This window comes from Gastrolobium bilobum, unplaced genomic scaffold (assembly GCF_033153095.1).
Source record: "Gastrolobium bilobum isolate Gb01-03AN ecotype WA unplaced genomic scaffold, APGP_CSIRO_Gbil_v1 utg17671, whole genome shotgun sequence".
Classification (NCBI taxonomy): Eukaryota; Viridiplantae; Streptophyta; class Magnoliopsida; order Fabales; family Fabaceae; genus Gastrolobium; species Gastrolobium bilobum.
This window is the reverse complement of record NW_026897259.1, coordinates 39885-111973: the sequence shown is the minus strand read 5'-3', so window position 1 is coordinate 111973 and position 72089 is coordinate 39885. Positions and strand designations below refer to the sequence as shown.

Below are 72089 nucleotides of genomic sequence, written 5' to 3'. Positions count from 1 at the left end.
CCAACCAACCCCAAAACAACTCCAAACATCCTTCACTCCACGAATTATTGCAGAAAAACCACTCACTCAATTGCTCTCAAATTTTGTACCATATACTAGACACCTCAAGCTTCAATTTGACATATCATACTCTTAATTTGACCGAGAAACGAAGCGGGAATAAAATTCCCAAAAACTGCCAGAAACAGCCCCTGCATAGGTGCGTTCTGGACAGTCTGTGTTCACAGGTTTCTACAGCGCAGCGTGCAACCCATAAATTCCTCAGATTTTAGCACAATGTAGGGGACATCTCAAGCTTTAGAATGGCGTATGGCACGTCCCTATCAAACCTCTGTGGAGGGAGATATACTCTCTCGAAGTTCGTCTAAATTCTGCCAATTCTACAAAAAATTAGTTAGAGTTTCCTTTGTTTTTCCTAAAATCCTCAAATTTGCAAATGCTCTCTAGTACCTCAAATGTACCTAATAACCAATGGGTGGCACACACAAGGACCAACAATGCCTTGGGGCTCTTACAACCCAACTTAGTTTATATTTATTACACAGTTCACACCATATGGCTAACTTTATAAATCCTTAACTTTATATGCCTTGAGGAGGGATTTTTGAAAAATAGAGCTAGATTCAAGGCTTGCCACTAGCACAAATGTGTTTAGAAGGTCGTCTACAACAAATTTCAACACAAACTTTGGTGAATTTGGTGCCTAGATGACAAAGTTATGGAAGAAAGAAAGCTTGAGAAATTTTGGCCATGTAGGGGCTGCAGTTCACAGGAGAAGAGAAGAGAATGGAGAGAGAAAGTGTCATGAAATTGTGACTTTTGAGTCACTTAAACCATAGGTGGGTCCCACATGTGATTTAACTTTAATCAGTCACCTAATTTACACCCCAAATTCATAACCTACATAATTTTCTTGTCCACGTCATATTTTTACTTCCTAAAAATAATGATTATATTTTTACGCCTATCGGTACCATTATACCGCAGTATTTTACACCAGAAAAGTTACTATTCATCAAAATTTCCAAAACTTGCCTATCCACTCAATTTTTCGTCCTGAATCCATGTCCAGGATTATTTTTACCATTTGAGACCTTCTACTCAACTTTTATCTTCCTAGGGTTGCGTGTTGGCTAATTACCGTTTTTCCCTTTCTTTGTATTTTGGCCTAATTTTTAGGATTTTCACTAATCCTTCTCTTTGATTCTCATTTAATATATTAATATTTCAACTTTAGAAATGCGAGGTGTTATAATCACCCCACCTTTTAGAATTTTGTCCGCAAAATTAATTCATACATGTCCGCTAACTCAGGATACAGCCGGACAATCTCATCCTCCCGTTCCCAAGTAGCCTCCGGTAATAACCCAAAAATCATGTACTCGGAATTAGCCTAATGAAATGGAATCAAAGGGCAAAGCCCATATTCAGTAAACGATTATCCTTAGTTAGTCTTGAGCTAGAACGACCTTGAACCCACTCTAACTAAGATAAGTAATAACTTAGCTCAATATGGTTTAAAGCCCAAACAATGTCATAGCCCAACCTACTTAAGAATATGAATAAGTCAAGACCAATTAAGAAAGGATTTAAGCTCAAAGCAATGCAAGCCCATTTTAGTAATTGAATAAGACATGGCCCAAATAGTATACACACAAAGATCCAAGCCCACACCACTTATACCAAGCCTAAGCCCAATTACTAATGATCCAACCTCTAGCAACCTAATGGGCCGAAAACACCCACCAAACCCAACCCAAATCCAAAGACCAACCCTTGATGAGGTGTCACAACATGATTGGAAGAATTTGAATTAGTTCCACTCCCTCACATGTCAACCCCAGCCTTGACAAGAAGAAAGGAGAAAGGAGTTGCTTTCCACACTCCCTAGGCGCTACATAAGGAAAGAAAAGACAACGTAGGAGATTGTGTAAGATACACTCCCAGCCTTAACCATGCATGTGATTTCCTTTCTCCAAAAGCAACTCTCCTTTCCATACCCACCTTGGATGACACAAACATGATGAGAAAAGGAAGATTGCTTCTTCCACACTCCAAGCCATTCATGGCACATTCTAAAGACCAAGGTCTTCCTTTCTCCCTAAGCACATTCTACACGGCCACCAAGGAAGGATCACATGATCAAATCTTCTCCTCTCCTCACACATTCGGCCGAACCTTCTACAAGGATGACAAAGAAGACCTATCACACACTCCACACTCAAGCACCATCACCCACCAATGCATGTGAGTAGTTTCCTTCACACTCACAAGTAATACTCAAGTACACCTAACCTAAACCCCTAAGCAAATGATGGCAAAGCCTAAATAAAAGAAAAGGCAAAGAGCTCACCCCTTTCCCCACAAGGCCGTGTAAGAATCAAGACACAAGACAAAGGACTCCTCTCCTCCTCACACATTGGCTTCGGCCATTCCTCCCCAAACAAGCCAAGCAAGCAAAAACACTCAAACACTACACATTTCCTTGCTCCTAAGCCTCGGCCATACCAAGCTAGAAGGCCTAGGGTTACCTCAACATTGTTCCAAGCTCTCCAACTTCCTTGTCTCCACCCACGTAGAGAGAGATCAAGAAGTTGTTGGAAGCAACTCTCAATCTTAGGCTCCTTGAAGATCAAGTGTGAAGCCTTAGCTAAAGTTGCATTTTAGACATCATCATTAAGGTAAGAGCTTATGAGCCTTTCATCTCTTCAAGCTAGTGGAAATGAACCCTCAACTAATTTACATGACTAGATCTTGGACTAATAAAGCCATGCATGCATCTATCATCCTTGAAATCATCTCCTAAGTATATTATCTCTAAATGGCCGAACCTAAAATGGTATGCATGCTCCCTCTAAATCTTCAAAACATTTGCTAAGCATCCTAATCCCAAATGGCCGAATCTAAATGTATCCTATTAGATATTCAATATTTTCTTTAAAGTAACATGGAAAGTGTTGAAGTAATAGTTTTAGAATCACATGTATGAAAGCATTTTTTTGAAAATCATCTCCTAATGGCATTAACCCTAAATGGCCGAACTTGATGAGTATTAAACCCATGAACATGTTATCAAAATTATCCCTAGGTATGCACCCTTTAAATGGCCGAACCCTAATAAGCCTAGAAAGGAAATTTGTGAATGTTTTCCTAGCACCATGATATATGGCCGAAATGTATAGGACCTATGCATGAAAGCAACCCTAATAAGCCTAGAAAGGAAATTTGTGAATGTTTTCCTAGCACCATGATATATGGCCGAAATGTATAGGACCTATGCATGAAAGCAACTAGTAAAAAAATTATTCCCTAGGCATTTTCATCCTTAAAAGGCCGAACCTATGACATGAAGGATATTAAGTTTAGATCTTTTAATTTTAGGACCATGTACTAAGGTTGAATATGTGACTAGGACAAACCAAAGCTTGAAAAGAGATCCAAGATACTAGGACCTTCATTTGGCCGAATCCATCACCTACGGGAAGAATTTACAAAGCGAAAAAGTGTAAGTGATTTACGGTTGTTGTAGTGGTTTCCCTATGGTTGCCACCCCTTTATGTTAAAGTGTGGTTTGACTGCAATCTGTTGTATGATGTTGTACAGTAATATGTTTGGTTGTTTGGAACTAATGTTTTGTTCATGCAAGATTTGTTATGATGGCCTGTGCACTAATACCACAGAGGCAACCTGACGAGGACCCTGGGTATTCGTCCGTAAGACCATGGAGAGTAATTGCCATGGCAGGATTGGTATGATGATATGAAAGCATGATTATTTTCCAAACTATGTTTCAACGTTTCTTCCATTCTATTATTGTATATGTTATTATATGACAGTTGCAGGAGTAAGCATCATGGTTTGGAGGTTGCTGCAAATGTGAGTCCTTACTGAGACCCCCAATCTCACCCCTCTTTGGGGAATCCCTTTCAGGTAAAAGCCAAGAATGAAGATGTGGGTAAGGGATGGCAAGCGACTAGTACGCCTGGAAATAAAGAAAGATGCATTACGTTTATTGCCGGATGACTGTATTAAATTAGTTCGTAACAAGTTATATGTGCATGCTATGTATTTCGTTTTGGATGAGATGTTAGGATATTATGAGCTTTTGGATGGATCTCTAGACATTGAGTAGTAGTACTTATTTTGGATGACTGTACCTAACTATTTTACTTTGAGGTTATTATGATTACGCTTAGTTATTTTAGAAATTCATCTAAATCATGATTTGGTATAGTGTAAGGAACCTTACTCTTACTTAGACATAACGATGAGTAGAAGAGGAACCTAAGCAAGGAACGTTTCCATAAGGAATCTTAAAGGTTTCAAATTATAGGACTTAGATTAAGATCAAGCCTCTATGTAACATAAGTCACCGTCTCCATAAGACACTTAAGTAACCATCTACTTAGTAGTAGTCGAAAGAGAATTTATTCCGCTGCCAGTAAGCGCCCTAAATAGCGTATAAGTGTAAGCAATGATAACACCACGGCTCTTAGAATAGGGTGTTACATTTTTATGGTATCAGAGCATTTTCTGATCTTTGAATGGAACTATTATCTAACTCCCTTGTTATACCCTGTGACATATGTGCAGCACTATGCCACCACGTAGACCACCTACTCGCAACAATCCTCCTAGTTCCGAGGACATGCAAGGTCAAATCAACACCTTAAGGGATACCATCACACAGATGCAGACAAACGCGGGAGAAATGTTTCAGAACATTCTGAATGAAATAAGACGCAACCCTAACAACACAAACCATAACAACACTACGAGCGGCTCAGGCACAACAGGAGCCGGTGGTGGTCCCCAACCGCACCCAAACCATGGAGCGGCGGGCCAAAATAATCAAGACTTATTACTGACCTTTAGGAAACACAAACCACCCTCCTTTCGAGGAGGACATGATCCGATCGTGGCTGTGCAATGGCTGCAGGCCATGGACAAAATTTTCAGAGTGATTCAATGCACCGAAGATCAGAAGGTGCTATTCTCGGTGTACATGATTGAAGGAGGTGCCCAACATTGGTGGGCTAATGAGTCTCAACCATTGGAGATGCAAAATGCGGTCGTTTGAATATATGGTGCCCGAGTCTGCTCCGCAGGCGACGATCTCCAATGGAGAAGTAAACACACAACTCCGTAGGTCAACGAGGGTCATCCATCCACCTGAGAGGTATGAGTTTGTGATTGAGAATCAACAAACCGTCGAGGATGATGAACCAAGTAACTACGAAGAGGCAGTCAAGGATGTTGACTCTTATATCGGTAACAAATGGGTCTTTAAAAGAAAGACTGATGCAGATGGCAACGTTCAGACCTACAAAGCTAGGTTGGTTGCGAAAGGGTATCGTCAAAGACAAGGAGTTGATTATGATGAGACTTTCTCGCCTGTTGCTATGATCAAATCTATTAGGATCATGCTTGCAATAGCGGCATATCACGACTATGAAATTTGGCAAATGGATGTCAAGACTGCCTTCTTGAATGGGTTCTTGAAGGAGGAAGTGTACATGACACAACCTGAGGGCTTTGAAATCAAAGATCAGGAGCATATGGTATGCAAACTTCAAAGGTCGATATATAGGCTAAAGCAAGCATCAAGGAGTTATAATATTCGTTTTGATGAAGTCGTTCAGAGTAACGGTTTTATCAAGAGCGATGATGAACCTTGTGTTTACAATAAGGTTAGTGGGAATAATGTCGTCTTCCTGGTACTTTATGTAGATGACATATTGTTAATATGAAATGACATCCCCACATTACAAATAACGAAAGAGTGGCTTTCAAAAAGCTTCACATGAAGGATTTGGGAGAAGCAACCTTTATACTTGGTATAAAGATCTATAGAGATAGATCCAAGAGGCTGCTGGGTTTTTCTCAATCTACGTATGTTGACAAGATGCTAAAGAGGTTTAGCATGGAAGGGTCGAAAATGGGTTTTCTTCTCGTCAGTCATGGGGTACATCTTTCAAAGGCTATGTGTCTTAAGTCACAGCCTGAGAACGATCGCATGAGTGGAATTCCATACGCTTCGGCTATTGGATCCATCATGTATGCCATGATATGTGCGAGACCAGATGTCTCATATGCTTTGAGCATTACGAGCAGATACCAGTCGGACCCTGGAGAGGGTCACTGGACAGCAGTCAAGACCATCCTTAAATACTTAAGAACTAAGGATGCGTTTCTGGTCTATGGTGGGGTTGATGAGCTAACAGTGAAAGGGTTCACTGATGCCAGCTTTCAGAGTGACAAAGATGACTGTAAGTCACAGTCAGGGTTCGTATTCACCTTAAATGGTGGGGCAGTATCTTGGAAGAGTTCCAAGCAGGAGACAACAGCAGATTCAACGACAGAAGCTGAATATATAGCTGCTTCAGACGCAACTAAGGAGGCCGTGTGGATCAAGAAGTTCATATCTGAACTTAGGGTGGTTCCAAGCATGGATGAGCCCATACAGTTGCTTTGCGACAACACTGGAGCCATTGCGCATTCAAAGGAACCTAGGTCTCATCAAAGATCTAAGCACGTGCTCCGCAGATATCATCTGATTAGAGAAATCATTGATAGGATGGATGTAAAGATGGATTATATTCCCATAGATGATAACCTAGCCGATTCTCTGACAAAGGTTGTTTCTCAGAGAAAACACGATAGTCATTATGAGGCTTGGGGTATACGACTTAGGTCTGATTGGCTCTAGCCAAGTGGGAGCTTGTTAGTATATGGCTGTCTTAGAGACAATCTTTTAATTAGATTAGGACATATGTGGACCTTTGTATTGTCGCAAATAAATAAAAGCACTATTTTTCTTGTTTCATATTTTGTCTCAATATTACTGTTAATATTTTATATGAGTAATTGGATAAACCCCTTGGAATAAAATAGGTATCTCTTGAGTATCTGTGATGAGATCACGATAATGAGGATTCAAGGATACTGGATATTTATTTCTAATTTTATGTTCCTAGTCTAGAGACACTGAGAATGGGGATTAGTGATCTCGGGTAAGACTAGCACGACTTATCTACTTGTATTTGGATGCAAGGTAAAGACCTCATGAGCTACATATATGGAGATGTCTTAGCTAAAGTCGTAGGTGGATCTATAAGGGTATAGCTCGCACTGAACAGACCCACAAAAGAGACTCTATGAGGAAATCTCACAGAGAGTATCATTAGAGTAGTCTCTTTATATTTGGGTATGTTTTTCATTAGACCAGAAGTTGTTACCTAGACTGTGTTCTAGAAGGCATGCTTTGACTGTATACCTCGTCTGCCTGAAACATGGAGAATCATAGGTATACTGTTGGGCTTGTCCTGAAAGAGCACAGGGCTAGGGTGATAAGCTCAAGGAATTCGTCAAATCTCTGTGAGAGATTAGGTTATCTGTAAACCGGAGAAATCAGGATGACATTTACAGGGACTCGGGAATCTATGCATAGTAAAAGAGATCATGAGATGATCTGCCTTTAGAGTCAGTAAATTGAAGATTCCCTATTTCGAATAAAGCTTACCCTAAACCGCAAGGGTTGATATTCTTCCTTACCCTAGGTTTTATGAGAAGGTAACCGAGACGAAAAGAAATATATACGACAACCAAATATGTGTAATAGGATGATTAAGTCATTAATGCAACTAGCTCTGGGGCAACAAAGCATTGCTAGTGCTCTGTGTTATCATTAAATGGGTTGTGGGCTTGTTGGGCTCGAGCCCATTTATGTCAGTGGCTATGTTGGACCTAATGGGTCACACACTAACACCTTAATGTCATGATGATATAGCATTAAAGGTATTGGGCCTAATAATGGTTGTTAGCCCAAGATGAAGTTTGGAAGCCCACCAAAGAGGGAGAGGGCACATGGTATTGTTAATGGGCTTGGATGGTCTAAGACATTACTAATTAATTTAATTAGTTAAATTAATTATCAAATATTTAAATTTTGAATTTGAAATTTGAAATTTGAATTTTGAAATTTGAATTTTGAATTTGAATTTAGAATTTAAATGTTTGAACGTTTGAATTCGAATTTGAATTGGCTATGAAAAGTTGTTTCATAACAAAAGGATAAGATGAGATCTTATTGGAACAAATCCCTTGTATCAAGAGAAGATCTATGGAGATCTCCAAGGGCTGATTTGGGGCGCCATTTTGGTGGGAGAAGATTGTCATCTTGTCAAACCAACAAGCTCCAATCAGATTTGGTTGTTGAGTGAATCAATGAGCTAGTTGGTTCAAACTTGAATGCAACAGCTCAAATGTATCTGGACCCTTTTTGGGCTGAATAGAGGCGCATGAATTGGTGGTCATATGATGACCATTGGTTCAGAATTTTGACTAGATAAAGACCTAGTCTTATGAGGATTCAAAGGGGAGGTTGTTGGGATTTTTGAATTACAACAACTCCACCTTTGTCTCACTCACTTGTGCGCCACTTTCATTATAAGTCAAGTAAAAATTCTAATTTGATACACTAATTCTCTCCCTCTCTTGTGCGCCTAGTTGGTGAGTTCCTCCTTAAAGTTTTTCAAAAGAACCTAGCCAATTCTTCTATATACTATTCCCACTCTTGTGAAGTTTTCATGCTGGAGACCTCACTCTTCTAAACACATATATCTAACCTCTTTCTTCACCTATTGAGCGCATAGGTGAAGAAAGCGTTCTTGCATCTTGACGTGGGTGGTGTGGATCAACGTTAGAGGGTTTGAACCCTTCAAACCTAACACTGATCGTCTTGGAGTTTTGAACTCACAAACAAAGGTAACATCACATGCCATAAAGCATGATTCTTGATTGCATGTGTAATTCCGCATATGAAAATTTTGTTTTTCCCTCTCACATGCTACGGCCTTCAAGGCCATTTTACTTTCACATATATCTATATGTAGTTATGGTTTTGTTTCTTTTACTTTGTGAAAGTTTTAAAAGGAAACACCTTTTTGAAAGGGATGATTGGGCCATGAAGGGTACTTAGAGTACCTTGATTGTTTTTTTTATTTTTTCTCCATGAATTGTTTCATGAGTATAACATGAATTTTTGTGACAAAATGTATCATATACATGCATATATGATTCAGTCATTAAAAGGTTTATGGCTGCATGCATGGTTTAATTTTGTGTTCTTTAAGAAATAGTTAACAAAATTTGAATTATAAAGGTTGTTATATAATTCGGCCATTAAGAGAAAATTAAGAAAATTTGAATCATGATTCTTGTAATTATATTTTAATTGTTAAAATGTTAAGACGTGTGAATGAACATATTTTATGATATTTCATATCTTGTGCTTGCAAAGTTGTCTAACCTTTTAGGTGGAAAAAGGAAGGGGATGGTCATGGTGCCCGAAATTTGAATTTCAAATTTTTAAATTAAAGGTGTAATTTTGCTCTATTTAAATTAGATGTGTAATTTGAATTTTGAATTTTGTAATTTTTCATTTGTCCCTCCAAAGATGTTTTGGAGTTTCTTTAATTATTTATAATTAGAGAATTAGGCTAGTGGCGTTTAGACGACAAAGCGGACGTGGCTTGAGAAGCAAGATGGACGAATGCGCGAGCACCATGACTGTCTCAAATAAAAGTGTTTTATATGCTTGTATGCTTTGTACGACTAGTATGCATGAGATAGTGTATCGTGAATGTATGCTTTTATGACTTAAGACGTCTAGTATGCATGAATTGGACAAATCACGTTTGTATGCCTTACTATGCACGTCCAATTGCGACTAGTGTAAACCGATAGATATTTGACATAGGTTACGACTAGCATGATAACATACATATGCGTTTGATGAGACTTAGTAAACCCTAAATAAAAGGAACCCTTAAAAGGAATAATTATTAAGCGCATGATTACCTCCCACCACCAATATTACTCAAACCTCCTCTAAATAGCGGTGCTCCACAACTCAGTTGGGACCCACTGTTTCGTTGAGCAAGAGTAGTGTTAGAAGTGTGAGACACTTAGGGTGCTGGTTAATGCTTAACTAAGGCATAAGTTGCAGGCTCAGCTGGGCTTATGTGTTTAGGGTAATAGTGCTAGGTTGGTTGCATGAGATGCACCACTAAGTGACAAGGAGTTGTCAACCTAATGTTAAGAGAGGGTATGAGATACTGTTGATAAGGCTCCTATTATTTAAATTAATCTTGCGGTCACTGACGGGGGTTAAAATAAATAATCGCACTCTTAATCTCACTAAGGTAAAATCTAAAAGTAGATTAACCCTAAGTCAAATGGTAAGGGTCATTGACTTAGATAAAATAGTGGGAGGGGAAAATTATTTAAAGTCTTTAATAATTTGTTCTAATTACATGACAATATTAATTAATTAATCTTTACATATTTTTCAGTTTTTAGTATGACTAATACACTATCACTGCGCTTAATACTCGATACGAACAAACTGACCGATTCAAACTTTATGGACTGGTATCGGAACTTGAGAATTGTTCTTAGGGCCGAAAAGATAGCTTACGCTCTAGATGCTGCATTACCCGTAGCTCCTAGGGAAGGGGAAGATGAGTTCGCAGAATTTGATTTCGAGGCCCACAAACAGCACATGGGTGACAATGTGATGCCAGTCTGCATTATGTTGGCAACCATGTCGCCTGAACTGCAAAAGCAGCATGAGCATATGGATGCTCCCTCTATTATCCTGCATCTCAAGGAGTTGTATGATATTAAAGGCAGACATGAAAGGTATGAGGCCTCTAGAGAATTGTTCTCTTGTAGGATGTCTGAGAGCATGTCTGTGAGCAGTCATGTTCTTAAGATGATCAGACTCTTTTAGGAGCTAGGAAATCTAGGCTTCATCATGGATGCCGAGCTAAGTAATGACTTAGTCCTCACCTCACTTCCACCTTCCTTTAGTCAATTCATTATGAATTACAACATGCATGGGATGCTTGTGAGCTTGCCTGAATTGTTAAGTATGTTAACAACTGCTAAAGTGTTTATCAAGAAGGATAGGACACAAGCTCTTCTGATTGGTGGGCCTAGCAAGGCCAAGGGTAAGGGCAAGGAGCCTGCAGAAGGCGACTCCCTTAAGCCCAAAGGAAAACCCAAGAAGAAGAAAGGAAAAAAGAAGGGTAAGAATGCATCCAAGGACAAAAACGATGCTGAGTGCTTCCAATGTGGCAAGAAAGGCCATTGGAAGAGGAATTGTCCAGACTACCTGAAGAGTGTGAATGACAAGAAGCATGGTGATGCTTCTACCTCAGGTTTTTACATGATTGAGATAAATTATTCTTGTGCTAATCCGACTTCATGGGTATTGGATACCGGTTGTGGTTCTCATATCTGCAATGTGTTGCAGGTGCTTAGGAACCCTAGAAGATTGGAGAAGAACGAGGTGGACCTCCGCGTTGGTGATGGAGCAAGAGTTGCTGCTGATGCTGTTGGAGACTCCGACCTTATTTTTCCTACGGGCCTTTTGTTGCATTTGAATAATTGTCTTTATGTTTCTAGCATTTCTAGAAACATTATTTCTATTTCTTGTTTAGAACAAGATGGTTTTGCTTTCACTATTAGGGATGGTACATTTTCTATCGTTTCGAATGATATTGTTTTTGGTACTGATTCTTTAATAAATGGCTTATATGTTTTGGAAATGAGAACTGAAGTGCTCAATGTAAATGTGAAACGACCTAGGATAGATAATCAATCTTATCTTTGGCATTGTAAACTAGGGCACATAAACGAAACAAGATTGTCTAGGATGCATGCAAATGGATACCTAGATTCCATGGATTTGGAATCCTATGGACAATGTGAATCTTGTCTAGCTGAGAAAATGACTTGTCACAAGCCCAAAGGGCTTGAGAGTCATAGGGCTAGTGAGTTATTTGAAATCATTCACTCTGATGTTTGTTGGCCAATCTCTATAGAGGCTAGAGGAGGATACTCCTATTTCATTACCTTTACTGATGATAAATCGAGATTTGGGTACGTGTACCTAATGATATATAAATCCGAAGCTTTTAAAAAATTCAAAAAGTTTAGGAATGAAGTAGAGAAACAGCGTGGCAAGATGATTAAGACATTGCGATCAGATCGTGGTGGTGAATATCTGAGCAATGAGTTTCAGGATTATCTGAGAGAAAATGGAATTCTCTCGCAGTTTACTGCACCTTACACACCACACCAAAATGTTGTCTCCGAAAGGAGAAACAGGACCTTGTTAGACATGGTCAGGTCTATGATGAGTGAGACTCAACTTCCAAAATCGTTTTGGAGATATGCCTTAGACACAGCGGCATACCTTCTAAATAGGGTACCGTCTAAATCTGTTCAGACCACACCGTATGAGATATGGAATGGTAAGAGACCCAACCTGAGTTACCTCGGGGTATGGGGATCGCCAGCATATGTCAAAGCGTTGGCATCAGACAAGCTTAGTGTTGAGAGTACTAAATGTCTATTTGTGGGGTATCCCAAAGGTACTAAGGGATACTACTTTTACTCTATGGATGAACACAGAGTGTTTGTGTCCAAAAATGTTGAGTTCCTTGAGAAGGATTTGATCTCTCAAGGAGCCAGTGGGAGTAAGATTGATCTTGAAGAAGTTCAAGGACCACAAGAACAGATTGAGGAACCCGAGTCTGCTCCGCAGGCGACGTTCTCCAATTGAGAAGTAAACATACAACTCCGTAGGTCTACTAGGGTCATCCATCCACCTCAGAGGTATGGGTTTGTGATTGAGAATCAACAAACCGTCGAGGATGATGAACCTAGTAACTATAGGAGGCGGTCAAGGATGTTGACTCCTCTAAATAGCTTGAAGCCATGGAATCTGAAATAGATTCGATGCATCAAAACAAGGTATGGACCTTGGTTCCTAAACCGCAAGGAATAGTTCCTATCGGTAATAAATGGGTCTTTAAAAGAAAGATTGATGCAAATGGCAACGTTCAAACCTATAAAGCTAGGTTGGTTGCGGAAGGATATCGTCAAAGACAAGGAGTTGACTATGATGAGACTTTCTCACAGTTGCCATGATCAAATCTATTAGGATCATGCTTGCAATAGCAAGCATCAAGGAGTTGGAATATTTGTCTTGATGAAGTCGTTAGGAGTAACGGTTTCATCAAGAACGAGGATGAACCTTGTGTTTACAAGAAGGTTAGTGGGAGTAATGTCATCTTCCTGGTACTTTATGTAGATGACATATTGCTAATAGGAAATGACATCCCCACATTACAAACAACGAAAGACTGGCTTTCAAAAAGCTTCACCATGAAGGATTTAGGAGAAGCGGCCTTTATACTTGGTATAAAGATCTATAGAGATAGATCCAAGAGGCTGCTGGGTTTATCTCAATCCACGTATGTTGACAAGATGCTAAAGAGGTTTGGCATGGAAGGGTCGAAAATGGGTTTTCTTCCTGTCAGTCATGGGGTACATCTTTCCAAGGCTATGTGTCCTAAGTCACACGAGCAGATACCAGTCTGACCCTGGAGAGGGTCACTGGGCAGCAGTCAAGACCATCCTTAAGTACTTAAGAAGAACTAAAGATGCGTTTCTGGTCTATGGTGAGGTGGATGAGCTAACAGTGAAAGGGTTCACTGATGCCAGCTTTCAGAGTGACAAAGATGACTGCAAGTCACAGTCAGGGTTCGTATTCACCTTAAATGGTGGGGCAGTATCTTGGAAGAGTTCCAAGCAGGAGACAACAACAGATTCAACGACAGAAGCTGAATACATAGCTGCTTCTGAAGGCGGCTATGGAGGCCGTGTGGATCAAGAAGTTCATATATGAACTAAGGGTGGTTCCAAGCGTGGATGAGCCCATACAGTTTTTTTGCGACAACACTGGAGCCATTGCGCAGTCAAAGGAACCTAGGTCTCATCAAAGATCTAAACACGTGCTCCGCAGATATCACTTGATTAGAGTAATCATTGATAGGATAGATGTAAAGATGGATTATGTTCCCACAGATAATAACCTAGCCGATTCTCTGACAAAGGCTGTTTCGCAGAGAAAACATGATAGTCATTATGAGGCTTTTGGTATACGACTTAGGTCAGATTGGCTCTAGGCCAAGTGGGAGCTTGTTAGTATATAGATATCCTAGAGATAATCTTTTGAATAGATTAGGACATATGTGGACCTTTTATATTGTCGCAAATAAATAAAAAACACTCTTTATCCTGTTTCATATTTTGTCTCAATATTATAGTTAATATTTTATATGAGTAACTGGATGAACCCCTTGGAATAAAATAAGTATCTCTTGAGTATCTGTGATGAGATTACGATCATGAGGATTCAAGGATACTGGATGTTTATTCCTAATTTTATGTTCCTACTCTAGAGACACTGAGAATGGGGATCAGTGATCTCGGGTAAGACTAGCACGACTTATCTACTTGTATTCGGATGCAAGGTAAAGACCTCATGAGCTACAGATATGGAGATGTCTTAGCTAAAGTCGTGGGTGGACCTATAAGGGTATAGCTCGCACTGAACAGACCCACAAAGAGACTCTATGAGGAAATCTTACAAAAGTATCATTAGAGCAGTCTCTTAATATTTGGGTATGTCTTTCCTTAGACCATAAGTTGTCACCTAGACTGTGTTCTAGAAGGCATGCTTTGACTGTATACCTCGTCTGCCTGAAACATGGAGAATCATAGGTATACTGTTGGGCTTGTCCTGAAAGAGCACAGGGCTAGGGTGATAAGCTCAAGGAATTCGTCAAATCTCTGTGAGAGATTAGGTTATCTGTAAACCGGAGAAATCGGGATGACATTTACAGGGACTCGGGAATCTATGCATAGTAAAAGAGATCATGAGATGATCTGCCTTTAGAGTCAGTAAATGGAAGATTCCCTATTTCGAATAAAGCTTACCCTAAACTGCAAGGGTTGATACGTTTCCTTTCCCTAGGTTTAATGGGAAGGTAACCGAGACGAAAGGAAATACATACGGTAACCAAAAATATGTATAATAGGATGATTATGTCATTAACCTAACTAGCTCTGGGGCAACAAAGCATTGCTAGTGCTCTGTGTTGTCATTAGATGGGTTGTGGGCTTGTTGGGCCCAAGCCCATTTATGTCAGTGGCTATGTTGGGCCTAATGGGTCACACACTAACACCTTATTGTCATGATGATATAGCATTAAAGGTATTGGTGAAAGAAAAATGGCCTTGAAGGCCGTAGGCATGTGAGGATGAAAACAAAATTTTCAAAGCGGAATTACACATACCATATCAAGAAACATGCTTTAGGACATAGATGTTACCTTGTTTACTTTCCAAAACTTGAAGAAGATCAAGGTGAGGCTTGAAGATACAAGCCCTCTAATGTTGATCCACACCACCCTTTGTCAAGACGAAAGAACCCTTCTTCAAGGCCACCAACGAACACCAAGGGAGGCAAACTAGGCGTCCCTTATGGAGAGGTAGGAGGCAAGGTTTCAAGGTGTTTAGTTGAGTGAATTTTCAGCAAGAAAAACACAAAAGTGGTGCATGGGATTCACTTAGAAAGTGCTAGGTAATTTTCAAGACTCTCTTAAGAAAAACCTCACAAAAGGATGACCAAGGGAGATGAGAGAATGAGTGAATAAAATCTTATTTCTTCACTCAAAAATCAACCCTATGTAGCGTACACTAGGAGAGGAATGAGTGGAGTTGTTGCAAATCAAATCTTGCCAACAACCTCCTATCATACCCTCATGATATCAAGTGCATATCTCAACAAAAATCTGACTTAACAACCATCATATGGCCAGCCATATGGTGCGCCCCATTCAGCCTCAAAACAGTCTAGATACGTTGAGCAGTTGCATTCAAACTTGAACCAACTCACTCACTTATTCTCTCAACAAACCAAATCTGATTGGAGCTCATTTGGTTGATCTTATGACCATCACAAGACCCCAAAATCTGCGCCCCAAATCAGCCTTGGATGATGCTCAAAGATCTCCTCTTGATACTTGGGATTTGTTCAAACAAGATCTTACCTTATCCTTTTGTTATGAAACAACTTTTCATAGCCAATTCAAATTCAAATTCAAACATTTAAATTCAAACGTTCAAACATTTAAATTCAAAATTCAAATTCAAAATTTAAATTCTAAATTCAAAACTCAAATTTCAAAATTAAAATTCAAAATTAAAATTTTAAAATTCAAAATTCCAATTCAAAATTCAAAATTCAAATTTTAAAATTCAAATTCAAAATTCAAATATTTGATAATTAATTTAACTAATTAAATTAATTAGTAATGTCTTGGACCATCCAAGCCCATTACATGATCCATTCGCCGTTTTCCCTTTTGGTGGGCTTCCAAACTTCTTCTTGGGCTAACAACCATTATTAGGCCCAATACATTTAATGCTATATTATCATGATAATAAGGTGTTAGTGTGTGACCCATTAGGCCCAACATAGCCACTGACATAAATGGGCTTGGACCCAACAAGCCCACAACCTATCTAATGACAACACAGAGCACTAGCAATACTTTGTTGCCCCAGAGCTAGTTAGGTTAATGACATATTCATCTTATTACACATATTTGGTTGCCGTATGTATTTCCTTTCGTCTCGGTTACCTTCCCATTAAACCTAGGGTAAGGAAACGTATCAACCCTTGCGGTTTAGGGTAAGCTTTATTCAAAATAGGGAATATTCAATTTACTGACTCTAACGGCAGATCATCTCATGATCTCTTTTACTATGCATAGATTCACGAGTCCTTGTAAATGTCATCCTGATTTCTCCGGTTTATAGATAACCTAATCTCCCATAGAGATTTGACGAATTCCTTCAGCTTATCACCACAGCCCTGTGCTCTTTCAGGACAAGCCTAACAGTGTACCTATGAGTCTCCATGTTTCAGACAAACGAGGTATACAGTCAAAGCGTGCCTTCTAGAACACAGTCTAGGTAATAACTTCTGGTCTAAGGAAAGACATACCCAAATGTAAAGAGACTACTCTAATGATACTCTCTGTGAGATTTCCTCATAGAGTCTCTTTGTGGGTTTGTTCAGTGCGAGCTATACCCTTATAGGTCCACCCACGACTTTAGCTAAGACATCTCCATATCTGTAGCAGATGAGGTTTTTACCTTGTATCCAAATACAAGTAGATAAGTCGTGCTAGTCTTACTCGAGATCACTGATCCCCATTCTCAGTGTCTCTAGACTAGGAACATAGAATTAGGAATAGACGTGTGGTATCCTTGAATCCTCATAATCGTGATCTCATCACAGATACTCAAGAAATACCTGTTCTATTCCAAGGGGTTTATCTAGTTTATTCATAATATATTAACAATAATATCGAGACAAAATATGAAACATGATAAATAGTGCTTATTATTTATTTGCGACAAAAAGGTCCACATCTTATGTCCTTATTTAATCAAAAAGATTGTCTCTAGGACACCCATATACTAACAAGCTCCCACTTGGCCTAGAGCCAATCTGACCTAAGTCGTATACCCAAGGCCTCATAATGACTATCATGTTTTCTCTGAGAAACAGCCTTTGTCAGAGAATCGGCTAGGTTATCATCTTTGGGAACATAATCCATCTTTACATCCATCATATCAATGATTACTCTAATCAGGTGATATCTACGGAGCACATGTTTAGATCTTTGATGAGACCTAGGTTCCTTTGACTTCGCAATGGCTCCAGTGCTTTCGCAAAGCAACTATATGGGCTCATCTACGCTTGGAACCACCCTTAGTTCAGATATGAACTTCTTGATCCACACGGCCTCCTTAGCCGCTTCTAAAGCAGCTATGTATTCAGCTTCTGTCGTTGAATCTACTTCTGTTTCTTGCTTGGAACTCTTCCAAGATACTGCCCCACCATTTAAGGTGAATACGAACCCTGATTGTGACTTACAGTCATCTTTGTCACTTTGAAAGCTGGCATCAGTGAACCCTTTCACTGTAAGCTCGTCAACCCTACCATAGACCAGAAATACATCCTTAGTTCTTCTTAAGTATTTAAGGATGGTCTTGACTGCTGTCTAGTGACCTTCTCCAGGGTCAGACTGGTATCTGCTCGTAATGCTCAAAGCATATGAGACATCTGGTCTCGTACATATCATGGAATACATGATGGATCCAATAGCCGAAGCGTATAGAATTCCACTCATGCGATCCTTCTCAGGCTGTGACTTAAGACACACAGCCTTTGAAAGGTGTACCCCATGACTGACGGGAAGAAAACCCCTTTTCGACCCTTCCATGCTAAACCTCTTTAGCATCTTGTCAACATACGTGGATTGAGATAAACCCAGCAACCTGTTTGATCTATCTCTATAGATTTTTATACCAAGTATAAAGACCGCTTCTCCCAAATCCTTCATGGTGAAGTTTTCTGAAAGCCAATCTTTCGTTGTTTGTTGTGGGGATGTCATTTCCTATAAGTAATATGTCAGCTACATAAAGCACCAGGAAGACAACATTACTCCCACTAACCTTCCTGTAAACACAAGGTTCATCCTCGTTCTTGATGAAACCATTACTCCTAACGACTTCATCAAAACGAATATTCCAACTCCTTGATGCCTGCTACTATTGCAAGCATGATCCTAATAGATTTGATCATGGCAACAGGTGAGAAAATCTCATCATAGTCAACTACTTGTCTTTGACAATACACTTTCGCCACCAACCTAGCTTTGTAGGTATGAACGTTGCCATCTGCATCAGTCTTTCTTTTAAAGACCCATTTATTACCAATAGGAACTATTTCTTGCAGTTTAGGAACCAAGGTCCATACCTTGTTTTGATACATCGAATCCATTTCAGATTCCATTGCTTCAAGCCATCTAGAAGAGTCAACATCCTTGACTGCCTCTTCGTAGTTACTTGGTTCATCATCCTCGACGGTTTGCTGATTCTCAATCACAAACCCATACCTCTCAGGTGGATGGATGACCCTCGTAGACCTACGGAGTTGTGTGTTTACTTCTCCATTGGAGAACGTCGCCTGCGGAGCAGACTCGGGTTCCTCAATCTGTTCTTGTGGTCCTTGAACTTCTTTAAGATCAATCTTACTCCCACTGGCTCCTTGAGAGATAAAAAGAAGCTTGAAGCACACAAAGGGGCATGGATTGACAATCTTGACAACGTCCTATGGGGGTACAGAACGACCGCCCAGTCATCCACCAAAGAGACTCCGTTCAGGCTGACTTACGGCACTGAAGCCATGATCCCAGTGGAAATCGGTGAACCGTCCTGGCGGCGAGAGCACGTAACCGAGATCGACAACACCCAGAATTTGAAAGAAGCACTAGACCTGCTAGACGAACTCAGAAGGTCTGTCGCTGAGTCCGATCTCCATTCAAAAGAAAAATCAGCTACTCACTACAATAAGAAGGTCATCCCCCGGAGTTTTCAAGAAAAAGATTTGGTGCTTCGAAGAGCAGACGTTGGAAATAAAAACGCTCGTGAAGGAAAGCTCGCTCCAACATGGGAAGGACCTTACAGGGTAATCAACAAGCTAGGTCATGGAGCCTACTCCCTGGAAACACTGGAAGGAAAGGCGCTACCGAGGGCTTGGAACGCCGATAAGCTCAAAAAGTATTATAGTTAAGTTATCATGTAACAACTCTTGCACTCTTTTCCTTTCCTAGGCTTTTATCCCATAGGGTTTTGCTGGGAAAGGTTTTTAACGAGGCAGGGTTTTTGAGCTTCAATAAAAGATCGCCAGTTCAATTTAACACTATCAAATAAATGTGACCAGCTAAGGGACGGTCCTCACCCCCGCCACCGTTGGACTGGGATGGTTCTCACCCCAGCCAACGCCTAACTACGGGACGGTTCTCACCCCCGCCACCGTTGGACTGGGATGGTTCTCACCCCCAGCCAACGCCCAACAAGCGAGATGGTTCTCACCCCCAGCCAACGCCTAACTACGGGACGGTTCTCACCCCCGCCATAGTTTGTCTGGGATGGTTCTCACCCCCAGACAACGCCCAACTGCGGGACGGTTCTCACCCCCGCCATAGTTTGTCTGGGATGGTCCTCACCCCCAGACAACGCCCAACTGCGGGACGGTTCTCACCCCCGCCATAGTTGGTATGGGATGGTCCTCACCCCCAGCCAACGCCCAACAAGCGAGATGGTTCTCACCCTCGCCGCAGTTGGACTGGGATGGTCCTCACCCCCAGCCAACGCCCAACAAGTGAGATGGTTCCCACCCTCGCCGTAGTTGCACTGGGATGGTCCTCACCCCCAGCCAACGCCCAACAAGCGAGATGGTTCTCACCCTCGCCGCAAGTTGGACTGGGATGGTCCTCACCCCCAGCCAACGCCCAACAAGCGAGATGGTTCTCACCCTCGCCGCAAGTTGGACTGAGATGGTCCTCACCACCAGCCAACGCCCAACAAGTGAGATGGTTCTCACCCTCGCCGCAAGTTGGACTGAGATGGTCCTCACCCCCAGCCAACGCCCCTTAAATCAAGCTTAATTCACTTGAAGAAGCAAGAAAAATAAGCAGTCCTTTAGATAAAGCGTGAAAAATGACAAAGGCAAAGAAAATCCACTCGCTGATATTGATAGTCTTTACAACATAAAGGCCGCAGTTGACATACCAACCGCGCCAAAAAAAAAAAAAAAAAAGTCGCCTGCACGGTCGCCAGAACATCTTAAGTACATCTTAAGCCTGAACGGTCGAGTCCCCTTCAGCTGCTGGCGCCTGCCCCCCCTGTCACATTATCAGCACTACCGCCACGAACAACAGGATCGCCTGACGTAACACGCCCATCACCATCTCGTGTATGATCACTGTCCGTATCAGTCATAGGAAGCACGCCGCGAGCCCCATCATCGTCATCAGTCTCTGGCAACGTTTCAATCACCTTCACACCATCACCTTCAAGGCGCTCTACAATCTGGCCATCCTCTACATCATAAGACGGATCCAGGCCAGTCAAATCAGCACCAGGATACCTCACGGCAACCTGTTTGAGGGCGTTGTTGAAAGAATCGTACATCAGATCGGCTAGAGCCTCCTCCAGCTTCCCCACTTGCTCAACAGCCTTCTTGTAGTCGTCATCCCTGGCGTGAAGGCTCCCATGAGCGGAAAATAAATCTGATGATAGGCGATCTCGCTCTGCTGAAAGAGTCTCTTTTTCCTTCTTCAAATTCTCCACTGACAGACTCAGGTTGCTTTTATCGGCGGTCAATAGTTTCACTGCGTCCTCTGCCGTTTTTAATTGCGCCATCAGAGATTTTGAAGAAGCTTTCCCGTCAGCAACTTCTTTGCCAAGGCGCCCTACGTCAGCGGTCAAGCTATTCACCTGTCGTCCCAAGTCAACAATATGATCCTCTTGGTGGGAACATCTTTCCTCAAAATCCAGGGTAATCTCCTGTTGGCCCAGGAGACGGCCAATTATCACTTGTGTGCAGTCCATGTATTGCTGACGGTCGAAACGCGAAGACATTACCATCTTGGGACGCCTGATGTTGGGGAAGCCGTGGACAAGGTCCCTCTCCGACAATCTGAGCGCCCTGCTCACAAGAATTTCAGGAAGAGGAGGTGAACCTAGAGCCTCAGACGGCTCAACAGGGTGGCCACCTCCTCCATCGCCCGAAGTGTTGTTAATTGCCGGATCGCCTTCAGAAGCACCATCCAGGTCAGACCGCCCCCAGAAGGCTCAGTGCGCCTCGCCTGGGAAGATCTTGGAGGTGTTAAGCTCGTTGTCGCACCTTGTAACCCAGAACCAAGTGTTGATTCACTTGCAGAAGAGTTGCCAGTCACGCCAAGGGGATCTCTAATAATAGGGCGGTTAGCCCGTTTCTCAAGTTCACCAGCAGCGATGTCAACAGCAGACCAAACTTTCTTCTTTTTAGGGCGGACCTCTATGGCTTTACCCTTGTCCAAGCTTTTCCTCTTTGAAGGAAGAATGGTCTGAGTCTGAGGCGCTAAGCCTTGCTTGGCCCTCACTTTAGCTGCCGCATCACGCGCAAGCTTCAATGCATCGGTTGCCAAGTTTCCAACTACAAACAATAAAGATACGAGTTAGTACAAACACAAGAAAGGGTAAACATCAGAAGAGACAGAATAAATCGACACAAAAAAAAAAAGAAAAAGAAACATTGAACGCCACCACACCTCCATGGCACAACACTTGCTTCGTGGGCCACCTGTCAAGACCCCCCCTTTACTTCCAGAAACCAACTGATCGCCTTTACCTCCCCATGAGACAAGACCCCTAGAGCAAACGAGTACTGACCGGCCGACGTTTCGTAGTGAGCCCTAGTCCAGTATAGGGGAAACCGACACTCCCCACTCGACGAATCAACAAAGAAAGGGAACTCACCCTCGCCTAGCACTGGTTCAATCCAAAAGAAGGTACGCGTCCAATTCTTATAAGAGTTGGCGTACTGGGAAAATATTGATCCAATCGCATTGCCCGCCTTCAAAGAAACCCAACCAAGCTTCGTCTTCTTGGATGGCGACACTTGGAAACAGTAGAAGAATGATCGTACAGAGTAGGCCATATCGAAATACTTGCATATACCCTCAAAAACTCTGACAAACGCCCAAGCGTTGGGATACAGTTGTGAAGGCGCGACCTGTAAGTGAGATAGCACCCCCATCTCGAACTCGGATAACGGAAACCTCACCTTTTTTTTTTTTTTGATAACAGAAACCTCACCTTCTGATCAGAAAAGTGTTTTGTACACCATAAACCGCCACCGTGATTACTGCTCCACAAGAGGCGCGTCATAAACTCGACGATCAGCGCCAACCGCGATGAGTTGCCACTTCGCCTCCATTGCGCCATTTTCAGTTATGCTAAAGCTAGGCTCACCTTTACAGTGACTGTGTAAGATGCTCTTGTCAGAGTAGCTTGAAGAAGTTGAGGCCACCACGGAGTCAACCCAATCCCGCGCCCCGAGACAATCGTCCGACTGAACAGTCGCCATAAGTTTGGAAAATCCTTGTAATTCCTACCTAGGAGCGACAAACACACAGTCAATCCTCTAAACTTCACTGACGCCAGGAAGACCATTGCAAAAGGAAACAAGATAGTCCAACCCACCCTATCAACACCCCTGTCACCTCCAACTCCCCCCATGCCAAGCACAACGAAAAGGAAAAAGGAAGAATTAAACAGTTAACTCACCATCAGAATCTGAGGTATCTGATGAACTTGAATAAAAATCTGAATAGCTCAGGTTAGAAGGCCACCATGCAGGCGGTATCTTATAAAGCCCTATGTCCTCAAAAATGGCGTCCCACACGCCATTCCTTGTAAGGCGACCATCCTCCGGGTGATATCTACCCAAACGGTTCTCTGTGGACTCATCATACTTACGACGATGGAAAGATTGGGGAATGGAGGGAATTAGACCATGAGAGGAGCGAAGGGCAACTGAAGAAGGGCGAGGGTGGAAATAATACTCCAAAGGACGATTTTGACGCAGGCGATTAATGTTGGATACGGGTCGAATTAACCGCCCAGTTCCAAGATCAGAACGTCGTAAAACGCGACGACGTGAAGTGACTCTCTGCCTGACTCTCTGCCTCCTCAAGGCGGCAGACGAACGCCCACCAGATCTGGAGTTTTTCTCACCAACTAAATCGTGGCGCCCTCCGCGACGCCCACTACGGGGAATTGAACATGACGCCTCACCAGCATACGGGAGGACAGGCCCTAAAGCTCTCTCGGGAAGGAGATTTTGAATCTCCTTTTCGCTAAAACCCAGAAGTTCGGGTACTTTCCCGTGGGGAAACTTCTCAACCCCAGGAACTAAGGGACGACTTGGGGGGCAACTAGCAAGATACTCTCGCATCGCTGGCCCCACAGCACTATTCCCCAATGCCTCAAAGGCCTCGTCAAACTCCTCTTCCTTGATTTCTACTTCCAATTCAGGGAGTATGAGGCCTGGGATAGGTTCTGTAAACTTAACCATACAGAAGACAACCAAAAATGAGAATAGAAACGACAAAAGAAGAAGGACTATACCTGAGAATCGCAGAAAAGGAGAGAAAGAAGACCGGCAATATCACACCGAACTGAGGGTAGGGAACAAAGGCTTTGACCAAAGCGTAAGAGTGTAGTTTTCGCGTAAGAAAGAGCCCCAACAAAGGGGCTCCCCTCCCCTTTTATAAAAAAAGGGGGGAAAGAGAGAAGTCTCACACAGACACGTGTAAAGAGAGAGAGAGAGAGGTTTCACACGGACACGTGTAAGTCCTCCTCACTTAACCGTACGATGACATGCTCATCGTGTGATGAGCGGTTAAGGAGAGGGGGCAAGGTGGTCACTTCAAAGAGACAAGTCACCAGTCGCGAAGCATTAATGCGCCGAACCCTATGACGCTTGGATGCCTGCAATAAACAGTAATGATGGGATAACTCATCATTACGGCTCCTCGGAAACCGAAAAGCCTCTCTAAAGTGTCTTTAAGAGGCAGCCTTTCAGTTCCGTCACCTACCAATCCCCGTCATCAATGACCTTATTACAGCTATCACCAAAAGCAATCGCCCATGCTCAAGCATTTCACATCGCCAAACAATGCGTCGCCAAATCCTATCTACCAAGGCGCCAACTTATGCTTATAACCAGGTTCGGGTTCATAGCGTCACGGCGATACGAGGCTTTGTAGTCGTTTCCCTCTTGAAGGACGCCCCATAGAGCGTCAGTAACTCCCTCTCGAAGGACGCACACCGCCCTGACAAGAACGACCAAAGTCTTTAACTTGGCACCATCCCACGGTTGCTACCAAGCTGGGGGGCTCCTGTTCTGGATGGCCCAAGTACTGGAGTGGCCCAATTACTCAGGCTCAACCCTCAGCTGGCCCAGTTACTCAAGCCCAACCCCCAGCCTTGTTCCGCGTCAGCCCTTAGGGTTGATGTAGACCCTCACGATCTCCAAGACTGCAGCACGTCCAAGAGATACACCAAAATGTCCCACTTCGGGACATTAACCGCTAAAGGCAGTCACCATAAGCACTGCAAAGGAACCTGCCTTTTGTTCAGCGCTGACATCGCCGGGTGCAGTGGTTGCAGCACTGCCATTGTGGCAGCGCCAACCACGCCTAACACTGCCATCATGGGTGTGCACCCCAAGAAGGGTTGACCCCCACCTCACCAACCCGCATCATCTTCCTTATAAATAGCCCTTAGGGGGCACACCATGAGAGATCTTTTATGTACTGTTGTTATGCCCATTTACTTCCAAGTCATACTCTTGTTATTTATCTGCCATTGATATCAACTTGCTACCTCTTGGAACTATACCTTCTAGCCTGGTCTTTACCTCAGCTAGTGGTGTAATCCATATAATAACATTACCCTCAAGGGTACATAGTGGGCTCACAGAACTGAACGGTACAGGTGGCCACTTGGCCTAGGCTAGACTTAGGGCATGAACATCCCATATGTTTGTAGGATGAGCTTCATAGTCATATTTTTTCATGTCATTTTGCCTAAGTCTAGTGCATATGTCATTTGAAGTTTTATGTTTCAAGTTGTAAATTAAAGTTGTGAATTTGTAAGTTGTAATTTAAAGTTGAAGTTGTAAGTTGTAACATGTGAGTTAAATGTTGTAAGTGTACGATGGATGCATGATGTACTATAATGGAAGGGCTTTAGGCCTATTTTAGGTTTATGATTACTTGTATGTTGAGAATTTGCATGAAAATGGACTTTGGTGATTGAAACAAGTTAAGGATTATCAAGTGAGCTATATTGTGTAATAAATATAAACTGAGTTGGGTTGTAAGTGCCTCAAGGCATTGTTGGTCCTTGTGTGTGCCACCCATTGGTTATTAGGTACATTTGAGGTACTAGAGATCTTTTACAAATTTGGGGATTTCAAGAAAAACAAAGGAAACTCTGGCGAATTTTCTGTAGAATTGGCAGATTTTAAACGAACTTCGGGAGAGCATATCTCCCCCTCCACAGAGGTCCGATAGGGACGTGCCATACGCCATTTTGAAGCTTGAGATGTCCCCTACATGGTGTTAAAATATTAGAATATTCTGGATTGCACGCATCCCTGTAGAAGCTTGTGAACATGGACTGTCCAGAACGTACCTATGCAGGGGCTATTTCTGTCAGTTTTTGAGAATTTTATTCCCGCTTCGTTTCTCAGTCAAATTAAGCGTATGATATATCAAATTGAAGGTTGAGGTGTCTACTTTGTGGTGTAAAAATTTGGAAGCAATTGAATGAGTGGATTTTCTGCAGTAATTCGTGGAGTGAGAGATGTTTTGAGCTATTTTTGGGTTGGTTGACAGTTTTGCTTGTCCAACTTCAAACGGCGATATCCGGAGCAAACGAGATCGAAATGACTCGTGTGATGGCTCATTGGAAAGGTATTTAAGTAAGAAAAAAAGATAACTAAAGATGAAGGTCTGGTTTTGTGCGGTGTGTCCGCAGTAAAATAATTACCGGACCATGTTCTGGTAGGTAGAAAACGTAAGATTGACAAATTGGCTAAGTGGGTTTATGGGAACCCCTTAGTGTCTTATAGTAAGTAAAATAAGATATAAAAATAGTTTAATCTAGTATTCCGCAAGAGTTTATAGTTATGATCACAGCTTTTATTTATCACGCTTTTTACGATTTTAAATGCTCGTGTAATAAACGAAAAAAGTTTACTCGCATTTTTATAAATGAACTGCTGTGATTGTAACTGCGCTTAATATCATAATTAATGTTAACAACACCGGTGTACAACGAGCTGTTACAAAGTACCTCTTCGTGTTGAGCATCACTTCTGCGCACCCTTTCCTCCAGAACTTCCATGTGATTTTCCATGTTTCTCGTGACAACCATCCCACAGAGCTCCAAGATCGGAGCTCTGATACCAATTTGATAGGGACCAACCAGTAATTAACAAAAACAAGATGGAAAAAGGAAATCGAATCGCAAATCTGTCAATAATTTGTCAAAACCAATATTACAATAATGAATTCAAAGACGATAACAAGGGTAATTGTAGAGACAATTTACAAAATAGCGCAGCTTAAGCCTCTCGTTACAGACCAAAAAGAAACATTACACTAGAAAAGAAATGATGCAGAAATTAAAGGATAATGTGAAGCAATGGGAGAGGCTTCACTCCCAAGATCCCAATTCTTCTATTCTGATTCTGGATGCCTTTCTCTCTCATCAGCAGCATTATTTAATCCTTCGCTCACGTTGTGTTGTGTTCCCTCATTCTATTGCAACAGAATAGCTGAGTCATCAATTGTTGAGTCATCAATTGGATCAGAGTTGGTTGAGGTCCAAATTCTTCTATGCTTGTCTCTTCTATACAACCCAACCCAAGCCCAAGCCCAATGTGTATAGAAGAAACAAGCATAGAAGGATTTAGACTTCAACCACCTCTGATCCAATTGATGACTCAGCCATTCTATTGATGACAAAGTATCTCTCCACTTTATTTAACCATCCATAAGCGTCCTCACCACTCAACAGAGGGATTTCTATTCGCCTATTCACGGGAGCAGCGAGACTGAACCTCCTTCCAAACGCTTTGTTTAGGCCAGCATTCTCCTCATGAGAACCACTTCGTCTTCGCTTCGCCATCTCATCCAACCTTCGAATTATTTCAACGACGCCTACTTCTGTAGCCTCTAGTCTTCGAAGTACCTCTTCGTGTTGAGCATCACTTCTGCGCACCCTTTCCTCCAGAACTTCCATGTGACATGTTTCTCGTGACAACCATCCCACAGAGCTCCAAGATCGGAGCTCTGATACCCAATTTGATAGGGACCGACCAGTAATTAACACAAACAAGATGGAAAAAGGAAATCGAATCGCAAATCTGTTAATAATTTGTCAAAACCAATATTACAATAATGAATTCAAAGACGATAACAGGGGTAATTGTACAGACAATTTACAAAATAGCGCAGCTTAAGCCTCTCGTTACAAACCAAAAAGAAACATTACCTGGAAAGGAAATGATGCAGAAATTAAAGGATAATGTGAAGCAACGGGAGAGGCTCCACTCCCAAGATCCCAATTCTTCTATTCTGATTCTGGATGCCTTTCTCCCTCTTCAGCAACATTATTTAATCCTTCGCTCACATTGTGTTGTGTTCCCTCATTCTATTGCAATAGAATAGCTGAGTCATCAATTGGATCAGAGTTGGTTGAGGTCCAAATCCTTTTATGCTTGTCTCTTCTTGGGCTTGGGCTTGCGTTGGATTGTATCATAAGACCAATATATTTTTTGTCAATTCTAATCATCAACTTGCAAATATTTTCTCCTTCACTCTTGAGGTCCCCAAGTAGACTTTGTCTGTAACGCATATGTGATATACACACTAGCTTAAGGAAGAGTATTGTAAATGTTATAATTATCTATCATTAATATTCAATTATCTATAATTTTTGATTTTTTGATTTTATTAAGAATCGAATTTATTCCTTTAATCCAATTAATCTCTATTTTTGTAACCTTTTGTATATATGTTCTTTATACAAATCCTAACCTTCAAGTACTCTAATCACCCTTTAAGGACAAGTCTAATTTCTCAACTAATATAAAGTCAAGCGGCATACTCAAAAATTCTCTGCAAGATTTGAACCTACGATATTTTGGCAATTCGTTTGTTCTGGAAAAGAATGTGCTCCCTTCAATAAGCTACCAATGTAATAAATTTATGCCCCATTCATTTGCGCAGCACCCAAAATAACCAAGTCTTTCCTCACTAGGTAGGTAGAGCTAACTACATGGACAAGGCAGTTGGACTATCAAAATCCAAATAATAGTCGACATTATAAAATAAATTAGAGCTATCCAAACCATAAGCATATATCCCTATTGAAGGAGAATGTAAACCTAAATCCGAAGTCCTCAATCATTGGACTAAATTGCTCCCAAAATCAATTTGGAAAACTTGAACCCATAAACAAGAAAGGGTATAATCAGTACCAGAAAGGAAAAATAAGAAAGAAAAGGAGGAATTGTGATTTGTGAAGAGGAAATCACATCAATCACACCAACTAATTTCAACATAGCATTCCAGTGCACTAGGATTATGGGGCCTCTCATTTACTGCACTTATAAGTTGTGTTCCAGATGGAGAACCAATTCATCTATATGAATCTGGGCGCTTTGGCTTGCTTTGAACAACAGCCTCAATCTTCTCCATCACAGGAGGGGTCAGTAATGGAATGACATCAATTGCTTTCATGTTCTCTTCAATCTAGGCCAAAAAAACAGGAAAATATGATAAAATTATAATGGCCAAGTTCATTCTTGAAGGCAAGTCAAGAATTATTCATGGACAGGAATATGTAAGATTTTTTATTTTTTTTGGGTATTACCTATATATATGTAGCATTATATTTTTTTTAATCATCTTCGTAACTACTAAATAATATCGAAAGGTATACATATACAATGAATATGCATTATGTATGGTCAGGAGGACTTTATTTCTTATGCCTACTGCATATGTAGATTTTCTGTTAGACAATTAAATCAATGTAAACATAGCAGCCTATGGTGATTGATTGTTTAAGTTTCTCCACATCTACAAAAGGTTAGAATTTAGATCATCATTATATCACGTGCCTGGAAAAAAATTACAATATAAAATATATATTCTAGAAGTTCCTTCCACAAACTATACCTGTGAGTACAGAAACTCCATGTTCCCAGACCAAAGCACCATTTACAAAATTTTATCCTTCTTTGTAGGTTCAATTCAGTCTGTAACTCTGTACCAACTTTATAATAACCGTTCAAATTTACAATCTAAACTTAAATAAATTTCACTAGAGCTTCATATTTTATTTGCTCATTTCAATTTCATCCATCTATTATATATATTTTTCAGTCCAACACAATAGCTTTTGAATAGATAAAATCCAAGTTCGTAATTCCTACATCTGTGCTAATACATCGTCTATGTAACACTTAAAGCATGCATGGTGCATCAATACTTTCACCGGATCTTCTTTTAACACAAAATTATCTTCTTTTTTATTGGTCTCCCCCCTCCCCTCAAAGAAATATAGATATTTTGTAACTGCTTTTTTTAAGACTAATCATAATGTAAACCCTACTCTGACTTTTCTATCCCCTTTTTTTTTTAAACATTTCCTTATGCTTATAAATTAAACATAACAATGGTTCCCCCGCCCCAGCTCTCTTGTCCTTTCGAAAGCAAGAGTAATTGGTGACTGCTTCTTGTTAGACTCATCTTGATGTAAACTCTAATAAAAAAATTTCCTTCCTTTTCTTTTAGTTTATATTTCCTCCTCATTAAATCTAAATGATTTTACATATCCTAATAATAGGTCCTTCTATCTGATACACATATGTGTATACATATACATTTGTGTGTGTGAGAGAGAGAGTGATAGAAGCTCATATCTATAGATGGAATGTCAATGAAAACTATCTAATAGAAAGCCTAGATCTGTTATTCTACAACTAAAATAAACCACGCTATCCAAATTGACCATTCAACACCAGTACACCACTTCAGATAACTAACCTCAATATCCCAGGAGACTCATTTTCCTTAAAATATGCAGGAAAGAAAATAGTGAGAATGAGCATACAAAGTGCTAGAGAGTGCAGGAAGAAATAGAAAAGCACAAGCAATGAAAGTTTCAAGGAAGAAACAATAACAATTGTTTCAGTGTTGTTCATGTCATTCATCATTTGGAAGACACAGGCAAAGAGTCAGAAGGACAGCAATTAACAGCAATTTTACCAATATATACACCTGATACTAGTATATATATGTAAAAAGTCTAAATTTTTGGCCTTTAAAAGGATTAAATACTCAATAGAAAGATCTCTATTAGAATATATGAAAAATATACCATATTCTCTTGAGTGTATCTTATAATAGTTTAAAGTATCTTGTCACTCTTTTTTTGTTTTTTTAAATAGGTGAGTTCCACACTTGATGTATCTATAACATGAGATTAGAATTTTCCTATAACATAAGATTTATTTTTTCCTATACAACCGTTGATTTACAGCTGTTGTATGTATAGCAATCAAATACTTGCTATATATATATATGTTAAAATATTAAATATGTGAAATTATAACCATACAAAAGATGAAAACATTAGATGTGAAAAATCATAACCATGACAGAGTATATATATATATATATATATATATATATATATATATATATATATATATGGGTAAACATTTCTGCAGCCACTTTAGATAAGCTTATCTACAGCTACCCTTTATAACTATGTTCTCCCTTAGATGATGATAGGAACCTTGATACAGTAACTATGGAAGAGAGCAGTAGAACATTGAAGGAGAAAGAGGTAAATCAGAGTGGTATCGAACTATCGATGGAATTCCGGCGAAGGTCATTAACAGTGAAAACCAAAATGATGAGTATCGCATCAAGGCAAAGCAGATAGAATGATAGGGACCCCCCTAAAATGAAGATTTACCGTAGGAAGGGCCACAGGGGATTAAATGGGTCCATTCTATTATGTGAAGTTGCTAAGTCAGCAGGTGAGGACTTATATTCGGTTAGTGGAGAGAGATTGGAGGTATAACCACTGGAGGTATGATATACGCAAGGGAGGCAGCAGTATGGAGGCACTTTTGGGACTTGTCACTTTGGGCACCATTCTTGGTGATTTGGGAGAGACCAGGGGCTCTATAATTCTTCTGGATTATCCTTTGTTTTTATCTTTATCGTAGTGCTGAATTTTCTTTGTTTAATATAGAAAGAGATGTACGTAACAGTGTTGAGAACAATTGATTGATATCATAATAGAAGTATTTCAATAAAATTTGTTGTTCATCTGTTTTGACTGTTACAATTGGTATCAAAGCTTCCGTTCTGGGAGAGTTGTATGGCAGTGACTCGAAATATAGAGGCGCGCTTTGAATCAGTACAAGAGAGGTTGTATCGTTCAGAGGAGGGAATTCGCCGTTTGGAGACCGGACAGGCGGATATCATCAGAATGTTACAGAGTATGAGCATGGAAAGAACAGAGCGTCGTAACGAAAGCGCTGGGAGTACGAGGGGAGAGGAAGACGGAGGAAGAGGAAATGACAATCAGGAGAAGAAACTGGAAATACCTATTTTCTCAAGATAAGGAGTACAAGATTGGTTAGCTCGGGCTGAACGATACTTTGAGGTGAATCAGATGGGAGAGAGGGAGAAACTTCCTGCAGTGATGATCGTAATGGAAGCAGAAGCTCTCCATTAGTACCAACGTTTGGAACGGACAACTCACAATGCTACCTGGGATGGATTTCATACAGATGTGGTGGGACGCTTCCAACCTGAATTTGTTGGGGACCCATTCCATGAATTATTCCGATTAAAGCAAACAGGTACGATCCAAGAGTATCGTAGAGATTTTGAGCGAATCAGTAGTAATTTGAGGGAGGTAGACGATGTATTCTTATGAGGGTTATGGTTGAATGGCGTGATCGACTCCATTAGGGAGGAGCTTCTAATCAAACCAAATGATTCCCTGGAGAAGATGATGTTGAAGGCTCAACATATTGAAAATAAGAATTGGGCTTTGGACCAAGAAGTAACCAAGGGTGGAGGACTGGCACATACAAAGGAGCCCAATTATGCACCATATACCAGATTTGTTACCCAAAACTATTCGGGTTTGAATGCGGGTCAAAATAACCCGCATAATTCTAATTTAGGGACAAACCACTTTAGGGCTATGAACGCTACGAGGAAGATGGCAACCTCATCGAATCAAATCAGCGGAGTGAACGGAGCAAATCGAGGAGAATCCCAGGAGAGTAACAATCGAACTCAGAGTCATCGTTTGCCACAAGAGGAATTACAGATGCGATCAAAAAAGGGTTTCTGTTTTCATTGAGCGATGGAATCCGGGACACCGTTGCCGTAACCGTCAGCTACACTTGCTGATTGTGGATGATGGCAAAGAGGAGGATGAGCCAGAGAAACAAGGAGATGCGGTGGGAGGAGGTGAAGAATCTGTAGAGAGGCCACCATTACAGCTCTCTACCCAAAGTTTGTTGGGGTTGTCGTCCAGTAAAACGATGCGCATGTGGGGCGAAATCAACGGCAAGCAGGTAATTGTACTCATTGATTGCGGAGCATCTCACAATTTCATTAAGGCGTCAATCATGGATGAGTTAGAATTGTTAGTAGAGGACACTCCTCGATATTAGGTAGAGGTGGGGAATGGTGAATTATTGGAATGTCAGGGGGTGTGTAAATGCGTAAAAATTCAGCTACAGGGAATCGAGTTACAAGAAGATTTTTTTCTGTTCAAATTAAGAGGAGCAGATGTTGTGTTGGGGGGTTAGATTGGCTGCAAGGATTGGAGAATATCAAGGCAAATTTCAGAGAGTTAACATTAAGCTTTCAAAAGGATGGCCAGGAGGTAACTATCAGGGCAAAACCGTCTTTATCCAGGGCAGTCGCTTCTTTGAAATCCCTGGTTAAAGCTCTAGCCAATGAGGGGCAAGGTTATTGGATATCACAGCAACATGAGGAGGAGGTGATTGTAACTGAACAAGGTCAATGAAGGGAAATGGAGACATTGTTAAAGAAGTTTGAAGATGTATTTCAGGTGCCTAAAGAACTACTGCCAATCCGCAAGCAAGATCATGCCATAGTTCTGAAAACTGGCATTGAAACTCCTAATATACGCCCCTACAGATATCCGTATTATCAAAAATCAGAAATTGAGAAGGCCGTTCAAGAATTGTTGGAATCCGGATTTATAAGACCTTGTGTGAGTCCTTTCTCCAGCCCGGCTATTTTGATAAAGAAGAAAGATGGTAGCTGGCGTATGTGTGTCGACTATAGAGCACTAAATAAGTTGACGGTTCCTGATAAATTTCCGCTACCAGTAATTGATGAACTCTTGGATGAATTGGGAGGAGCGTAGATTTTTTCGAAATTAGATTTAAAATCTGGTTTCACCAGATTCGGATGAAGCCAGGAGACATTGCCAAGACTTCTTTTCGTACTCATGAGGGACACTATGAATACTTAGTGATGCCTTTCAGACTCACTAATGCTCCCTCTACTTTCCAGGCTTTGATGAATAAGGTACTATGCCCATTTTTGAGAAAGTATGTTTTGGTTTTCTTTGATGATATTCTGATATACAGTAAGAATCGGACTGACCATCTGACACATGTGAGATCAGTGTTGGAAGTGCTGCGTACACACAGATTATTTGCAAATAAAAAAAAAAAGTTCTTTTGGCAGTGCACAAGTGGAATATTTGGGTCACGTGATTACAAAAGAGGGTGTTTTAGCTGATCCTAAAAAGATATAGGTTATGAAGGAGTGGCCTACACCAAAATCTGTCAAGGCGTTAAGAGGATTTCTTGGGCTTACAGGTTACTATCGCAAGTTTGTGGAAGGATACGGGAAAATTGCGAAACCACTTACTGATTTGCTTAGGAAGGATGCATTTCGATGGGATGAGATTGTCCAAGCTGCTTTTTAGGAATTAAAACAGAGAATGTGTAGGTTGCCTACTCTAGCTTTACTCGATTTTGAGAAAACGTTTGTTGTGGTGACAGATGCTTCGGGAAAAGGAATTGAAGCGGTGTTAATGCAAGAAGGTTGACCTTTGGCTTTTGTTAGTCAAGCTTTTTCTATCAGGGCCCAAGGGAATTCTGTTATGAAAAGGAGCTAATGGCAATAGTTTTTGCTATTCAAAAGTGGAGGCCTTATTTATTGGGGCGACACTTTATAGTAAAAACTGATCAGCGCAGTCAAAAAATTTTACTGAAGCAAAGGGGACTTGGAGAGGAACAACAGAGGTGGGTTTCTAAGCTATTGGGTTATGACTTTGAAGTGCAATATCAACCCGGAAGGGCCAATGTTGTAGCTGACGCCTTGTCACGCCAAATGCTGTTTGCAACCATTACCACCGTGTCCCTGCCTTTACTGGATCAATTAAAGGCAGAGCAGTATGCTGATTCTACATTGAAAGGAATCATTCAGGCCTTGTTGACAGGAAGTTCAAGTTATACAGATTATCAGTTACGTGATGGAAAATTGTTGTACAAAGGGTGTCTTGTTATTCCTCATAATTCCCCAATAATCCCAGTATTACTCAAGGAGTTTCATGAGTCACCTTCAGGGGGTCATTCGGGGTATTTCCAGACTTATAAGAGGCTGGCTCAATTAGTATATTGGCAAGGAATGAGGAGATCAATTAAGGAGTTTGTTGCTGGATGTGAGGTCTATCAACAGAGTAAGTCTGTGGCTCTGTCCCCAGCTGGGTTATTACAACCATTGCCTATTCCATCTCAAGTTTGGTCAGATATTTCTATTTTGTTGGAGGTCTACCAAAAGCTGGAGGGTATGATACTATTTTTGTAGTAGTGGATAGGTTATCTAAATATGCCCATTTTATACCTCTTTGTCATCCTTACTCGGCTCAAGATGTAGTGGGTCTGTTTGTTGCGAATGTGGTAAAATTACATGGATTCCCGCAATCTATTGTTTCAAATCGTGACCGCATATTTTTAAGTCATTTTTGGGCTGCATTTTTCCGACAGTCAGGGACTCTCCTCAAATTCAATACCGTATACTACCCTCAATCGAATGGTCAGACTGAGATTGTTAATAAATGTTTAGAAACGTATCTTCGTTGTTTCTGCAGTCCGAAACCAAAACAGTGGCATAAGTGGTTAAATTGGGCGGAATTTTGGTATAACGCCACACTTATAAGGAGTCGTCAGGTATGACTCCTTTTAAAGTTCTTTATGGTTGTGACCCTCCCACCCTATTTCATGCTGATGGCATGTCTAGAGTAGACAAGGTAGACCGGTTGATGCAAGACCGTGATGTAATTCTGACAGATTTAAAGGAGCAGCTCGGAAAGGCCCAAAATAGGATGAAACAACAAGCTAATAAGCATAGGCGCGATGTGCAATTTGAGGTTGGTGATTTGGTTTTCCTTAAATTGCAACCGTATCGCCTCAAGTCTTTGTCTCGAAGGTTTAATGAAAAATTGAGTCCGCGATATTATGGTCTGTATCCTATTGAGAGAATTAGGGCAGCTGCTTACCGTTTGAAATTACCGGATTATTGTACCATTCATCCTGTGTTTCATGTGTCGTCGTCAAAAAAATCAGTCACAGCTCCACAACAATCTCAGCGTTTACCACCCATGCTACAGGATGATTGGGAATTGCAGGTTTGGCTGGAAGCTTTATTGCAGTGGCGTCAATCTTTGCACGGTACTGTTGAAGTACTTATTAAATGGGCCAAATTACCAGAATTTGAGAGTACATAGGAGGAGTCATTTATCATTAATCAACTGTTTCCAGAGCTCCACCTTGAGGACAAGGTGTGTCTTTTGGGGGGACGTATTGATAGGGACCCCCCTAAAATGAAGATTTACCGTAGGAAGGGCCACAGGGAATTAAATGGGTCCATTCTGTTATGTGAAGTTGTTGAGTCAGCAGGTGAGGACTTATATTCGATTAGTGGAGAGAGATTGGAGGCATAACCATTGGAGGTATGATATACGCAAGGGAGGCAGCAGTATGGAGGCACTTTGGGGACTTGTAACTTTGGGCACCATTCTTGGTGATTTGGGAGAGACCAGAGGCTCTATAATTCTTCTGGATTATCCTTTGTTTTTATCTTTATTGTAGTGCTGAATTTTCTTTGTTTAATATAGAAAGAGATGTACGTAACAGTGTTGAGAACAATTGATTAATATCATAATAGAACTATTTCAGTAAAATTTGTTGTTCATCTATTTTGACTGTTACATAGAACTTCCAGTGTTTTCCAGAATTGATCCCGTCGGATGGTTTGCTAAAGCCAAAGCTTATTTTGCTGTCCAGGGTTCCTCATGGCATCCAGTACGCCCAAATTTGCATAGAGGGTTCCTCATGGCATTGGTTCAAGGTGCTCAAGGAATCCAACACAAAGTTGGACTGGGAGAGCTTTAAACATGCCCTCTTCGATTGATATGGGGAAGGCCATTTTGGCAACCCATATGCTCACTTGAAGGGACTGCTGCAAGACAGAACTGCGGATGAATATGTGGAGGCTTTCGAAATGTTGTCTGCCCAGATTCCTCCAATGTCAGACGAACAATATATAGGTTTATTCATTGGTGGACTTAAGGAGGAGATAAGGCTCGAAGTTCTGTCCCTCGAATCGCTAAATCACTATGGAACGGAAGCTTTGAGGTGGCAAGATGACATAGGTGGCGCGTGAACAAAACCCTTTTCGTTGAGGAATTGTGTCTGTTCCATCAAATACAAATGAGCATTAAGAGGAGGTCTGACAGATGTTGATTCAGATCCAGATGCTTCCTTTTGATCATTGGAGATCTTCTTACAACATTTAAAGTCATTGAATCTGAGAGAAGAGTTTCATTTTGTCTTGCAAGCATCATTTCATAAGACATTAGTTCAACTCTCAAATCATTGAGCGAATACGGATTTTCACGTGCTCCAACAGAGGTGACGAAGGCATTAAATTCAGCTAACTCAATTTGTTCTTCAACTGAAATAGGACTTTTGATCGCTTTTAGCTCATCACGGGGAGATTTAACACGTCTGAGGTACTCAGCAACAAATCTTCCACCTTTCTTGATGGTGCGAAGTTCAGATATGAGCTGATGAGCTTTAGATTTCATCATTCCTTGGAAGAACTTATGGATCTGCTCCCAAGCCTCATACGCATTATGAACATCGAGAATTTCGTTCAAGATTTCTTTTGAAATAGTGGAAAGTATCCACGAGAGAAACATTTCATCTTGACGCAGCCATTCAGTGTACAAATGATTAATGACTCCATCAACGCGAGCTTGCTCCGATTCATACTGAAGCAATATTTAAGGGTTAACAAGGAAGTGTTGGAGTTGGTGAGAGGTGATTACAGGCTCTACAACCTGATTCTAGTGAAGAAAATTGCTCTATGTTAGTTTAACAGAGACTTGATGGTTGAACAACGATGAGAAGACGAGCGATTATCTGTTGTTGCATTTCCGCTTACAGAAGGAGACGGAGATGGTGATTGTGCAGCGAAAGACATAGCAAGAGACGATCTGTATCAGGCCCTCAGAGAGAGCTCTGATACCATTAAAGAAATCAGAGGAAGACGAGAGAGAGAGGGAGAGAGAAAGAATAGAGAGAAACTGAATAGTTCATATCTTTGATATTTGATTAGAAACAGTACATGAATGCTCTTTAGAGTTAGATACAAGAGACACGTCAGCCTATTCTGTTGTAACCGTAATCAGTTCACTGAACTAAACGTAACTAAGCTATTTAGTTATCTACAGAAATAACCCTATGCACAAATGTAACAGGGTGCAATACATTTACTCTACAATAATACTCTCTTTTCAAAAAGAGAAGAAAATTCAAAGCCATAGACAATCTGACATTATCACAATAATTTGGACAAATGGCCACAAAATTCAATTATTGAATCAGTATTTACCCTTAAATAATTCAAATGGTTATCATGATATTTTGCTGAAATTGGGACTAATTAACACTTGGTTTCCTAAATGATCAAACAACGGAAGTGTTGCTTCCAAATAAGCAAAATAAGCAGTTTTAAAAGCATGGTTGCATTAGTTTCACAATTTTAATGAAAACTCTTGGTTCATTTTTGTAAAGTGCCTTGGATGGGGATTTCCCACTTGATAATTGAAGACTGCTATAATACAGAGAGATCTTATGATTCAGTCACAAATTGACCCTATTCATTATTAAATTTCACCAGAATTATTGTAATCATAAACTCTGGATCAACCCTTTGTATATAGTTCTACTTCCACTCCCAGTCAACTGTCAAAAAAGTATAACAACCAAATTTTATTCTGATGTCATTTGGAAGATATGCAACATTTTGTAGGGAAAAACAGAGCATTATACCGTTTAAGCATCAACTGCAAAAGCAAACCAGTATATTGGGGTCTGGAATGACATTAATTCCTTATGACCAAAAGTGGGACGTCTAATAACCAATGTTAAAAACTTTAACCTCTCAGTCTTATTTTAGCTTCATTCACTTCTAATAAAAAAGTCTTCACACACCATTGGGAAAACAGAATAGTGCACATCCCCAAAAGCCATGCTTTTAGTAATGATGTGAAACCCTCTCCACACTAATACCACACATATTAAAAAAAGAGCAGGCATTTATCGTTTAGTCTCATAAATCAAGGACAACAATATTAAAGAAAGGGCAAACAAAGATGATAGAATGAAAAAAGTAAAATAAGGAAAAATTATCAATCGCCCTGGCTCATAGGCACTGACGTTAGAAGTGGATGATCTTAACAAACAGTTTCCCACAATGCTATTGAAATATAGTTCTGAAAATTAAAAGCCTTAATTTAATCCATAGAAAAGGAAATAACTCATTGATTTAAAACAATTACTCTCTTAATGGTAAATCTAATAGAAAAAATCCCTAGAATAAAAATGGCATCGCTAACTAATGTGAATCAATTGAGTTATACTGATACAACCCAAACAACCAAATACAGATTTAACCAAGAACAACAGCGAAATTAAGCAAGAACATTAAGTATTCCATTTCTTCATCCAAAGAAAATACAAACGGAGACAATTTAACAGGACACTTAAGGGAAATAACAAGTGCAGAAAATGTAAAAGATAATTGTGAGACAGTTGGAGAGGCCTCACTCTCTCCCAAGGTTCCAATCCAACAATATTCCAGATGCCTTACTCAAGCACCCCACCACTCCTCTTAACCTCTTTCCCGTAACCAACTACCCATTCCTTGCCTGCATTCTGTTAGAGGGTAACTTGGTCACACACTCACTTGAGCTAATCACATTACATGTGCCAAAACCCATAGCAGCAGTATCACTCAGGTCCATACCCTCCCTTGGGCTAATCTGTGCATTTGAAGCCCAGTATCTCCTATTTTTATCTCTCTTGTATACTTTCCACAGTGGGTTCACATCATATACACATCAGATCCTAATATAATTATATAACCAAATTGAAATCAATAATGTCAATACCTGATATAATTTACCAAACAATCTCCAGCTAGAATAAGTATTTGTTGCTTAATGCAGAAAGTATCATTATCATAATATATGACATAAATACACAATGAATGTTTTCAATACCTAAATGAAGTTTGAACATGCATGAACTAACCTGAGACTCCTTTGTAGCACCACAGATAACTGACGAAACATTAGGATTAGCAGCACACCATGCAATTGCAAGTTGAGATAACGGCACACTCAGTTCATCTGCTATTGGCTTTAGACCATCAACCTTTCGGAGCACATCATCAACCAGTGATCGTGTTGCCAGATTCTACAAGACATGAGAAATGGGGGGAAAAAAGAAATACATATTTGCTTAGTAACCTAAACAAAGGCGGCAGAATAATCCCATCCATCATTCAATACATATTATCACAAGTGACAAGAAATATCTTAACTGAACTTCGAACATAAAACAAACAACCATTAATAAATCAAATGCAATGAGTCGTTGCAAACACCTCAATTCAGAAGGGTGCACACTACAATGCTTTTAGTTGGTCAATAGAATACCTGCGTTGTGCAGGTAGGTAAGGCTGTTAACTATATGGAAATGGATCCTCTCATGTCTCATTTAACATGATCTTAGTCATCCATAGACAAGTCAATGGCTATCTTGTCCCCACTCTCTATCCTAATACTTTTTCTCTCTCTGTCTTGTGCCACTATTGATTTAGTTAAAATACATTAGATCATGTGACATGAGAGGATTTATTTCCGACATGATCTCACTCATTAATAAGGCCTGATAGTATAAGACTTGATAGTATATGGCCTGATTGTATAAAACCTGATTAAATTTTAATACTATTCAGCGTTTGATATGGTATTGTATAAGAAAATGTATTGTATAAAATAATATCATCTAATGTTTGGTAACGCACTGTAAAATACTAAATAGGATAAAAAGATATTTTTAACAAAAATAATAAAGAATTTATATAATTATTCCAAATATGTTATATGATATTAACTTTTATAAAAATTTATTTATCAATGTGTCCAAAAAAATATATTAATTTTTATAAAAATAAAAATCTCCAATATTTTAAAAATTAATATATTAAAAAATTAATTTTTATTTTAATATATTAATATTGAAATAATATATTAATTCTTGAGAATTGCATTGGTCAGCAATGTTAATACATCAACTCCTAATAAGTTATACATCATTTTAATGTATTAAACTGCTGTATAAGCTTCCTAATAAGTTGTACATCATTTTAATGTATTAAACTGCTGTATAAGCTTATATTATACGATGGTTACATCAAACAACTAAAAATATCATAACAGATATTATAAGCTTATACATCATACCAAACAAGCCCTAAGTTATCATTTTATTCAAGCAAGCATAGATGAACATAACAATTGATAAAAAGGTCATAATTATAATAATTACTTTGTAGTTTTCCAATGCAAAGCGGCTATCTGGGGGTATAACTCCTTTCTTGTATTTTCCAGTGAGGACTCCAGAAGCAAGAGGGCTCCAAGTGGTGAGACCCAACCCATAGTTGGTGTAAAGTGGTAAGAACTCAGACTCAACCTATAGAGCAAACAAGTCAAAAAACAAACAACAATAACCAAAGCACACATGATTAATGAATGAATTGTAACACCACACGACCTTATGCCTGGACAAGAGATTATACTCAGGTTGTTCCACAACAGGCCCAATCAAATCCAACCTATCAGCAACGGCCCAAGCCTCAGTGATCTGTTGGGCCGACCATTCACTGGTGCCCCAATAGAAGGCCCAACCCTTATCAATGACATGGTTCATGGCTCTCACAGTTTCCTCAATGGGGGTTGAGGAATCAGGGCGGTGACAATAGATGACGTCAACGTATTCCATATCGAGTCTCTTGAGGGAAGCTTTGGTACCTTCAACGATGTGCTTACGAGAGAGACCCTTGTCGTTTGGGCCTTGGCCACCCCAGAAGATCTTGGTGGAAACGACGATGTCGGATCGCTTCCAACCGAGTTCGCGGATGGCTTGACCCATGATCTCCTCGGCGCGGCCGTTGGCGTAAACCTCGGCGTTGTCGAAGAAGTTGACGCCGTGGTCGCGACAGCACTGGAGGAGGGACTTGGCTTCCTTAACGTCTAGTTGGTTACCGAAGCTAACCCATGCTCCGTATGAGAGTTGACTCACCTTCAGACCCGATCGACCAAGGTTCTTGTATTGCATCTTCTACTTCTTGGTGGTGGTGAGATTGGATCAGTAATAAACAATGAAGGGAGAGAGAGCGTCTGTGTGTGTGTGACAGTAGGAACAGTAGGGTTTTGTTTTGTGACTGAAATGGAAGAAGCATGTGAAATCAAAACCACAAAAATTAATGGAAAAAACTATTCTTATATTATAATACATAAGTTTTTTCTACTACATATTTTTTTAGGTAATTGTTTTTTTTTTTTTTTCAGACAGTTAAATTCATAAATTTATCTTTACAACATTATCTCTACACATGAGATAATTATTATCTTTAATATGAAATTAATAAAATCTAAAATTAAAAGAAACACTTTTTTGGTTTTTGTACTGAGAAAAGGGAGAGGAGGGTGTGAATCGTGTGATTCCATCCAACCCACAAGGATATATGGTGAAAATGAAAAGGGATCCTCTAATCTTTAAAATATAATATATATATGACATCATCACGTAAAAAAATTATAATAATACAAAAAAATTATGATAAAAATTATAATCATATAAAAAAAATTAATGATAATAATTTTATAATTATTTATTTTAATATTTTTCTTTTTTTAGTAAACATTTTTTTCTTTTTTATAATAATTAATCCATTTTTATATGATTATAATTTCACATAATTATGTCATTTCTTTTTTAACAAAAAGATGCACTCCTATAAAAGTATGTTTATGGGAATCGAGTACATCAAAGTAAAGAAAACAATTTATTATTACCAAAAAAACAATTTATTGAAGAAAAAAATTATTAATGGTAAAGTGAGATAGACATATAAAAAGAAAAAATAAATAAATAATAACCATACTTTATAGATAACTAGATGGCTTTTGTTTACCTCCTTCAAAAAATACCTAAAAATATCATAGCATCATAAAAGCGTAATAATAAAAAAAACTAAATAGAAGCCATTGATTTGTTAGCGGATTATTTTTTCAAAAAAAAGTATTTTACATTTTAAGTACGTATTTGGAGATTTTAAAATATTTTTTTATTTTAAGTAAGGCTCAAGATCTAAGTACATGTTTTGTTTCCATTTACGTACTTCAACTCACTTAGTTCGTTCGTGTGATACTTTTGACTCTTTTTGATGTTGCGCTACTTGTCGAAGTTGGTCCTCAACTCTTCTTCGTTGAAACCCATAGATCATGTAATTGACATGATAAGTAAATGAAAAATACAGTTCATGCTAGACAAGTCTAATAGGACCTAGGTATAATTATGGAATATATTTAAGGACATAGATGTCATTAAGATTAGTTTAGTAATTGATCAAAACTAGGTCAAAACTTGAATTAGTTGGTCTAATTAAATTGTGTGACTAATTTCATAGGTTTAAAGTACTTTTAATTTAATTAAATGATATCTATAACACTTCACATATTTGAAATAAATTTTTAATAATTAAATATGGGTTAGAGGGTTTATTTAGTGAAAATTCTGAATTTTAGGTCAAAATACATATGAAGGGTAAAATGATAATTTGACAAATACGTAACTCTAACCTATGAAATGGTAAAATTAGACATTATTTCATAAAATTGATGAACATATGAATAGTGTTTATAGGTTATGGTAGTTGGAGGCATTGAATGGTCATATGGCTTTGGGATTCATTAGTTGTGTTGGTGTTTTGTTGATGAAAATCAAATAAAATTTTAAGGTCATAGGATTTGTAGCTTAGGCCAAATTTTGTGAGATGAACATGGATTACTTGTGAAACAAGTTATTGAATAATTGTGTAATTGAATTGGTGGTTGTTTGAATCATTAGTAATGAGGTTGAATGAGAGTGTAATGCATGATAATTTGTTGAAAAATCCTTTGGTCCCTTGATTGTGCATCCCTCGGCCATAGGCCTTTAATTGAGGAAAATATTGCAAAATTGTGTTGTGGCTTGGTGGATGGTGTGTGGGGGTGTTAGTAGATTGGTTGGTGAGCTTGAATGATGATTAAAAGTTGTCAAAATTGAAAAATCTCCCTTGACCTCCTTTGGTGCATCCCTCGGCCATTGTGGCATAATTAGGGTGGAAATTATTATTAATTATAATGGAGTGCAATTATGGTGTACCATGGTGTGTGGGATGCTAATCAAGCAACGAGATTGATTGGTTTGGAGTTAAACACAAAGATGAGGCATTTTGGGACTAATGGTAAAAAATTCGGGTTTTATGTAGGCCATTGTTTTGTGTTTGTTTTAACTTGTTTAACAAGTTATTGTTGGTTATTATTTGTATGATCATTGTAGGTTGCCACCCTCGGATCCAATCATAGATGATTGACTTGTGGAGTTTCATCTTGGAAAGCCTTTAGTCCTTAACCACAAGGATATAGGTAAGTTAATAACTTACTTGATTATGTGCGTAAATTGATTGATAGCCATTGGTTGATGAATCTTGTGTGATTCGGTTTGTAATTATGGAATGATTACATTATAGGCTATTTTGGAAAAGTGAGGTTGTTGGCTTTCTTGTGGTGCAAGTAAGCTATGAAGAATCAGAGTGATAATGTGGTTGCCACGTACTCAAAGTTGATACACTTAATGATGCCACGTCAACATGGTTTTTTGTAACAGCCCGTTGTACACCGGTATTGTTAACATTAATTATGATATTAAGCGCAGTTACAATCACAGCAGTTCATTTATAAAAATGCGAGTAAACTTTTTTCGTTTATTACACGACCGTTTAAAACAATAAAAAGCGTAATAAATAAAAGTTGTGACCGTAACTGTAAACTCTTTGCAGAATAATTATTTAAACTACTTTTATAACTTATTTTACAACTCTCAAGTCACTAAGGGGTTCCCATAAACCCACTTAGCCAGAATCTCACTTTTACGTTTTCTACCTATCCGAACATGGTTCACTCTTTATTTTTCTGCGGACAAACCGCATTCTACAAGCCTCCCATATTTTGATATGTTATCCTACACTCAATTATCTTTCTAGGAAGCTATCACACGAGTTATTTCCAGCTCGTTTGCTCCGGATTTCGCCGTTTGAAGTTGGACAAGCAAAGTCGCCAGCCAACCCCAAAACAGCTCCAAACATCCTTCACTAAAACAGTTACTGCAGAAAATCCACTCATACAATTGCTCTAAATTTCTTATAGAACAAACTATACACCTCAAGCTTCAATTTGATCTATCATACACCTAATTTGACCAAGAAACAAAGCGAGAATAAATTTCTCAAAGTCGGTCCAGAACTGCCCAATGTGCAGTAGCTCACTGTACAGTCCGAGTTCCCTGCCTCCTACAGGCCGACACTCAACCCATAATTTTCTCAAATTTTAACACGAGATAGAGGACATCTCAAGCTTCAAAACGGAATATGGCACGTCCCTATCGAACCTTTGTAGAGGGAGATATGCTCTCCCGAAGTTCGCCTAAATTATGCCAATTTCTAGAAAATTCGCCAGAGTTTCCTTTGGTTTTACAAAAATTCCCAAATTTGAAAAGTGATCTAAGACCTCAAATTGTACCTAATAATCATAGGGTGGTACACACAAAGACCAGAAATGCCTTGGGGCTCTTACAACCTTTCACAGTTTATATCAAATTACTCAATTCATACCATATTGCTTACTTTATTACACTTAACACATTTCAATCACCAATGTCCATTTGCATGCATTTTCTAATCATACACATAATCATAATCCTAAAATAGGCCTATTGCCATTTCATCATATTACATGCTTCATATTACATCAAGTATTCATGTACAAATTACAACTTCCAAATGAAATACTACACTTTACAACTTAAAATCTTTAATTAAAACATGATGGATGAACCTCAAAATGACATATATAACTAGACTAAAGCAAAATGACATGAACAAATATGACAATGAATCTCCTCCTAAATACATATATGCAATGTTCATGCCCTAAGTCTAGCCTAGGCCCAATGGCCACCAAAATACAAAATCCATAATCCTCCAGCTAATCATCTCATGGGCTTCTTGCCCATCGCTCCTGCACCACTGCTACCTCCTGAAATAAAGCCCCCGAGACGGGGTGAGATATACGAATATATCTCAGTAACCCAGAGGTTCCGGAGAATATTCCGCCCAATGGCTCACTTCGATGCATATAAATAACATAAAATAACATCTTGAAAAGGGGATAAAGCAAGGGATTTAGAGAAACAGGGGAACATGGGGATACAAAATACGACGAAGCTGAAATGGTCGATGCCAATACCACGCAACATCCAGCCTATTGGCTCGGCATATAAGCCAACGGGTCTCATCCAAGTCGTGTTCCCAGAACATCAAACCAAGGCACCCCTCCATCCATATACACCCGAGACTTCCTAGTGTGCTTCTATCTGAATCACACACCACGACCCTAGGTCAACTAGAACTCCCTCTCGGAGACCTATCCAGTGGAAGTCCGTAACGCCTGAGGGCAAACTGTCTACTGGCCAGAGACTCGGTACATCCAATGTACCACTAGGATACATAATAAATGCATGAGCATGTTATTCTACATTACTTACATACACTTCCTACCATCACCCTCAACGGGCATGGTGGGACACACAAGGGGATCAAGCGCCAGTACCAAGAGGTTACATGTATAATCCTCTCCAATTAGCTCCAAGGTAATATATTCCCCGAGATCGTTACACAATAGAAATGCCTACACAGAGGACATTCCCAATTACTTACAATTCATACCAACACATGCAAGTTATCAACTCTTCAAGCATGGTTTCAAATTCTTACCTCAATCCCACTTGGTCCAGGACCAAGGGCAACCCACTGAGCTCACGGTTCGGGGTTCAAATCTACGTACGACAACCTACAACAACCATGTACGAATCATCAATACACGACAAATCTATAAAAATACGAAAACATCAAAAATCCTCCCCCACCCTAGGTAGGTTCGGCCCTATTAGTGTTAATTTGCAATTTATTTTTCTAAATTTTCTTTCTCATTTTCTTAGGCATCCTTAGGTTACCAAAGGCCATATCAAGTGCCACTTTTCATTTTAAATCATTCAAACATCGTTTTTCCTAATATTTTGCTCTGGGTTCCATTACACCACTCAACACTATCAACTATTTTTCCGTTAGTTTCCGAACCTTCCAACCACCACACAACCCATCTAATTACCATTTAACACAGAATACATCATCCAAACAATGTCAACAACATCAATTCCCTTATTTTCCCCTTAATGGCTGAAATGCATCAAAGCCCACACCAAGGGTGATCCATTCCAAATCAACTATTTCACACCTCATACAATCTCATTATAACACCGTATAACTATACCACAATCCAATTTCACAATCCTATCACAAATTCAAACATAAAGTCATGGCACCATCAAAATTTTCCTAAGTTAAAAATCATATTTTTCACCAATAATTTTATTGCATTTATAGCTCTAACACATCATTCTAAGACATTATCATCTAATACACATTTTGAGCTCTCTAACTCCATAAATCAAGCATACAAGCTCTAGGTTTTCATGAAATTAAATCATCAAATCAATCCATGAAAAGTGTTGAATCTTACCCACAATCAAGTCACAAGACTCCTCCAAGTGATCTCCAAGCAATAGCTTAAGCAAACAACTCCAAAATCACCAAAATCCTCTCAATTTTCATGGCTGGTTTTGCCCCATATCGCTCAAATGAGAGGGTTTCAAGGAAAACTAATCGGCGGGTTGTGTTCGGATGATGATTTCCAACAACTTTGCTCACAAACTTTTCTTGATTCGGAGTTGTATGGAGGGAGTTATGATGGAAGGAAGGTTTGGAAGCTTTCTTGGCCTTCCATGGAAGGGGAACGGTTTTGGGTGGGGGGAAGGAGAGAGAAGGAGCTGATTTGGTTGTGTTGTGCAAGGTGGCAAGTCTACTTAAGTGAGGTGGGCCCCACCACTACCTCACGCGATTTGAAACTAATTTGATTTTTCCTCCGATTCCACTAAACGTCCATAAATTCCCAACCTATTTAGAAACTCTAATTTTTAACATTAACCATTGTCCTTTAATTACTCTTGATCAGATGAATCCGGAGTTTTCCGGTCGTTTGAAGAAAATGTTGTTTTAAGCTGTTACGCGCGTCGTTGGCACGCTTCCCCAAACTTACTAATTTCCATCAATTTTCATCAGAAATCATATTTTCTAGTCATATATACCATTTATAACTTGTATTCAAAACCTAGAGCTCAAAACTCAATTGACACGCTTTACGGTGCAACTCTACCGCGATATTTTTACTCGGTAAAAACACTATTCACTGAATTTTCTGAAACTTGCCTAACCACTTAATTTTTCGTTCTGAATCCATTTCCAGGGTTATTTTTATCATCTGAGACCTTCTACTCAATTTTTATCTTCCTAGGGTTGCGTGTTGGCTAATTACTGTTTTACTCTTCCTTTGTATTTTGACCTAATTTTCAGGATTTTCACTAATCCTTCCCTTTAATCCAGATTTAATACATTAATATATAATCTAGAATTGCGAGGTGTTATAGTTTTGATGATAACAATCAAACTTAAAAAAGGATGCGAAAGATCCTTGAATGAAGCAACATCCAAAAGAATTCAAGCCTATGTGAAGCAATGTGAATCAAGCATAAAGTCTCAAAGCATGAAGCTAAGTCCAAGATCTCATTGGTACACTCATTTAGGACTTAGGAAAGATATGTAAAGGTGTATAGATTCTAGCATTGCATGAGCTCAAGTCATACATATAGTTACCTAATCATAAAGTGCTTCAAAATCTTGATTTAATCAGTCAAAAGTGCATCAAAAGGTTGTTAACATAATTTAAGCACTTGAGCAGCCTTGCACAGTGTAATCACACATGTTCACAATCTTTAATCACTCATTTGAACTTAAAGGAATGCATCTTTAATACTAAGTATTAAAAAATGTCAAAATGAATGGTTTAATATATTAAAATTGGTTTGACATTATCTGAACACTTCTAGATAGTTTCCATAACCAATTACATGTATTCCAAGTAAATAAAAACCATTTTGAAAGGAAATAAATCTAGATTTCGTGCAAAAAGGGTGCTGCCATGAAATATCCATATACCAATATCCGGATATCAATATTCGGATATTGACCCGAGAAATATCCGGATATGTACGGATCCCAACGACGATAAATGGCTAGTTTTCATAGAAGATGCCAATATAAATACTTACATCAACAGTAATGAACAGTGCACGACCATAGCTCAATTATTGAACCTTTATTACTCATTCTAACCAATCATTGCTCATTGATTACATACTTTGATAATTACATACACTTGAGCTCATCTTTCATTTAAAGCTATACACCTATTAGCTCCTCAATTTGTATAATTTGTACTTTGAGAGTACTTAGCCATTACTAAACACCTCTATTTGATTTCTTGAATTGAGAGGGAAGTTAACCCTTTGGTAATTGAAAGAAAAGTGTTAGTCACCAAGAGATCAAAGTCTTGGAGAATATTATAGCGGTTTGTTGAGCACCCTTGAAGCTTAATTGAATAGTAAAAATTGATAAAGCGACTTCAATTTGGAGCTAATAGGTGTATAGTAATGGCTAAGTACTATCAAAGAACAAATTATACAAATTAAAGAGCTAATAGGTGTATAGCTTAAATGAAAGATGAGCTCAAGAAATCAAATAGAGGTGTTTAGTAATAGCTAATTATTCTCAAAGTACAGATTATACAAATTGAGGAGCTAATAGGTGTATAGCTTTAAATGAATAGTAAATATCATTTTTGGTCCCTAACAAATTTTGCGGTGGCCTATTTGGTCCCTTGCAATAAAAAAGGGCACTCACGGTCCTTTTAATTTAAAAAAGAAGTCATGTTAGTCCTTCTGTTAATTGGCATCCAACGACCAAAGTAACGGTGCACACGTGGAACGTTAGTTTGCTAAGTCGCAGTGTGACAATCCACACTAGACAAAGGACGCCACCATTTTGAATATGACTTGCTTCTGTGTGTATTACAAGAAGACGACGTCGTTGATAAACAACACTTATCCTTAACCTTGGTCGTAACTGATTTGACACACTCACACAGCTGCTTACTTCTGCATAACCCTAAGTTTACTCGTGAGCTACATTACCGGTGAACATTGTGAGCTAGGGTGGTTTCTGGGTCGAGATTATAACACCTCGCAGTTCTAAAACATATATTAATATATTAAATATGGATTAAAGGGAAAGATTAGTGAAAATCCTGAAATTAAGGTTAAAATACAGAAAAAAGGGTAAAACGGTAATTAGACAAACAACTATTTCACACCTCATACAATCTCATTGCATGAGGTGTGGAATTAAGGTTACTCTTGCATCTTGACAAAGGGTGGTGTGGATCAACATTAGAGGGTTTGAACCTTTAAGCCTAACATTGATCATCTTTGAGTTTTGAATTACAAACAAGGTAACATTCTGTCCTAAAGCATGTATCTTGAATTGGTCTGTGTAATTCCGCTTGAGAAAAATTTTGTTTTTCCCTCTCACATGCCTACGGCCTTCAAGGACCTTTCTTTCAATAGCAACTTGGTAATACTAATGAAGTAAATGTTTTGCTAGGAGGACTAGTGAGGAAAAAACGTGGAGTTAAGATGGTGGCCTGATGGGCTTTCATAAGAAGTTAGTTGTGATGGAGTTAAGTGAAGATGTCTAATAAGGATCAGTAACTTAAATTGTGGTGACTAAAGAAAGGTTGATAACTCGATGGAGTGACTTGGAGTACGATATGTGATACATGCTAGGTGAAAGAGAGATATCCCTTGGAGATACACTGTATTGATAAAATTGTAGAAATTTGTTTAAGGATGAAAGTAGTTCCATGTGATAGAACGATTATGTTTGGAAATTACCAATGTGAGGAGACTTATATGTGAGGAGTACGATATAGTATTTTGAGTTGGATATCCAGGATAAAAATGTCGATGATGAGGAAGTTGAGGTATAAACAAATGAAATATATGTTGAATCTGCAATATTGGTACGACATAATGAGTAAAAAAAAAGGTTAGTTGGTGAAAATCTTAGGCATGAGACCTTTGATGCGGAAGTCATTGATGGATTTTGTGTTTAGACTTGGAGATGGCTAATTTGATAGATAGACGAACAATAGGTGAAAAATTATTGATATGACGTTGTAGGTGGAAAATTTCATGAATGGTTTTGTGGTTGAAGGCCTTAAATGGCTAATCGGAAATATAAACTATTATTAAGGTTGTTAGTTTCGTATCACAAAGAGAAAAATATAGTTGTGATTATCTAAGAAGAGGTGAAGACATGTGACAAAGTAAAGTATATAAATATGGAATTTACTGTGAGTTGGAATTATAGGATACTGTAGGGGATCATTGAAATTAGAAGGTATATGCTTAGTGAAAAGCTAAGACGTCAATGAAATTGTAAGATCAGTATTATCAGTGGAAAGGACAGGTATCCTGGTGTATTGTTGAAACAATATTACCAGCGAAAAGATTGAACTATTAAAGAAATGAGGAGTTAAAATAGTCAGGAAATAACCGATAAACATACATGGAAACCGTTTGAGGTTGTTGTGCATGACCTTGGGTCAGAAAAATAGATAAAGAGAAAAATGAAGGGAGGTTAGGCAGACAAAGTTGTAATATAACCATATTATTACCTACAAATTAGCAAAAGTGCAACCGTAGCCTATGAAAAATTTAAAATATAGTGAATTAAAAAGTCATATCACTGAAATTATCAAGTGTTTGTGAAAGATTGAGGAACGAAAGATACCACAAAAATAAGGTTATGCCTGTGACGAAAGTAAATGGTAAAGACGCGCGCCTGAAGAGGCTACTTGGGAGTGGAAGGACGAGATTCTCCGTCTATATCCCGAGTAGTGGGCCGGTTCAATGCTAATTTTGCAGACAAAATTTCTAGAAGGAGGGGTGAATATAACACCTCACATTTCTAAAACATATATTAATATATTAAATATGGATTAAAGGGAAAGATTAGTGAAAATCCTGAAATTAAGAATGCATGTTATGCCATGATTTACTTCGCACGCACATAAAAAAAATATGGATTTATGATGTACATGAGCATGACAAAAATCAGAATCAGAATACCATGGTTCTCATGGATTTTTAACACCAACATCTCGAATAACAAGTGTCTCCAAAATAGAATTTCAATGAATCTAAGTCCAAGGGCAGATTACAAATAATGTCTAACAGAATACATATCCATAGGCACACGTGAGAAACCATTCAGAATTTCATGCATTAGCTAATAGTCACAAAAGGCTAAGCCACCTAACACTTACCTTGGAGTGTCCAAATATTAACCAAACAACACCAAAATCAGCCCACACTCTAGGAATTATGCGCACCTAAGCAAGTGTACAACAAGTCAGAATTTTGTGCATGCTATCCTATAATTTATAATCAATTCCCATGCCTCCCAATTCTTGTATTTTAATCGGTTTACCATGCTCCTTATACTAACTCAATTTCTGACTTCATATTAACTTAATAACTTGTTAACAGTAATAAAATCCAAGGTTTTCCAACACATGCAGATTCGGTTTTCATCATTAAAGAGATGCTCAGGATTTTTATTTACATAATCAACCCTACTAAGCCCAAGAGTGCGCAAGGAGGGACATATAAGCAGGCTATACACTCAAGTTTAACTCATGCAAAGCCTAATAAATTTGTCTAACCCAAGGAGCAGTCCAACAACATTACAAGGGAGCTATTTTCCAAGCTCACAATTCGGGTTTTTGTGCTTACGCTCTTTCACCCTCACATAGAATTCAACGGAAATAAATATGATAAATTCATATCAAATTGAATTTTTTATTTATATTGTCAGTTATAAAGATTTCTTACTGGCGAGCTACGACAATAGCACCTTACAAGCACTAGGTCCAAGAGTTGTCTAAATGAGCAGAAACAAAGAATAGAAATTGAAAACAAAGCTAACTTCCCAAACATGCTTGCAGGCCGAAACAGAGAAGAGAAAATGCAAGGCTTGAAACTCGGCTTTACCTTCTTGCATGCACTCGAAGGACCACCAATTGGATAAGGATCAGCACTTCAAACTTTCTATACTCCAAAGAAAAAAAAAAAAGTCCAGTCCTTCTTAATGTGGACCGTGCGCACAAGGGAAGAGAATGAAGGGTGTGAGTCCAGATTTCAATCTGCATGCACACGAAAATTCCTCATCAAACTGAAGGGAGGGAAGGAGGAACAAAAGTAGGGAATATACTACACCTCCTTGCTGATTGGTACACGACCGAACTAGGAAGGAGAAGAAGAAGATGCTTAGGTCTTTTGTTCTTTGCTCATGGAGCTCACGGCTTGAGAGAAAATAGGGGATGGGATACAATTTTTTTTTGTGTTCTTTCTATACTAAGCTTGCGGTCTTGAGAGGATGAGAGGAGGAGAAATTGTTGAGTGTGTTTCTGAATGTAAGGACCATAAAATTTTCTTGTTCTACTCCTAATATGCGCACAAGTGAGGGAGTGAGGATAAGGAAAAGTGTGTGTGTGATTTTTGACCAATAGAAGAGCATGCAAACAGAATACTCTCCTCCCATTGGTTGCATGGGGCGGCTAGGGCTGATTGAATTTGGATAGTGTGACAAGTATTCGGCTTTCTTTCTCTGTATACAATGCGCATAAGAAAGGGTATAAGGGTGGATATGAGTTGCCATGTGGGGCTTCTTAACCAATAATGTAGTGACATGAAATTTCCTTAGGATAAGAGTAGGGTTTAGCTAAAGGACCATGTGTAAGTGTAGGAAAATCTTGGGCTGAATTATACCTCAATTTAGAGGCTTAGGGCCGATGCCCTAATGGGTCCTATGGTCCAAAAATTTTAGTCTCCTAATAGATCACCTATCACATTTAATATCCCACTAATTATTATTTCATGTACACACTTAATTATTAACTAAGATGTTTATACGTCGTAAATAAAATTAATCACATACTTTTAACTAGTATTCGAATTCCCAAAGCGTACTCACACATAACTGCAACTATAATAATTTTCCTAATTTAAATTAATACTACCCTAAATATATATACATATAATTCGAGTTCAAGACATGTATTCACATTACTAATGGCAATTTGTATACATTCCTAATTTTTACGGTATGTTACACTCTCCCCACCAAAATGGAATTTTGTCCGCAAAATTAGACTTACGTACTTAATTAAAGAGTTCTGGATACTGATTCTGAATGTCGTCTTCACGCTCCCAGGTGGCTTCATACGTGGATTTATTGTTCCAAAGCACCTTCACCAACGGTATCTCCTTGGAACAGAGTTGTGTAACAGACCTCTCGAGAATTTGGAATGGTTGAACAGGATACGTCAAGTTTTTCTCTAACTCCGCTTCTTCTGGCTGTAGTACATGGGATGGATCATAGAGATATCTTCTCAACTGTGACACATGAAAGACATTATGAATTCCTGACAAATTAGGCGGTAACGCCAAGCGATACTTGAGTTCAAACTCATAATCTTTCAAGAATTCTGTCCACCGTCGTTGCCTCATGTTTAGTTCCTTCTGATCAAACAAATACTTCAGACTCTTGTGATCACTGAAAACATCAAATTGTTAGCCATACAGATAGTGTCTCCAGATTTTTAGTACGAACACTATGGCTGCCAACTCCAGGTCGTGAGTAGGGTAATTTTCTTCGTGAGGCTTTAATTGTCGTGAGGCATAAGCCACGACCATACGATCTTGCATCAAAACACATCCAAGTCCCTTCAGAGACGCATCACAATACACCTCAAACTTTCTAGTGGGGTCCGGAATAGTAAGCACCGAAGCACTGGTCAATCTACCTTTTAGCTCCAAGAAACATTCTTCACAAGCGTCAGTCCACTCAAAAGGCATTCCCTTCCGAGTGGGACGGGTGAGAGGCTGCACTAATTGCGAGAAATTCTGGATGAATCTACAATAATAGCCTGTAAGTCCCAAGAAACTCCACACTTCAGTGACGGTCTTAGGTCGTTCCCAATTCATTACTGCTTCCACTTTGCTGGGATCCACAACAATACCTCCTGCTGAGATTACGTGACCCAAGAACTGGACTTCACTTAACCAGAACTCACACTTCGACCACTTGGCATACAATTGTTTCTCCTTAAGGATTTGTAAAACTATCCTCAAATGTTCAGCATGCAATTCTTCATTGGTAGAATAAATCAGAATGTCGTCGATGAATACAATAACAAACTGATCCAAGAATGGGCGAAAGATACGGTTCATATAATCCATGAATACCGCCGGAGCATTAGTAAGTTCGAACGGAATCACCTGATATTCATAATGACCATATCGAGTCCTAAAAGCTGTTTTCGGAATGTCCTCTGGTTTAACCCGGATTTGATGACATCCCGATCGTAAGTCTATTTTGGAAAACACCCTGGCACCTCTCAACTGGTCCATCAAATCATCAATCCTAGGAAGCGGATATTTATTCTTCACTGTCACCTTGTTCAGTTGACGGTAATCCACACACAAATGCAGACTACCATCTTTCTTCTTAATAAGAATGGCTGGAGCACCCCACAGAGAAGTACTGGGCCTGATGAATTCTTTTGACAAAATTTCTTCTATTTGTTTCTTCAGTTCCCGAAGTTCCAAAGGTGCCATACGGTAAGGAGCAATGGAAATAGGCCCAACTCCAGGAAGAAGTTCAATGGGAAATTCTATCTCCTGATGAGGAGGTAATCAAGGAATTTCATCGGGGAACACCTCCTCGAATTCATTAACAACTGAAATATTTTGAAGTTGAGTATCAACCGTACTCTCAGACTCAATCGACAACAGATACCCTTCAGCTCCCCAAAGGAGTTCTTTTCTAACTTGTAATGAAGAAATAGTAGCAAAAGACTTAAAATTACCATCTTTCGAAGGAACAATGACCTTTCCTGCTTGACAATCCAAAGTTATTCTGTTCTCCGCCAACCAGTCCATACCGATAATCACCTCAAGACTTAATACCGGTAGAACCACTAAATTCACTGTATAAGTACTTCCTTCAAATTGCAGAATACAACCCCTGCAGATTTCTGATGCGGTACAAGATCCTCCAGTAGGAGTACTGATTTGCAACTCATACGGTAAGGGAGCCAGGGTGATACCTATTCTCATTGCAGTGTGCCCCGCAATAAAAGAACCTGATGCTCCAGAATCAAAGATAACAGAAAGAGGATAATCATTCAAGATTACATTACCTCTGATCAGATTCGGATACTTTTGAGCTTCATTGGCATAAAGGGTGAACACCCGAGCTTGACTAGAAGGCTGATTGACATTCTGTGGGCAATCAGAAATGAAGTGTCCCGACTGTCCACACCTGTCGGCAAATACCAGTATGATTCTTTCCAGTAGTAGCACAAGCATTGGGACCCTGTCGTCAAGCTGATGATTGTCCAGGAGCATTATTCTTCTTGAAGTTTCCAGTCCGAGGTTGAAATTGCGGACCCTTGCCTCTATTCATTCCGGTAATCTTTCTGAAGAACCGACCAACTTTACTTCCTCCTTGTGATTGCGCTGGCTGTTTAGACAAACTCTTAGCTTCATTTATAATTTCTTCTGCTTGCCGACTCTGATTGATTAATTCAGGAAGAGTACGATTTGTTGTAGTTAACATAAGTTTGCGGATCTCTGGATGCATTCTACTTTTATATTTTTCCACTTGCCACTCTTCATCATAAATATTTCGATCAAAATTAGCATATTCCATCAGCTGCCCAAAATTTGCAATATATTCATTGACAGTCATATTATTCTGCCGTAGTGCCAGCTATAAGAACCCAAAAATCATGTACTCGAAATTAGCCTGATGAAATGAAATCAAAGGGGCAAAGCCCATATTCAGTGAATGATTAGCTTTTGAAAAAGCAAAACTAGTCCTAAGTTAGAACGACCTTGAACCCACGCTAACTAAGATAAGTAAGAACCCAACTCAATAAGGTTTAAAGCCTAACCAATATCATAGCCCAATCGGCTTAAGAATGTAAATAAGTTAAGACCAAGTGAGAAAGGATTTAAGCCCAAGCAATGCAAGCCCATTTTATTGAATAAGATTTGGCCCAAATAGTATACACATAAAGACCCAAGCCCACATCAATTATACAAAGCCTTGGCCCAATCACTAATGATCCAACTTCTAGTAACTTAATGGGCTGAAAACACCCACCAAGCCCAACCCAATTCAAAAGATAAACCCTTGATGAGGTGTCACCACATGATTGGAAGAATTTGAATTAGTTCTAACCCTCACATGTCCACCTCGGTTTTAACAAAAGAGGATGGGGTTGCTTTCCCCACACTAGGCGCTACATAAGGAAAGGAAAGGTGATGTAGGAGTTGTGTAAGACACACTCCAAAGCCCTAATCATGAAAGTGATCCCCTTTCTCCAAAAAGCAAAAGCAACTCTCATTTCTCTTACACACCTTGAACAACGCAAGCATGACGAGAAAAGGAAGATTTCTTCTTCCACACTCCAACGCCTAATCATGCAAAAAGAAACTCTCATTTCTCTTACACACCTTGAACAACGCAAGCATGATGAGAAAATGAAGATTTATTCTTCCACACTCCAACGCCTAATCATGCAAAAAGCAACTCTCCTTTCTCTTACACACCTTGAACAACGTAAACATGATGAGGAAAAGAAAGGTTTCTTCTTCCACACTCCAAGTCATGCATGACACATCACAAGAACCAAGTATTTCCCTTCTCTCTAAGCACACCTACACGGTCACCAAGGTGGAATCACATGACCAAATCTCCTTCTCTTCTCTCAACCTCGGCAAACCACCTTCATGGAACCAAGAAAACTTATCACACTCAAACCACTCACACACTCCACACTCAAGCACCCTCACCCTCCAATGCATGTAACACTCAAGTACACCTTACCTAAACCCTATAGCAAATGATGACAAAGCCTAAATAAAAGAAAAGGCAAAGAGCTCACCCCTTTTCCCCCCACAAGGCCGTGTAGATTCAAACCTAAAAGCAAAGGATCCTACCCTCCTCACACCTTGACTTCGACCTTTCCCCCAAGAAACAAGCACACACAAGAAAAACCAATTTCCCTTCCTCCCACCTAAGGCTTCGACCATTAACACCTCTAGGGCATAGGAATATAACTTCAAGCCTTCTCATTATCTACTATTAGCCACCATTAACAAGGAACAAGTCAAGAAGATAGTGAAGACCCTTCCGTGCTCTTGAGGTTCACGTAGGAGGTGAACACCTAGGAGATCAAGAGTGAAACGTTCGGTGGAAGGAGTACCCCAGTGAACATCACCCTTTGAGGTAAGATCCCTTAAACTCTATGATCAAGTTATGGTCCTATAGTCATACACCTTCAACCCTCTTATTTTTCGAATTTTATGAGGACTCAAAGTAATATAAAACCTTCACCCCTTTATTCGAATGCTTGAGATCTTAAAAGGAAGGAAAACCTTGTTAGAGTTGGACTCACATTGTTAAAATATTATCCACAGTATCAGAATCATCTTCTAAGTAATAATAACCTATAAGGCCGAACTTAAAAGGTGAGGTGTAGACCAAGTAAATTCTAGAATCACCTACTAAGTCCCATTATTTGTTTAGGCCGAATCAAAGTGCAAGAAGACCAAAGCATTACTTGGCCGAACTCTAACCCCTTGAGGAGTGAAAGGACGAGACAATAGGGTAAGTGATTTACGGTTGTTGTAGTGATTTCGCTATATTTCCCACCCTCTATGTTAAAGTGTGGTATGACTGCAATTTGTTGTATGATGTTGTACATGATATGTTTGGCTGTTTGGAACTAATGTTTTGTTCATGCAAGTTGTATTATGATGGCCTGTGCACTAATACCGCAGAGGCAACCGGACGAGGACCCTGGGTATTCGTCTGTAAGACCATGGAGAGTAATTGCCATGGCGGGATTGGTATGATGAAATGAAAGCATGATTATTTTCCAAACTATGTTCTATATGTTTTTCCATCCTATTATTGTATATGTTATTATATGATAGTTGGAGGAGTAAGCATCATGGTTTGGAGGTTGCTCCAACTGTGAGTCCTTACTAAGACCCCCATTCTCACCCCTCTTTGGGGAAACCCACTTTCAGGAAAAAATGACTAAATGGGTAAGACAGGGAAATAGGTTGGTGCGGATTGAAGAGGACACTACGCAGCCACGTGCAGTTAATGATGACTCCAAACTTTTGTAAAAATTTATGAACTTACTATCTAAAGGAAAGTTTTTGGAGGCAGAATATGTTATATCTGCTCTAGCTGGGTCCTTGTGGATTGAAGATGCACCTTACTAAGGGTGTACTTAAATTCTATTTTGGATGACTGTAGTAGACTATGTTACTTACATTTTTCTTTTGGACATTTATTTTGCGCTGATGATACTCTATTTTGGGATCTTATGTTTGAAGCTTATGCTTCCTTAGACATTAAACTTGCGCCTATGGTATTATATTTCAGGGACTTTCTTTTTAGATGGCTTTCTGTTTATGGACTATACGATTAGTTGTAAGACCCATGTGATTCGATCATGTATGAATATTAGAGGTTAATTAACTAAATGTTTAGACCTCATAAATGAATAAGAAATCGGGATAAAGCTAGGACGTCATCCTAGGGTCTACGACTTTTAGAGGAACTTAGAAAGATATTTGGTTTGATGAGATTATACATAAAGAATTTAAAGGTATTTGCACTAGTGGCTGGGAACTTTAGAACAATAAGAGGATCTAATGAATAGAACTGTACCGGGAGCTAAAGTAAGAATAGATAGGAGTTGGATCCCAAAATAAGTTAGAAATTTATCATGACATAATGCAACCTAGGCTTGCGACTAAACCGTAGACGCTAAGAAATTATGACTAGATGAGTAACTAAGATAGAACGAAATTAGTTCCCTAGAATAAATTCAAGTAAATCATGCTTAATGTCAGTCTTCCGCGCGTAGTATGTCAAGCAATGTTAACACCTAAGAGGAGCCTTTTAAGGGTGTTACATTTTATGGTATCAGAGCATTTTCTGATCTTTGAATATAACTATTCTCTAACCCCTTGTTATACCCTGTGAGATATGTGCAGCACTATGCCACCACGTAGACCACCTACTCGCACCAATCCTCCTAGTCCCGAGGACATGCAAGGTCAAATCAACACTTTAAGGGATACCATCACACAGATGCAGACAAACGCGAGGGAAATGTTTCAGAACATTCTGAATGAAATAAGACGCAACCCTAACAACACAAACCATAACAACACTGCAAGCGGCTCTGGCACAGCAGGAGCCGGTGGTGGTCCCCAACCGCACCCAAACCATGGAGCGGCGGGACAAAATAATCAAGACTTATTACTGACCTTTAGGAAACACAAACCACCCTCCTTTCGAGGAGGACATGATCCGATCGTGGCTGTGCAATGGCTGCAGGCCATGGACAAAATTTTCAAAGTGATTCAATGCACCGAAGATCAGAAGGTGCTATTCTCGGTGTACATGTTTGAAGGAGATGCCTAGCATTGGTGGGCTAATGCGTCTCAACCATTGGAGATGCAAAATGTGGCAATTACTTGGGCCGTATTTGAAGAAATGTTTTTGGAGAAGTATTTCCCGATGTCAATCCGGGACAACAAGCAAGGCGAATTTGACCGACTCGTGCAAGGGACCATGACAGTGGACCAATATCACACTAAGTTCAACGAGCTACTCCGATTAGCGACTTATCGAGGGACCATGCCCATGCCGGATTTTCTGACGGCAAAATTTCAAAGGGGTCTATCCGCTAGGATTGCGGAATTGGTAGCTGGTAACGACACATGTGACATGGCCACCCTAGTAAACCGATGTAGGAAGGTGGAGGCGGTCGGTTTACAAACAAGAAAACCCGCGGAGGCCAGCGGATCCGGACACAGAACTCCGATGGCTAGGAACGGACCATGGAGAGGGAAGAACAGAGGCAGACCGTGGCAGCCCAGGCGTGATGATAACAAGTTCAAGAGGCCTGGGAATCCTCGAGGAAATGGCAACAGGGCTCCCAATTGCCTCAGATGTGGGAAGGCACATTTCGACAACTGTTTGAGTGGTTCGATGAAATGCTTCAAGTGTGGCCAAGATGGACACTTCATCAAGGACTGTCCACAATGGAGGGAACCCCAGCCAGCAACAGAGGCGCCAAGAGTGGGCAGAGTCTACACGCTGGACCAACATAAGGCGGACCAGGCGGCCGAACTAGTTAAATGTACGATTAATATATGTGGTGAGGAACTATCTGTGTTATTTGACTCTGGAGCAACCAATTCCTTCTTTACCGACTATGTGGCAAAAGCCTTCAACTTAACCATGAGCCCAATGCAATCCCCAATGCAAGTTACCTCTGCGACGGGGGAAGTGACAATGTCTCACTTCGCATGCAAAAATGTAGAATTCATATATAAAGGAAAGAAGTACAACCAAGACTTCATAATCCTCCCCTTAGCCAAACTGAACCTGATATTGGGAATGGATTGGCTGGCCAAATAGAACGTAGTAATTGATTGTAGCAGCCGAAGTATAATAGTCGGCGGGGACATGATGGAGACCCCACTCCCCAATACTCCACCGGTCGAATCAGGAGATTGCACTTTCATGCTAATAGCCGGTCTAGTAGGTGCGAGTGAGACACCGTTGATGAACATTCCCGTGGTCAAAGAATTCGAGGATGTATTTCCTGACGACATTACCACCTTTCCCCCTGAAAGGGAAGTGGAGTTTTCTATTGAACTTATTCCCGGGACTGGACCAATCTCAATTGCACCCTACCGTATGTCTCCCCTTGAATTGGTAGAATTGAAGAAGCAGCTAGAAGACCTGCTAGGGAAGAATTTCATCCGACCCAGTGTATCCCCGTGGGAAGCACCAGTTCTATTTGTAAAGAAGAAGGACAGATCAATGAGACTTTGCACGGACTATTGGCAACTCAACAAGGTGACTGTCAAGAACAGGTACCCCTTGCCTCGTATCGAGGACTTAATTGATCAGTTAAGAGGTGTGAAGGTGTTTTCAAAGATCGACCTCCGATCAGGATACCATCAGATCCGGATTAGGCCGGAAGACATCCCTAAGACAGCCTTCAGATTCAGATACGGACACTACGAGTACCTAGTCATTCCTTTCGGATTGACCAATGCCCCGACAATATTCATGGGCTACATGAATCAAATCTTCCAACCTTACTTGGATCAATTCGTGGTCGTATTCATCGACGACATAGTAATATACTCGAAGAGCAAAGATGAGCATTCAGAACACTTAAGAATTGTGCTACAAGTATTGCGGGAGAAACAACTATATGCGAAACCCTCGAAGTGCGAGTTCTGGTTGCCAGAGATCCAATTTCTTGGACACGTAATTTCAGATAAAGGAGTAGCAGTGGATCCCAGTAAGATCGAAGCAGTAGTAGACTGGGAACGACCAAAGACGGTCACGAAGATAAGGAGTTTCCTTGGACTAGCAGGATATTATCGAAGATTCATAGAAGGGTTCTCGAATAGGGTATTGCCGCTTACCCGATTAACAAGAAAAGAAGTCCCTTTCATATGGACCCAAGAATGTGAAGCATGTTTCCAAGATTTAAAAAGAATGCTGACAACAGCTCCAGTATTGACGCTGCCAGACCCGGAGGAACCATTCGAGGTATATTGTGATGCCTCCAAGATAGGCTTGGGATGCGTACTTATGCAACACGGCAGACCAGTAGCGTATGCATCCCGACAACTAAAGCCGCACGAAGAAAACTACCACACACACGATCTGGAACTAGCTGCGATCGTGTTTGCTTTGAAGATATGGTGTCATCACCTATACGGTGCAACTACAACAGTGTACAGTGATCACAAGAGCCTCGAGTATTTATTCGATCAAAAAGAGCTAAACATGAGACAGCGCCGTTGGATGGAGTTCATAAAGGACTACAACTTTGAATTGCAATACCATCCCGGCAAGGCGAATGTAGTCGCAGATGCCTTAAGCAGAAAGACCAGAGGAGTTGCGAGCATGATGATAGCCGAGCATCAACTGATAGAGGAATTCCGGAACTTGGACTTAGCAGTGGCAAATAGCGAATGCAAAGCCGAATATTGGGTAGTACAGGTCTTGGACGAATTACTAGAAAGAATCAAACAAGCTTAGCAAGCCGTCGACTGCTTGAAGAGGCTGAGGAATCAATCTGGGGTTAGCCTGAACCAGCAAGGCATAATTACCTTCCAAGGGAGGATAATTGTCCCTACAAAACTCCTGAGAGAGGAAGTCATGGAGCTGGCGCATAAGAGCCAATACTCAATACACCCAGGAGCCACCAAGATGTATGTAGACTTGAAAAAGAACTTCTGGTGGAAATGAATGAAAAGAGATGTGGGGAGGCACGTGGGCAAATGCATGGTGTGCCAGAAAGTAAAGATTGAACATCAGCGACCGGCAGAAACCCTTCAACCCTTGTGCATCCCGGAGTGGAAATGGCACAGTGTATCTATGGACTTCGTAACAGGTCTACCCAGAACTCAAGCAGGCTATGGTGCCATCTGGGTAGTGGTCGACAGACTAACCAAATCGGCACACTTCATACCGGTAAAGGGGACTTACACGACAGAGAAGCTGGCTTAGATTTATGTGAAAGAAATAGTAAGGTTGCACGGTGTTCCTGAAAGCATAATCAGTGATCGGGATCCTAAGTTTACATCCCGATTCTGGTCTTCATTACAGCAGGCGTTCAGGACCCAACTGCGATTGAGCACGACTTATCACCCCCAGACAGACGGCCAGACTGAAAGGACAATACAAACACTCGAAGACATGTTGCGGGCCTGCGCCTCAGAGAAGGAAGGATGTTGGGATCAGTATCTGCCGTTGGCAGAATTTTCTTACAACAACAGTCATCATGCTAGTATCGGCATGGCTCCATACGAAGCACTCTATGGAAGGAGGTGTCGCACACCTGTATGTTGGGAAGAAGTTGGCGACAAAGAGTTGTTCGGACCAGACATGATCAGAGAAACGACGGAACAGATCAAGATAATCCGCGACAGGCTGCGAAAAGCCCAAGATCGACAGAAAAGTTACTATGACTTGAAGCCTCGACCCCTAAAATTTGAAGTAGGGGATCATGTATTCTTCAAACTCTCCCATGTTACTGGTGTTGGCAGAGCTCTTGGTGTAAGGAAGTTAAGCCCACACTATATCGGTCCCTATCAGATTCTGTAAAGGGTAGGACCGGTAACCTATCAGTTAGCATTACCACCCAATCTGGCAAATCTTCACGATGTATTCCATGTAAGCCAGTTGAAGAAGTATTTGGCGGATCCCTCCCATGTTGTACTACCGGATACTGTGGAAGTAAGACCCAACCTGAAGATCCCGATGGTACCCTACAAGATTCTGGACAAGGAAGAGAAGCGCCTTTGTAGCAAAGTGATACCAATGGTGAAGGTGCAATGGCAAGGAACGACTCCCGAAGAAGCAACTTGGGAGCGAGAAGACGAGATCCGACAGAATTATCCCGACTTAGAATGTTTGTAATTTTCGGGACGAAAATTTTATTAGGTAGGGTGGATGTAAGAACTCAAAAATCATGTACTCGAAATTAGCCTCATGAAATGAAATCAAAGGGGCAAAGCCCATATTCAGTGAACGATTAGCTTTTGAAAAAGCAAAACTAGTCCTAAGTTAGAACAATCTTGAACCCACGCTAACTAAGATAAGTAATAACCCAACTCAATAAGGTTTAAAGCCTAACCAATATCATAGCCCAATCGGCTTAAGAATGTAAATAAGTTAAGACCAAGTGAGAAAGGATTTAAGCCCAAGCAATGCAAGCCCATTTTATTGAATAAGATTTAGCCCGAATAGTATACACATAAAGACCCAGGCCCACATCAATTATACAAAGCCTTGGCCCAAACACTAATGATCCAACTTCTAGTAACTTAATGGGCTGAAAACACCCACCAAGCCTAACCCAATTCAAAAGATAAACCCTTGATGAGGTGTCACCACATGATTGGAAGAATTTGAATTAGTTCTAACCCTCACATGTCCACCTCGGTTTTAACAAAAGAGGATGTGGTTGCTTTCCCCACGCTAGGCGCTACATAAGGAAAGGAAAGGTGATGTAGGAGTTGTGTAAGACACACTCCAAAGCCCTAATCATGCAAGTTATCCCCTTTCTCCAAAAAGAAACTCTCATTTCTCTTACACACCTTGAACAACGCAAGCATGATGAGAAAAGGAAGAATTCTTCTTCCACACTCCAACGCCTAATCATGCAAAAAACAACTCTCTTTTCTCTTACACACCTTGAACAACGTAAACATGATGAGGAAAATGAAGGTTTCTTCTTCCACACTCCAAGCCATGCATGACACATCACAAGAACCAAGTCTTTCCTTTCTCCCTAAGCACACCTACACGGTCACCAAGGTGGAATCACATGACCAAATCTCCTTCTCTTCTCTCAACCTCGGCCAAACCACCTTCATGGAACCAAGAAAACTTATCACACTCAAACCACTCACACACTCCACACTCAAGCACCCTCACCCTCCAATGCATGTAGCACTCAAGTACACCTCACCTAAACCCTAAAGCAAATGATGACAAAGACTAAATAAAAGAAAGGGCAAAGAGCTCAACCATTTTCCCCCCACAAGGCCGTGTAGATTCAAACCTAAAAGCAAAGGATCCTTCCCTCCTCACACCTTGACTTCGGCCTTTCCCCCAAGGAACAAGCACACACAAGAAAAACCAATCTCCCTTCCTCTCACCTAAGGCTTCGACCATTAACACCTCTAGGGCATAGGAACATAACTTCAAGCCTTCTCATTATCTACTATTAGCCACCATTAACAAGGAACAAGTCAAGAAGATAGTGAAGACCCTTCCGTGCTCTTGAGGTTCACGTAGGAGGTGAACACCTAGGAGATCAAGAGTGAAACGTTCGGTGGAAGGAGCACCCCAGTGAACATCACCCTTTGAGGTAAGATCCCTTAAACTCTATGATCAAGTTATGGTCCTATAGTCATACACCTTCATCCCTCTTATTTTTCGAATTTTATGAGGACTCAAAGGAATATAGAACCTTCACCCCTTTATTCGAATGCTTAAGATCTTAAAAGGAAGGAAAACCTTGTTAGAGTTGGACTCACATTGTTAAAATATTATCCACAGTATCAGAATCATCTTCTAAGTAATAAGAACCTATAAGGCCGAACTTAAAAGGTGAGGTGTAGACCAAGTAAATTTTAGAATCACCATTTAAGTCCCATTATTTGTCTAGGCCGAATCAAAGTGCAAGAAGACCAAAGCATTACTTGGCCGAACTCTAACCCCTTGAGGAGTGAAAGGACGAGACAATAGGGTAAGTGATTTACGATTGTTGTAGTGATTTCCCTATGTTTGCCACCCTCTATGTTAAAGTGTGGTCTGACTGCAATTTGTTGTATGATGATGTACATGATATGTTTGGCTGTTTGGAACTAATGTTTTGTTCATGCAAGTTGTATTATGATGGCATGTGCACTAATACCGCAGAGGCAACCTGATGAGGACCCTAGGTATTCGTCCGTAAGACCATGAAGAGTAATTGCCATGGCGAGATTGGTATGATGAAATGAAAGCATGATTATTTTCCAAACTATGTTATAAATGTTTTTCCATCCTATTATTGTATATGTTATTATATGACAGTTGCAGGAGTAATCATGGTTTGGAGGTTGCTCCAACTGTGAGTCCTTACTGAGACCCCCATTCTCACCCCTCTTTGGGGAAACCCACTTTCAGGAAAAAATGACTAAATGGGTAAGGCAGGGAAATAGGTTGGTGCGGATTGAAGATGACACTACGCAGCCACGTGCAGTTAATGATGACTCCAAACTTTGGGAAAAATTTATGAACTTACTATCTGAAGGAAAGTTTTTGGAGGCAGAATATGTTATATCTGCTCTAGCTGGGTCCTTGTGGGTTGAAGATGCACCTTACTAAGGGTGCACTTAAATTCTATTTTGGATGACTGTAGTAGACTATGTTACTTACATTTTTCTTTTGGACATTTATTTTGCGCTGATGATACTCTATTTTGGGATCTTATGTTTGAAGCTTATGCTTCCTTAGACATTAAACTTGCGCCTATGGTATTATATTTCGGGGACTTTCTTTTTAGATGGCTTTCTGTATATGGACTATGCGATTAGTTGTAAGACCCATGTGATTCGATCATGTATGAATATTAGAGGTTAATTAAATAAATGTTTAGACCTCATAAATGAATAAGAAATCGGGATAAAGCTAGGACGTCATCCTAGGGTCTACGACTTTTAGAGGAACTTAGAAAGATATTTGGTTTGATGAGATTATACATAAAGAATTTAAAGGTATTTGCACTAGTGGCTGGGAACTTTAGAACAATAGGAGGATCTAATGAATAGAACTGTACCGGGAGCTAAAGTAAGAATAGATAGTAGTTGGATCCCAAAATAAGTTAGAAATTTATCATGACATAATGCAACCTAGGCTTGCGACTAAACCGTAGACGCTAAGAAATTATGACTAGATGAGTAACTAAGATAGAACGAAATTAGTTCCCTAGAATAAATTCAAGTAAATCATGCTTAATGTCAATCTTCCGCGCGTAGTATGTCAAGCAATGTTAACACCTAAGAGGAGCCTATTAAGGATGTTACACCAGCAACTCAGTGTGTTTCATTCTCCTCATCGCCTTAGGGAAATACTTGTCAAGAAAAACCCGTCTGAACACCGCCCAAGTCAGATCAACATGTTGTGCTCGAAGCAAAGCCCTTGCACTCGTCCACCAAGTCAAAGCTTCATCAATCAGTTGATATGAGGCATAGTCAACCTTGTGAGCTTCTGGACATCCCATACGTTCAAAGATGTGTTCAATCATATGCAGCCATCTTGCTGCAATCTCCGGATTATCTCCAACTTCAAATGTAGGTGGCTGAAAATTTTGGAAGTCTTTTAACCTCTGTCTGGAAATTTCCTCAGCATTATCATGCATCTGGGGTTGGTTAGGATTTAATGTCTATATTCCCTCCACTGTTGACTCATATTCTGGACAAAAGTTGCCAACCCTCCAATAGTAGTGATAAGATCGTCAGCCGCATTACTAGGTCTTCCCTAAGTAGATCCCCGTGTACCTGCCATGTTTCTGCACTCACAATACCACGAAATGAGCTGATCAGACTCACTGCAAGATATACATGACAACAATTCCAAGTAGGTACTCGAGTTCTAATCAGATAAGTTAACAATGTATCTCTCCTTATCACTGTATAATTCTAACATTCTAATTATACCCATTACCATAGCTCAACAATTCAACATTTAATTCTGTATTCTATCACACAGCAACCATCAAACAATTTAACAGTCAAATTCAATCAGCAAAAAATTCAGCAAACATGTATGCACAGCAAACAGTTCAACAATCATACAGACACCATGAACCAAAACTGCTCTGATACCATTTAGTGTGACACCCTCCCCTGTATGCATCCAAGGGAGATGCCTGATAAACCGATTACAATCGCAACGTTTATGTATTCAATTAAAGAAATGCCTTATGAAGTCACGTGATAAATATTTGTATTGAAATCGAAATCTCGTAAGTAAAATAGTTTGGAATAAAAACTATTGAAGCTGAATTCGTAGTTGCTTTTCAGAAAAAACCTGTCTGTATTGAAAAAATCATATAAAATCGAAAATACATGCGTTGGTTATGAATGTTCTATAATATGAAAATAGACATCTGGGGCTTTACGTGCATATAAATTATGTCTCATTCGGAGGTCTGTAGCCCCAGAAACAGAACTCGCAAAGTACTCGCTAAATTAACATAAAAATTCCGAATTTAAAACAGCAGAAATTGTTTTTGCAAAACGAGTACCAGCATTGCACAAGTTATAGACAGTACATAAAATCCCAAAATACTACAAGGTGAGGCACGTCTTAACATTTTTCCGGTCTCTCAAAATATTACATCAACTTAAAATAATCAGCCAACAACCAACATAAATAGTGGCAACAGCCGAATTTCCAAAACAACAGCAATCAAATAGAATATGCCCAAAACAATTACTTTCTCAAATGCTTTTTCGTCCTCCTGCAATTTATAAAAATTGAGCCCCAAAAAGGGTGAGATAAATCCCAGTAGTGTGATAGCAAAACTAGTAGTGCAACAATATTAGTCTAGATACAGAATTCCAAAACAGTCGCATCATCAATTAAATTCCGAACAGATACTAAAATATAATCAGAATGCGTATATAACGCCAGAATACTGTATGTTTGTAGCACAAGGTGCACATACTAGCTAACACAGTGGAGATTCCATTTGGCCCAACAGAGGGGAATTCCAACTGCGACCTATGCGAATTGAGCCACGATTCCTTCTCCCTGGTACTTGAGGGATGCCTACATGATGCATGCTCAACCAAATGTTTCTTTTCAAGATTTTCAAATTTTCCAAACAACGTGTATAAGAATGCATGTTATGCCATGATTTACTTCGCACGCACATAAAAAAAATATGGATTTATGATGTACATGAGCATGACAAAAATCAGACTCAGAATACCATGGTTCTCATGGATTTTTAACACCAACATTTCGAATAACAAGTGTCTCCAAAAAAGAATTTCAATGAATCCAAGGCCAAGGGCAGATTACAAATAATGTCTAACAGAATACATATCCATAGGCACACGTGAGCAACCATTCAGAAATTCATGCATTAGCTAATAGTCACAAAAGGCTTAACCACCTAACACTTACCTTGGAGTGTCCAAATATTAACCAAACAGCACCAAAATCAGCCCACACTCTGGGAATTATGCGCACCTAAGCAAGTGATCCAACAAGTCATCAATACGCGACAATGGGTACCTGTTCTTAACCGTAACCTTATTCAACTGCCGATACTCAGTACACAGTCTCATGCTTCCATCTTTCTTTTTCACAAATATTACAGGTGCTCCCCACGGAGACACACTCGGTCTGATAAAATCTTTTGTAGACAACTCCTCAATATGTTTCTTCAACTCAGCCAACTCCAGCGGTGACATCCAGTATGGAGCCAAAGAAGTAGGCCCCACACCAGGCAACAATTCAATCGAGAGCTCAATCTCTCTCTCAGGTGGAAATTTCGGTATCTCATCAGGGAATACATCCACAAACTCATTAACCACCGGAATACTAGAAATCTCTATCTCCTTACTACCCACCAATCCACCCAAGAAAATATAACCTTGGTCCCTAGCCTTCAAGGCTTTAACAGCTTGACACATAGACAGAAAAGGAGACGGACCCATTGAGGGCCTCTCATGTGCTAGTATCAACCTCTTCCCGCAACAATCAATCATTGCGCAGTTTTGAGATAGCCAATCCATACCCAAAATCAAATTGACAGAGGCCAGAGGCAAGATAATCAAATATATAGTGTAACCCATGCCTTCGTAGATAAACCCAACCTCTTTACAAATAAAGGAGGAATCACTAACCTCTCATGTAGCAGTAGTAATACGCATATGGGGGAACATACGTGATACTCTTAACCCCAATCCTTTTGCAACATATTCAGCCACGAACGAATGCGTCGCTCCCGAATTAAATAAAATAGACAAATTAATATTGGAGATAAAAATTGTACCTTTAACCAGATTAGGTGCCTTCTCAGTTTGCTGCACATTTGTAGTATAAACACACCCAACTGTAGGGGCAGATGGCAAGGCCTGCAGATTCGCAGCCTGCCCAGTACTACTGTAACAATTGTTGGCATAATGCCCAACCTTACCACATTTAAAACAAGCATTTGGAGCCGCAGTACAAGGGCCCTGATTAAACCTTTTACATTTCTCACATCAAGGATTAGAATTTTTGTCATTAAACCCACTTCTCTGACCACCACCCCTCTTGAACTGACCCGGAGGCTGCCTTCCCTGCAACCCCCTACCTCTATTGTTATTCTGATGGTACCCACCTCTGTTTTTATTACCTTGAGGACCAGATGTCCTCGAAGAACTAGACTTCGGATATCTGTTATAAACACTTTCAACCTTTTTACACTGGATAACAAGATAAGCAAAATTCCTCACAACAATATTAGACATCCTCTTAGCATTTTTCTCATTCAGACCTCTCTGAAACTTAGCAGACAAATACTCAGGAGTCGGCAGCACACCCTCATAGTTTGCAAACTTCACTAACTCATTAAACTTCGCCACATAAGTATCAACAGTCATGGTACCCTGTACCAATTTCTCAAACTCACCCTGTTTAGCTTCCCGAACATCCCTGGGAAAATACTCTTCATGGAATAGTCTCTCAAATAAAGCCTAAGTAATTTCTTCCCCATGAATAGTAAAAGGGCGAGATGCATTGTACCACCACTCGTGGGCATCCCCCTCAAGCATATACACAGAATAGAGTAATTTCTGGGGATCCTGACACCCCATAACCTGGAATTTTTCTCCATACCCATCAACCAGGTAGTCACAACCTTCGGGTCCCTTGACCCATGAAATGCTGGTGGTTTATGCTTTCTGAAAGAAATGAGTCTCTGCTCATCAGTACCAACAAATACTTGCCCAGCAACCCCAGACGACTGAGCAACAACAGAAGGATCCATAGAAGGCTTTGGGCTATAAGTAGGATCAGTAGTGTGGTGACTAGCCTCACCAGACTGACGACTAGCACCACTCCCCTTTTGGTGAAGTGTAACAGATGGCGTACATGTGTGAGTGTCCGTAGCCGTATGTGGAGGAGAATCATCCCTCCTGTTCTGAGCCCTATCTGCCCTCATCT

General features: G+C 39.9%; 3 protein-coding genes across 3 annotated transcripts; 1 reads left to right on the top strand and 2 right to left on the bottom strand.

Annotated features, from left to right (window-relative positions):
* Positions 1 to 28624: 28624 nt before the first annotated feature.
* Positions 28625 to 42302, bottom strand: LOC133305584 (probable voltage-gated potassium channel subunit beta). Its single transcript, XM_061505840.1, has 4 exons — positions 41618 to 42302; positions 41393 to 41536; positions 40091 to 40255; positions 28625 to 29156 (listed from the first exon to the last, which is right to left on the bottom strand). The coding sequence occupies exons 1-4, from the start codon at positions 42179 to 42181 to the stop codon at positions 29043 to 29045; spliced, it is 987 nt and encodes a 328-aa protein (XP_061361824.1). The 5' UTR covers positions 42182 to 42302; the 3' UTR covers positions 28625 to 29042.
* Positions 42303 to 55939: 13637 nt separating this feature from the next.
* On the bottom strand, positions 55940 to 56614 carry LOC133305579 (uncharacterized). Its single transcript, XM_061505836.1, has one exon. The coding sequence runs from the start codon at positions 56612 to 56614 to the stop codon at positions 55940 to 55942; it is 675 nt and encodes a 224-aa protein (XP_061361820.1).
* Positions 56615 to 60911: 4297 nt separating this feature from the next.
* On the top strand, positions 60912 to 61763 carry LOC133305578 (uncharacterized). The gene has a single exon (XM_061505835.1). The coding sequence runs from the start codon at positions 60912 to 60914 to the stop codon at positions 61761 to 61763; it is 852 nt and encodes a 283-aa protein (XP_061361819.1).
* Positions 61764 to 72089: the final 10326 nt, after the last annotated feature.

Bases quoted from the DNA above. Each gene is read 5' to 3' on its own strand.
- LOC133305578 (XM_061505835.1), top strand. From the start codon at position 60,912: ATGACAGTGGACCAATATCACACTAAGTTCAACGAGCTACTCCGATTA.
- LOC133305579 (XM_061505836.1), bottom strand. From the start codon at position 56,614: ATGCTTGTGCTACTACTGGAAAGAATCATACTGGTATTTGCCGACAGG.
- LOC133305584 (XM_061505840.1), bottom strand. From the start codon at position 42,181: ATGCAATACAAGAACCTTGGTCGATCGGGTCTGAAGGTGAGTCAACTC. The intron at 41,537-41,617 runs GTCGTGTGGTGT...TTTGCTCTATAG, and splicing joins ATCTCTTGTCCAGGCATAAG to GTTGAGTCTGAGTTCTTACC. The intron at 29,157-40,090 runs GTTAGTTCATGC...TTTTTGGCCTAG, and splicing joins GTGCTACAAAGGAGTCTCAG to ATTGAAGAGAACATGAAAGC.